Here is a 72,089-nt window from a genome sequence, read left to right on the forward strand (position 1 = left end):
AATATTTGAATTATAATGTCTCCATCAGGAAACATTGGATTTGCAAACAAGCTGTTTAGTTGTCCTAAGTTGTAATACTTAAACTCATAGCCCACATTACACCTGAGAATCCTGAGGATGTGTTGGGACAGTGTGCATTTTGCAATTGTGTGCACAAATCCTGGAACTGGGTGTGTTTCCTGTATCTCTTATAATGTAGCATCCCAGAACTCAGATACTTAAATTCAAATGGAATGCAGTATCCAGATTTAAGAAATAACAATCAAAAATGGAATGAAACAGAGCAGAGAGGGTATAAGAGTTAGACTAAGTGCAGAAAAAGGAAGAGACACATTCTGTTGAAAAACTGTGAAGTGCTGTAGCAAGGTCAGTCCTCCCCTCACATGCTTATTTCCATCTGCTGTCGCCGTCCTCTGCCACAGTGTGGTGCCGACACCGCTGTCTTGGAGCGAGGCAGGGCCAGCCCCGTGTCCTATAAACACACACAAATCATTTACATGCTGTACTCATCAAAGGCAACTCTTCCTCATCTCCACAGAGATTTGCTGCTGATCTGAGCTTCCAATATTGCATCTCAGAGCGTTGCGGCTAACCTTTGCAACTGCCAAGAATGTGATTAATTTTTTAAATACAGCTGTTGACCTATTATTGAGATGGAGAGGAGCCACGAGAGACACTCATCTCCTCTCCTCTGTATAATGGAATGCATTATTGCATCAGTGTTTACAAGGCGTGCTAAAAGAGAAACAGAATGAGGGAGAAAGCGTTAAATAAAGCAATTCGGCTAATGTTGCTTTGGGCCTTGTGCACACACAAAGTGTCAATCAAAACTTGCAATTCTTTGATTCATTGCAGTTTGCTCTGGCAGTTGCATCTGAGAGAAGAGTGGTGACACAATGTGGAACAATAATTACCCCACAGTGTTAAGTCCTCCAGTGTCTTGGTGCATTCATAAATAAAATATGTTCAAGATAATGGATTTATGTTCAATAATTCATCATCAGAATGTTTCAAACCGAGTGATATAATATGTGTCACAGTATTCTGTAACACAGTGCTTAGCCAAATTAAGTTATCTTGAAACCGATTTATTGACAGCGCTGTTGGTGCATTCATTTACTCAGCAACCATTGCTTAATTACTCCTGCAAAGCTAATAAAACAAACAATGCCAATAGACTGATTCTAAACCACTCAGTGTCAGTGTTAACTACACACACACCAAGGCTAAGTATGTATTCAAGCCTGAACTGAACAGCACTCAACATTACATGCTCAGAACTCTGAGTTGGAGTAAGAGGAGAGGAGTGGATGGAGCAGTAGTGGGGCTGTGATATTTGTCATTCATGACCTCAGTGTTAGCCAGCCGTATCGGCAGTTTGGTTTGATGATCCATCAGAGAATCTGTCTGGGTCCTTGCAAGAGCCAGAGGACCAGGATGAGGGAAGAGGGTGACATCCAGGGCTGCGGTCTGTTCAGCTGGACTTGGGTCAATCAGTGGGCTTGAAGATCCAGAGCCAGCTGGAGAGCTCTGATACGATTGGCCTTCATGTCCAGAATGTCCCATTCCTGGTCACAAGAGGAGGCAATGCTGGCATGCTGGAGGAAGCCACTCATCCTCATAATTAATGACATGAGTCTGTATAGTGTATGACCAGAGCAAACATATTGCAGCATTGCATTAAGTTGCGTTTGTACAACATGTAGAAATCCCTGAAAGTCATTCAAAATAAAAAAGAAATGCTCCATAATGAAGGTGACATGTTTGGTTTATATGTTACGGTGTAAACGCTGAAGTACAAATCAGCTCTACTAGTGTAAATCATTCCATAATACCACAATTGTGTTTACATCAGCCATCTCAGCAGCAAACAAATACAAATGGAAGAGATGCACTTGCAATCAACAGCAACAAGACACACATTTCCAAAAAAAAGCCAACATTTCATCAAAACACACACACATTGTGGGGTGCTTCAATTTAGAGGAAGCGTAAGCATTCTACGGAGGCAAAAAAAGAAAGAAAACAATTTACATGCAAATCAAACCTTATCATCTCAATCTCTTTATGCCAGTTTCGCCTGCAAAATTGCATTCATATGCACAAAGGCATTCAATTACTGTAGCTGTGGCTCAACTTTTCACATCTCAGCATTTTCTATTTGGAGAGGCAGGCCCATGTACATTTAATAGGTAGCCATTCTGTTCCCCGGCTCTGTGAGAGATCACTGTGAGTGTGTCAGTTAGAGGAGATGGCAGCATGTATCAGTGCATGAAATAAAGCTCCTGCTCCAAAGTGACAGGCCCTGGATATTGTTGGCAAATGGATGTTAAATTCACTCTGCAACCACCAACAGCAGCCCCGGCTATGAAAAATTAACTGTACTCTGGCTAAAGGGAAGGGAAATTGCTTTGCTAGATATACCACAAAATCCTGTTTGTGAGCTATCCATCTGTCAGATCTCTTTGCAAAAAAAGTCCTTCAGCTTTCTCTATTAAAGAGTCCGCGCTCATATGGTGTTCAGAGTAATCCACTATGAGAGCGGAAACAAAGAGAGATGTCAAAGAGAGTTAGAGTTAATCCTAAATCTATGCCATGGATCACAATTCGGTAAAGAAGACAGACTCCAAAGGTCTCAGTAGAGACATAGATGCAATGCACGTGTTAGCCACCAGGGGGCAGTGATACTCATGGCTGCAGCCTTTACCAATTGTGCAATTTATTTCAAATCAGTTCTTAGTTTAGCCACTGTCAGCTGCAACACAGTGAATTACATTTCGGGCACTGATTGAGAACCGGATTCAATGAACACTGAGGCTCTAATGAGTCACTGACCTGCAACATAATCCCATGTAGTACAAGATAATTACTACAGTTCAAGCTATCTCCCTAGAGTTACACAGGGATTAGTATAAAAAGAAACACAAAATACCTCAAATTAAAGAAACCACTTGTTAACATCATATACTGACAGCATTTTTTGCATAGGTGTCATAGCACACACTACAGCTAATAACATTAGTAAAAAGTAAGTTTGATTTGGGTTAGCAAATGATCATGCATTAACAGTGCATTCTGGGAAAGTTTCCTAATGACATTTTATAGTGTATGTGTAATTATTTATGCTTCCCTACAGTTTGAGCTTTCAATTTCAAGATGGTACATTTTAGAAAACTCTTTGTTTAATAAATGGCTAGCAAAATCCAGAAATGAGTAGGAATAATATTTATGTGTCAGGAATTAATAAATCTAAACAGTTATTTAATAGATTTCCAACTTTACGTATTTATTTCAAAAATACATTTTGCCACAAAAACTACATTTAGAAAAGGATAAGTCAGTGTCATGATGTGGTTCACAGGGCCTTTTTCAACGTGATACTGAATGACTTTTCACATCCCACCACCAGATGTCAACATAACACTTTAAACAACTCTGCGCCGAACTACAACTGGGTGTCACTGTTACTCTCTGCCAGGTGGAGTGATGTGACTATACACATGTTTAATGTTACTTTTACAGAAATAGCAGATTTTTATCTGCTGGAAAGCGAGTGATGGACCGAGCTGGAATCACAAAATGTATCTACAGATTCAACTGAGCAAAATTAAGCAAATATCATGTTCTAAGGACAATATTGTAATGTGGTGGAATGAGGTTTTCCAGATGTGGAAAAAAACAGTAAAAACACATCTGTAGTACTAAAAGGTGACAGATGTGCAAAATGCAACAAGCACTTTAAACTGTAATAAAAACACATGGAAACAGTATTGTGCACAGGTATTTTCAGGCATTAACAGATTAAAACAAAAGTTTGTAGCCTATTACTTTATTTTTTTTAAAAACGAGATAAAGTAAAACAGTTTTGAAATAAAATGGCACATCCATCATGCAAAAGTCCTGATCAATATGAAGTCGGTCACTGCGCGCACCTCACCGTACACGTCAAATAAGCATAACATAAATCAATGATAAAGTAATAAAATGTACACACAAGTTTTGAAAGGATCTTTAAAGCCAATAAGGGAATGGTAATGGACATTCACATCGATATCAGACTGCCTCAACTATCTGTTTTTTTCTTTCTGACTATTATATCCTTTAATCCTGCCCTCTTGAAAAATATTCCTATGAGATTTGTAGTCTCAACAAGAATGAGTGAGACATAAAACCACAATCATTCCTGTGTTTCATTGAGTGCGCCTCCTAACAACCTGGAGACTGCGCAGAAAGCGTCGGGGGAAAAGTGCATGTGCAAGCAGAAAAGAGAAAGTTCATAGAGGTGCAGGATGTCCCGTTAAGGAGGAAAAAAAGTCCTCCAGAGGAACAGAGGCAACACAAGCTGACGGACTGAAAGGACTGCAACCCAGAGCAAACGACGTTTACCATAACTTAAGTATTTTTAACGACTAAAAATGGGCTTTCCGACGATATTTAGTTGTCGTCGGATTGTTCTCAAAGTGTTTTTGGTTCAATTCATCGCCTTTCAGGCAACATATGCTGCCCCTTCGCCTATTATCAGGTTTCCTGGAGACGATACTACACCCAAAACAGACAAAGAAGTTGCCTTGGTAAGTTTATTGGTTGTTTTTCCTACAACTAAACCTAATTGGATCAGTCAGTTGTGAAGAGCAGATTTTACACTTGAAGTTGTAGAAGTGAGCAAATGAGGATAAGTGGAATAGGGAAAACACTTTATTTATTTAATTTCCCTTCAGTTTCGTGGCAATGCTTAGTTCTGGAGAGGTTAACCATTTTGATGTTTTTCTCCCTCAGCACTATCTGAACAAGTTTTATGGATGCCCACAAGACAGATGTAACCTCATGGTGCTTAAGGACACCTTAAAGAAAATGCAAAAGTTCTTCTCCCTCCAAGAAACTGGAGAGATTGATGCCAAAACAGTGGATATCATGAAAAAACCCCGTTGTGGTGTCCCAGATGTGGCCAATTACAACTTCTTCCACAGGAAACCCATGTGGCAGAAAAAAGATATCAGCTACAGGTCAGAGCATTTTGAATTATCCTGCAGTGTAAGTGTTTAAGCAAATTCTGCAACAGGCATTGTGTGTGGATTTCAGCCAGATGTAATAACATTAAAGCTGGATCCAGTAGAATTATAGCTATTGTAGACATAAAGCACACCAGGACAGGAAAGTTAGTCTATCAAAGAAATATAAAATAACCCAACCCTCCTGGAAAAAAAACAGTCCTTAAATCAAACCATATGTTTTAAGAACACTATTTGGACTGAGTTTGAGTTATACAGTAACACCAGTTTGAATTTAATTCCCAAAGTACTATTTGATGAGTGCAGAAAAATATAAGTGCAGGGCCGGAGACTGTTTACTTTGAGACATGGACCACAGCTTGGCCCTGCCTGACCCCCCCGAACCTTCCCATCAACATCCAGACCACCCCACCCCCATCCGCACAGTCTCAAAGCGCTTGCATCTTGTGTCTTGCTAAAACCAGCATTCCTACACAGTATGAGTCAGGTCTTTTGTTTTTGTTCTGTTTGAGGTTTACAACAATGTGGAATTGGTTTATTTATATCAGCGGTTTTGTGTGCCCCAATCATTCCAGCCCGTCTGCCTGTGTGTTTGTAAGAAAGACTGCAAGCCAAAGACAATAACAACCAGGAGATCTTAGACTTTAAGAAAAGGACTGTGTGGGAAATATAACAGGGTTTGTGGCTGAACTCTTGTTTCAGGAAGCATTTTCATGAGATGATTCATAGCTGTTTTTGGCTGCCTTTAGCTGAATTCTTTTCCATGATATCAAGAAGAGAAATTAAAGATCTTGAGATTGCTCTACACGCCTTTACGAAAAATGGACTATCTTGATTGCATTGCATGCATTGTTAATCTTAAATTGACTTTCTCTTTACTCTGCAGAATCCTGGGATATACTCCTGATCTAGATGAGGAGGTCATAAATGATGCTTTCTTCAGAGCCTTCAAAGTGTGGAGTGATGTCACCCCACTCACATTCACCCGCCTTATGGATGGAGAGGCTGACATCATGATAAATTTTGGCCGCAATGGTATGCCATGTAGACAAACATGATAATTCAGTTTATACAGAAGATACTGTACATGATATTTTCAAAATGTTTCACTAAATAAGCAAATTGCAGTAAACTGAGTTACAAATTAGCCCTATGTTCTTTTGCAGTGCAGTCGGGTGAAACTATTCTTGCATACTCAAACTTAGCAGATTCATACCATGCAACCTAAAGTTTATTGAAAAGTTTGATATTATCGTAACGATATCACTTCCACAGTGCCTAAATATCCCATAAAAAACCTGCAAACTTGTGTCATTTCTGATCTCTTGTGTTGGGACTTGCCAATTTGAGATAAAAATTCAAATATCTTCTCCAAAAGGGTTCTCTACACACTCTGCTAACAGAGTTATCACCAAGTTGAACTCTTTCAGGAGGATAAATGGACTCCGAGTTAGAAAAACAGCTGAACAGAAACTCTGTACTTTGTTGACTAATGGTGAAGGAGAAAGAACACCCACGTAATAACAGCCACACCCCACCACTTTGAAAAAGAATGGGAATTGTAGTTATATCGCAAATAAGTAGAGTCATTCCAATAAAAACAACCATTAGATATTTACAGTCAGTGTAATGATACGTATCTCTCTCGTCTGACCAGAGCTAACCCTGTAGAGAATCCCGTAATTACAGCGGAACACAAACAAAATCCAGCCACTTCAGAAGATGTGAGGCAGCTGTTTTAGAAATAAAAATATTTAGGAATATTTTTGATATTTTCACACACACATAAATGTCAGAAATTTTAATTCTGTAATTTTTTTGTTATTTTTATTTCTTCTTGTAACCAGTAATACTTACTGACTAAAAAGCTACTTCCCTGCTGGCTGCCATCAGCAAAAGAAAAAGAAAAAAAATCTGTCATCTTGAAGTTTTATTATTCAATGATGTCATCAACAGAGCATGGAGATGGTTACCCCTTCGATGGTAAAGACGGCCTCTTGGCTCATGCTTTTGCTCCCGGGCCAGGAATTGGGGGAGACTCCCATTTTGATGATGATGAGCAGTGGACGCTGGGAGAAGGCCAAGGTAAAGCAGATCAGCAGAAACACTCTTTAACAAATTGTACTTAATATATAATAATATATTATATAATATTTAAGCCTACATAATCTTTCACTAAAACACCCAGTAGCATAATATTTTTATATTTTTCTACCTTTTTTAAAAGGATTTGATTTGATTTTGATTTGAAAATCTTTAATGTCCCTGAATCAAAAAAAGGTATAGGTGATGTGCACTGGTACGTGTCAGGTGTGGTGACAGTACAACTCTACACTAATTTCAACAGTGATAAGACTAATTTGACTTTCAAATACTTTGTTTTGATTGTTTTCACTTTGTCTGAACTTTCTGGCACTCAATATGACAAACCTCAGCCATCTGGAAGCTGAATTTAAAAAAAAAAAAAATCTCTGCACACATTTGTATTTGCACACATTGACCCAGATAGGTTCATGTATTTCCTATGATTTAGATCCTCTTGTCTGGATTGATCACAGAAGTAGTGCAGAAGTAATCTATAAACCTATTTTCTCCTGTATGAAGGCGCCAAAGAAGTCTCACAACATGTAGATGAACTCTTTTATTATCATATCAATGCGTTTGCAGGTTTTATCCCATTCACTACAAATCATCACTTTATATTGTGTCTGTTTGGCTCACCATTTTTTTGATGTTTTTCTCATATTCTAGACAACATACAGAAACGGGGTTTTGGAAAAATGTATGAGAGTAATATATGTTTTATAATAAATTAATAAGAATATGATCCATACTCGTCTTGACAGTGGTGAAGGCAAAGTTCGGCAATGCTGATGGAGAGTTCTGTAGATTCCCCTTCCTTTTCATGGGCACTGAGTACAACAGCTGTACATCTCAGGGCCGTGACGACGGCTTCCTGTGGTGCTCCACCTCTTACAACTTTGATGAAGATGGCAAATATGGCTTCTGTCCCCATGAGTGTGAGTTGACTGTCTTGTTCCTTTTTTACCTAACAATGTAGCACAGCAATGTGTGTCATTAAGAAGTCTTCTTTTAACACATTTGTAGTATTCCATCTGTAATGATTTGTAATGCTATGGCCTTACCCAACCTTAGCAGCACTAGTGTCATGCCCTACTTGCATCTTACAGCACCAAAAAGAAATGTAGTGGTTTCTTTATTCGCACTGACCAGGCAATACTTTATATCAAATTATTTCTATACTCCAATCTGTTCTGCTGCTTTTGGACAGAAAGAAAGTAGGTTGGACAGTATGCCAGGAAAGTGTTGTTTTTTTTTGTTTGGAGTGGATTATGGGATATTTCTTTTCCAAGTTACTGCCCCACTTTAGAACACTGGGCTTTGTCAAACATTTTGTTTATCTGTGTTATGTTGCTGTCCATGGTACTAACATGATTGCATGCCTATTACAGATAACTGCCAAAGTACACATGTACAAAGTTGTTTTATATGGTGGGAACATGAGTGAGGCTAGTTTGTACTGGAGCTGTCTGTTCTATTAAGCTTTTACACTGATGTAAAAAAAAGAATCTACTCAACCTGTTTTTGTGTATCTCCTTTTTCTTTTCTTCTGAGAACCTTTGTCTTTCATCATTACTGAAAGGTCAAAAAGTCTTAGTTGTTTGAAATGATCATGATATTTGTTTTACATTGAAATATGTAAAACTGTACAGTGTTACATATTATTGAATTTCTATAACACTTCTTTGTATTTGTTGATATTTGTTTTACAGTACTCTTTACCCTGGGTGGAAATGGCGATGGTGCTCCATGTAAATTCCCCTTCAACTTTCAGGGAGAAAAGTATGATGGATGCACCACTCAGGGCAGGGATGATGGGTATCGCTGGTGTGCCACTACAGAGGACTATGACCGTGACAAATCATTTGGCTTCTGCCCTGAGACTGGTAGGTGGTGTCATATATCTATTATGTCAGACTATGTTTTTCACATTATAGGATCCAAGGAAAATGCTTGGTCATGCAGATATCAACATTTGTTTGCACGCTATACATTGTCTTCAGTTTATGTGTCCTGTTTATGTTGAAGGTAATAGACGAAGTGTGTTTTCCTGGAGGGGTAAATTTTGATTCACAGTGTATGGTGGCCTGCCGTGTGTTGGGCTCTACAGGAATGCTCCAGCTGGGGTTTTAGGTCTTGCTCGTGGTCTGCAGAATGGCTGTGAAAGTATTTTAATGTGCAGTGGCGGGGCTTATTTTCCATTCTGTCAGTGGGACTGGTTTTAGGGTTGAGGTAGTGTAAAAAAAAAGGGAGAGAGACAGTGAGATAGACTGAGAGAGGTATGACCACTGGGGTTTTCATCTGGTTCTAATTGAGCAGGAATGTAGCTTTGTTGTAAAGCCTTGTGTGATAGCTTGTGAAGAATAAAAAAATATTTTCTTGAAAAAAAAAAACTGCAGAAAAACCAGATTGCCAGATTGAAAATTATCTTTCTTTGAAAGAAAATCAATTTGGGCGGGTGCTTGTTGGTAGTGTGCCTAGTGGATTAGTTATTGATGTCATGTGTATTGTGTCAGTGCTTTCATGATGCTGTTTTCAACACCATCTGCACTCATTTCACAATATAATGTAAACCAAATTTTACTTGGAAATGTTGGCATATGAATGAGTTCATAAGACAGAGAAAAGAACTAAGTTTTTCACTTTCATAGCTTTGTCTTTGTGTGCTCTTTCCAGCCATGTCAACAGTTGGAGGAAATTCAGAGGGAAGTCCCTGTGTCTTCCCCTTCACCTTCCTGGGAGATACGTACGATTCCTGTACTTCATCTGGACGCAGTGATGGCAAGATGTGGTGTGCCTCCACTAAGAATTACGATGATGACCGCAAGTGGGGTTTCTGCCCTGACCAAGGTATGATGCAATGAAAACATGGGCCAATAGTTTTCGTGGACAGTTCGTGCTGTGGTGCTGGGATGAGCAGACAAAGTGAATTTCCCTCTTAGGACAATGAAATGAGTTCCAGACGGTTTTGATTAAACCTGTGCATTAGTCACTTACTTACTGTAAAAGGCACATTCACAACAAGTATCAAAATCATGCAATAGGTCAGGTGAGTTTAGAGAAATACTTGTCTATCTGAATCATCCTGATGGTTGAAATCTGTTTTTCGACAGAAATGTATTTCTATCTTATTGTGGAAGCTCAAATAAGATGCCTCTTATATGATTTGTCATTCTTTGAGTGCACTGTATATAACAGGAAGATACTTCACTGTGTTGCATGTTTCCAGGCTACAGTTTGTTCCTGGTTGCAGCCCATGAGTTTGGTCATGCCCTTGGCTTGGAGCACTCTCAGGACACCGGAGCATTGATGGCCCCCATTTATACCTTCACTAAAGACTTCAGACTTTCTCAGGATGACATCAAAGGCATCCAGGAGCTCTATGGTGAGATGAAATGTGATTCATGGCTTGTTTCCCAGACAGGGATTAAACCTAATACAAGAATCAAAACAGGAAAGGAAAGATGAATGTGTCTTAAGTACAGTATGTAATTACTCTGTTATTTACAGGTACGCAAACAGGCAAACCTGTGCCTCCAACACAGGGACCCGTCACTCCCATGGACATCTGCAAAGAGCCAGTTGTCTTTGATGCTGTAGCACAGATCAGAGGAGAGACTTTCTTCTTCAAGGACAGGTAATCAAATAAAACAGGAAATGTTAACGCTGTTTTGACCAGAACTAGACTTCAGCAAGCGTACATATGACAGATATGATCAAATGGATAGGACCACTACCAAACGCTAGCTCCAATGTTTTCTCTGGCTCTAAATGATATGATGTGAAGTCTATTTGTCACTCTTAATACTTGAAAGCACTTACACATTCTGCCTGATTTCCTATCTATGATCTATGGGGTGAACATTCAAACAAAACAGTAGCCTTTTTATACTTACAATGAAAAGGGCAGCCTACACAAGTTAGATCTCATAATCATTTTTCCTCACCAACAATGAGCAGTTTGACATGAGGTTTCCTGTTAATTATTGTTTCTTATATTGGAATTTTGTGCCATGTGAAGATTGTGGTTTATATACTTGTTTCCTGATGTGACAATTAGTTCAATGGATAAACAGGCTGTTCCGCTACTCACCCAGTAACAGTCGAAGTAGTCATTAGTCATAAACACTGTGTACACTCCTCCACAGGCGCCACTGAATTAAAAGCCTTGTAAGCTTACTGTGTGTCTACTGGCTGACCCCATGTGGAAGAAGAGTTTCATGAAGTGATGTGGTTTGGTCGACAGTCTTTGTGAGTCAGTGTATTTTCCCGTAGGAAGATGAACATTTTCATCACAATTGTTACATTTTCAGATTTTCCAGGATGCTTATTCAGAACAATAATGTGGTAGAAAAAGAGCTGATACAAAATACAAATAACATCCTTGTTAGTTATAATGTGTAAACATCTCTAGCTGTACTGCATAAGATCAACGTATTGCAATTTCAGGGTCAACAGAGCTGTAGATCTGTCATGGCCTCGCTGGAAATGTGTCCAAAGCAAACAGGCCAGCAGACTGCCGTACCAAAGAGTCTAGTCTTTCAGTTAGCCTGGTTTTCCTCCCCGAGAACCTGGAGTTAGAAACTTTGAGAAACAAGCCACAATCCTGCTCATAAATCTTGCTTTAATACAAAATTACTTTTCACCTTGCTTTGGCTCTGTTCCACACATTTGCAATGATCAGCGGTGCAGCACAGGAACTCACAGAACGTTCTGTAGACCATGAAACTTTGGCCCCTTGTTTGTAAATCAAGCAGGGTTGAAACTTGATTCTCTGTGGTTCAAGATGCTTTAGTAGTCTTAAGATTTAGAGCAATTATTTTGAACTCTATAACAGACAAATGGATGTATGTGATTATCGTCTGAATCGTTGATTTGCTATTGGGGTATTGGTAGCTATATTACTCATCATATAATGTTTTATTTGATTCAGAGGATTATACCACTCTTAAGTTATGTGCAGCTGGCCCAGTCTCAATGAATGTTTAAACTATCATAATCCAGCACAATGGTTTTCAGCCAGCGAATAAAGGCACATTGGTCTGCCATGTACAGTAGCTTCAATATGTCAAAAATCACAGCTTAAGTTCAGTAAGGATATGTTGCATTTACCTCACTCAGATTGACTTATTGTATATTTAGACTTTCCCAACATCAAAAGAACATTTGGCTTCATGATTGGCCATGTCTAGCTGTTTGTTGGCTCTCCTGTGTGACTTCACAAGCCTTTGTCTGATATTTTCAAGCAATTGTTGATTTGATACGTCTTAAATTTCAGTCGCTACAGTATGTAAAAACATGTCAAAGACTGAGAAATGATGCATAGACGTGGGAGAGAAATTGAGGACAGAGTATTCTCAAGGTACTGAAGTGAACGCATAGTACAGTATATCTCTCCAAAGTCTGAGATTAGTAAGTTTCATTATGGGCCTGTTGAGTCTGACCTTCACAGAGACTTAATGAGTTGCCTGAAGGCCATGTCAGGTTTGTAAGCTGCAGAGCTCTGCTACAAGCCAGGTTATATAACTTCAAATAAAAGTGATGACCTCTGGGCTCCAGGACTAATGCTCACTTAACTCTCCTGTTTTAAAAGTGGAATCCCCCCCCTTTTTCCCAGCTCAGCATATTTATAATATAGGACAAATCTTGACATGATGTAATGAGTAATACTTTTAGCACTCCCTGAGCTCAGCATAAAAGTGTGTGTCTGTCTGGAGAAAGCAATTATAAAGTCTGTCTCATAGAGACAGTTTACCCAACCCACTGATTAGGTTCCTTCTGCATGTATGGCTCAATTTTACTAAAGAAATATTCACAGTGATCTGTTTCAAGTAACCTAACCTAACCCTATGTGTGTGTGCTTATATCTTAGCCTGCAGCAATCAAGAGCTTATTGTAATTGGCAGTATTTCCTTAAAGCAAGTCAGTACATACAGTAATATATATATGAAGCCAAGTTTCAGTAAAAGTACTGGGGACATCTTTCACAGCCAGATGGCCTCTCTAACCGACTTGCAACCTTATCAGGTCTCCACTGGACAGCAAGGAGACTTGTCATTGAATCAAAGGCTAAAATAGTGGGTTTTGCACCCATTTACTGCTAATCACGTTCTTTACATCCCTGCTAACAATTTTCTGAGGCATTATGTGATGTTTTGATATTTAAATTTATTTATTTATAACATGCAGACTTTAAGAATCCATCATGGCTGCAACATTTGATTTCAAAGTGAGATTATTGTTGCATCATAAAGCAGTGCAGACCATTAACATCAACCTGCATTACCACACTGCAACAAATATGAAGTCTCAATTTTATATAAAAGTAGCAACTTAAAAGGTGATGAACATTCAAAAATCTAAAATACATACAGTAGCAGTCAAGAGTTTGGACAGACTTTCTCTTCAAGTTAACGGGAAGGTTTATCTAAACCTTTGTCTGCTATCATATGTAATTCCACTATATTGGCAAGTCTGTCCTCTTTACTAGCCACTATCACTGCAGTTATGCAGTCCACTTAGGCTGATACATATATATTTTATTTAATAGAGACAGGAAGTAAAGGCAGAAAAAGGACAGAGCGATAAGAGGATAACATTAGAAATATAATACACAGTTCAAACCCTCTGGATATTGTTGCTGCACAGCATGAACTCACCAGAACACACAAACACACAAAAAAAATAATTGTATTTATTCTTGGCTAGTTTCAAAATCAAAGTATCCTTTTTCATCCCCATAAATGCAAACAAAACGTTGGGTATGTGGCACATACTGTATAATATTCATGTATGTTAGTGAAGTTTTATGCTCATCTCCATTTTATCATTATCCTAACTCCTCTTTGCAGTTGGCAGATCTTTTTCTTTTTAAAAAATAGGTCAGTGGAAAAGAGTTTGGGAAGCTGCCGTTGTTGTGCAGCTGTGTATTGGAAATCCGGGCAAGATGGGTCTTGTTCCGCTGGCGTCGGCAGCCTTAGTCCTAACGAGAACCAGATGCTCATGAATCAGGCCATTGTGGCTGACTCGGCCAGTGAACACTTGCACTAAAACCCCCTTTATACACACACATACACTTCCCTCACCTCTTCATCATCTCCCCCAGCCCCTCTTTCACTCTCACTCTTATTTCATCCTCAGCTCATCTACCTCACGATCACTCACCCACTCATTCTCTCTCTGCCAGGTTCCTGTTCAGGTCAGTCAACTTCAGAAGCAAGCCCAGTGGACCTTTACTAGTGGCCACCTACTGGCCTGACCTGCCTGCCAAGATAGATGCTGTCTATGAAAATCCAGTGGATGAAAAAACAGTCTTTTTCGCAGGTATGCTAGAGAAAACAAGGAACTGGAAAGAAACGTCTGATTTAGAGCTGAGACTTATGTCAGATGAACTGTTCATATTATCCCTGCACTTTTGCGGTGATCAGACAAAACAGACAGTTCCACTTCCATGAGTAATGAAGAGGTGTCTTCACTCTTTTACCATTTGCATGCCTTTCCCTTAACAGTCAGTTGTTTCAACTAACTGAAACATTAGGAGAAGCAGGAATGTTGGCTGAGCACTCTGCTGTGTGGTGTGCACTCTTGGGACACTTGAGATATTCCACAATACTTATTAGTGGTTCATGATGCATTCTTTGCATTTTACTAATATGACAACCTTCCTGAATACTGATGGGATTTACATAATATATTTGTCAGCTTTGAAGAAATTTAACAGCAGAGCTGGTTTAGCTATTGGGGAAACTTTCTACCTTGAAAAGTTAACTGAAGGTTTCACACAGATGATATTCTGTACAGTCCACATTATAATATACTTGGTTTATAGATTTGTTGGAATATGGGATAATAACCTGAACAGACAGTTCTATGTTTAAATAATTACCTTGCATCAAGAAAACATATGTTCTCAATGTTATTTTAGCTGAGTTCTACTTTCCTACTTACTCTTCTCTCCCAGGCAACGAGATCTGGATCTACAAAGGAGATAACTTGGAGAGAGGCTACCCCAAGAGGCTATCCAGCCTTGACCTCCCCACCGACCTGCAGCAAATCGACGCTGCCTTCAACTTTAGAAAGAACAGCAAGACATACTTGTTTTCTGGGGACAAATTCTGGAGGTGAGAAGCCAAGGTTTCACAAACACTAGAGCCTAGTGTTCATGTAAACACCCTGGCTTGTGTTTATTTGTGTCATCACCTCTTATTACTGTACTGGGCTACGTCTAGATTTATTTAGTACCTAAACTGCACTGTAAACCACAACAGCTCTGTTAACCCTTGCATAACATACAAATTTATGGTGTTGACAATTAACTCTGATCTCCATGGAAATGTTTGATTTGTGTGTGTGTGTATTTTTGGAAGTTGTGAAATATTTATGAAGTTTATAAATGCACTTTAATATGTGTTTGTATACAGATACGATGAAAATGCACAGAGAATGGACCCTGGCTTCCCCAAACTTATTGCTGATTCCTGGAATGGCATCCCAGATGGCATTGACTCTGCCTTCAGTCTCAATGGAATTGGTAAATCTTTTTTATTTATTTAGAATAGTAATAAATGTGTAGACTAAAGCCATTAGAAAATTAAAGAACCAGTTAAGATTTGCAGCATAGTGTTTTGTTAAACATTACTACATACAATTCCATTTTCCAAGCAGCTAGTGGTTGCAGGTCCAGTCATTACAGCATAAAAATACAATGCAAACACGCTGAGGTTTAACCCGTAAAATATTTACCATTGTCACCACCTTAATTCTGCATTTTAGAGTGCTAAAGTAATCAGCACTTAACAGAAAATACAGGAAATGCCATTAGTTTGTCATTAGTATTTAAACTGAAATACTGGACAAATTAAAATGTTGACATCATTAAGGACACTAGAAGAATGTCAGAGGAAGGTTTAAGTTATTACAGTCATGAGAAGGACATGAATGTGTTTACCAAATTTACTGGAAATCCATTAAATAGTAGTCGAACCACAAATATCAACCTCATAGTAGCATGAGATGAACCAGGGAATCACAAAAGTCAGAAGGTTATGTTGCCTGGGATACCTCAATGAACAAAGCTGTGTGCCAGTCCATCCAGTAGATGTTAAAACTTTGACCTGCTGGTAGGAAAAGTCATCAAAATGCATCCTCTGGGCACCATGGATGTCTGTACCAAATTGCATGGCAATCCATTTGATATCTGTCAGAGCATTTAACTAAAAAACAAAAAAAGTCAACTTTTTGGTGGTGCTTGAGGAAAGGTCAGATAATGATCAAAGTCATAAGGCTTCATTCTGTGGGGACCATGGATGTCTATTCAAAATGATATGGTAATCCATCTGATAGATGACATGTTTCAGTCTGGACCAAACTGGTGGACTGAGTAACTGACAGCCTGATATTGTATATTCTTGGTAGGAGTTAACCAGTGATCACATCACTTTGTGACAACATGCTGCCACTTCATATTCTACCAATTACTCTGAGAAGGGCGATACAATTTAGTCTAGAAGTAAACCAACAATGATCCATCTTGCACCTACCCAGTCTTTTGAATCTCCCATAAAAACCAGGAGAAAGAGGATTTTGTAGAAACTGTCATGGTTCTTTGATCATAACATGGCTGGTGCTCTGCATGCTACAGTAGTTGACTGTCTGCAGACTGGCATTCCTAGTTAGATTGCAGACAAATCCAGTCGGCTCTATCTGTGGGTCTGGCTCTGTGCCTCTGTCAATAAAACTGCTCATATACCAGAACCAGTAAGTGATGACGCCATCTAGCAAGAAATGAGCTGTTTAGAGGAACTGACTACACAAAGAAGATGAGAGTAAATCAGGCCAAAGGGAGGAGTTCAGAAGTTAGGGAGTCATCTGTGGTTGGATGTTGATAGAATAGATTCAGGAGGAGAGCAGTTGCTTCATATCTCTTACTCAAAGCTTTAATTCACTGTGAGTGAATAACACACGGCAGTTTATGTGAAAGCCAGTATAAGGTGGTGAATTTTAGGCATGATACTGGTAAACTTCCTCTGAGACTGACACCGCCAACCTCCTTGGGGTTAGAGGTGGTATGTAGATTTTTGTCGATGGCAAGCAACCAGGGATTTTTCCATTACTCTCCTAACATACACAGTACTGTAAGCGTCACATAGCCCCTTCCCCACACAGCTAACAAACAAATTTATATAAAGCAAGTCTGTGCACCTCTACAGAGGTGCCTCTGTATGCTTCATGATTAGCATAATTCAGTAAGAGGCTCAACACTGGTTTAAGCAGAAGCTGATTTGTAATTTTAATACTTTTTACATTGATTGAAACTCATACTGTGTATATTATTTTATTGAAGCTTGGTGATTTTACTATTTATGCGTTGATTGTTTTCACCTTGTTTTTTAAGCAACTCCTTTTTAAGCTATAGAAAATAGAAATTATATTTTCAGAATAGTTTTTTAAAGACAGTATGTGTGTACTGTGCTTGTCTTTACCAGATTACAGCTACTTCTTCAAAGGCAACCACTATTTCAAACTTGAGGACAGGAGTTTGAAGATTGTCAAGTTGGGTGAAATCACAAAGGACTGGCTTGGTTGCTGAGCATTTCCAAAATGTCTTGCAACTGGCTAACTCCTGTGATGACCTCATGAGGACATTGCCATAATATTGTACACAACTTGAGGTCGCCGCAGTGCACACTGTTGTAATGTTTTTATCTTGGCAACTCTGCACGCTTCCGTGGGAGTCATGTCCCTTCCAGCCTGTATAACCAGCCTCCAGCTTTGTAGAAAGGCACCTCGGGACCTTCTGCACTGGCTGAACTTAGGCAACTGGATATTTGCTATATTACTGTGTGGTAATGACTTTTTTATGTGTTATGCTGATGCAGATTTCTTACAATGTGTACCCCCTGTTTTTTGTTTTGTTTTATGTTTATTTTGGTTTGTTTGTTTGTTTTTAAAACTCAGACATCGGGTATGTCCACACTGCATTGAAAGCAGTGCTGTACTGTGCTGTGAGATATTGCCTTTTTATGCAAATTTGATTCTGTTGTGAAGCATATGAGGAATTCATGTTGGCTTAGAATTACTTGTATGTACAACTTACAGTTTTATAAATGTATCAGTTTTAATTAAGTAATTTTCTCATTGTTGTGCAATACATTTGAAAAAATGAAATTGCACAATGTGTCTGACCGAAAATGGTGCTTTAGAAATTGCTTTTTGCATATAGTCCTATATATCTATACACTTTATATTCAGTGTAACTATGCCTGATGGGACTACTTAGTATCCTCTGGATGTCAGAAAGTAGTACTCGCAGGCACACATTATTCTCCATTTGGTTAGCACTTTGTATAGGACTATATATGGGAACTGCACAATATGGAGCCCAAATGATTGTCATGGCAACTCCAACTTTGCATTTCCCTTGACTAATGGTACAGAAAGATTAAAGGCACAGGTTGCCTGTAGAGGCTGTATAGGTTTGTTGCATGATGGAATCATGACAAGAGTACCACAGTAGTATTGTTTAATAATCTTTTTTTTTTAAGATTTTACTTGTCTCTTTCTTGGGATCTGACAATACAGTCAATGTTTTCTGTTGTTTGTAATGCTTGTGCACTTTGTTACTGTCATCAATAAAGATGGTCAATATCATGTGGATCAGTGATAAACAGAGAAAGGTCTCTGTATACAAACAAAAAGAATGAGTGATTGACACAGTTATGGGCTTTCAATTGAGCTTATAGATTCAGCAATTACTAAATTACAGTGATGAAAGAAGTATTCATATTTACATAAATATAATTAGCCACGATGTTAAGTACTTGTTATGAGTAAAAACCCTGTTTTTTCAAATGAATACCTAAGTAACAGTACCAGTATGGATATTACCATGGCCTACGGGCAATCTAGGCAAATGCTCAGGACACTTGAGCAGAAAGAGGCCCTCAGAGAAGGGAGGAAAAAATGTGTGTGCTTATTTTTTTATTTTTTGTTGAGCTTCACAGAAATACAACACAAGGCTTGATCCATTCTCTCAATGTTGATTATGATCACTGTCCGAAACCTAGTAAGTCCAAAACAAAATATGTTACAAGGTTTCCACCCAACAGAAGGGCTATTCAATCAGTATAAAATAAGAGTTGTTTGGGGGGCATGGGCGTCAGTGCCCACGGGCCCTGGGGGGACTAATCTGGCCTTGAGTATTATTAGTAGGCTACTACTGTTTTAAATATATTAACATATTTTATTATAAAGACTAATACATAATGTAAACAGCATTTTAAAAGTGCTGTATTGCTGGGTATATCTAGCCTTTACACTATCTACAAAAGTTTATAAGATAAATCTTTTGTATGGAAAATCTACTCTGTAACTTTATAGCATTGAAATGAATGTAGTGGTACAATAATTTCTTCAAAAAATGAAGAAGTAGCATAAAATGAAAATTTGAAGGCTAATAAAACTTACATAAGAATAATACCTGAGTAAATGAAGGCTACTTTCTTCATGATCTACTTTCTATAACTGTTTAAAAAAACATGACAAGATGGAGATGGACTGTCTCACATGAGGATTTTTGTAATGAAACGGTGCCATCTAGTGGACATTTATGAGAGGTTTTAAACAAACGTGTCGGTACGTCACATTATTCCTCTGAAATCTGTGCTCATTCGTTATTGTTCATCATAGCTATAGTATATTTGGGGCTATTTCTGCCCAGATGTAGAACACTTCCGTTTCTATAAGCAGTGATATCGACAAAGCACACACGTACTGTCACCGCAGCACCATTTGACTTGCATCACATTTAGAAATAAGTCGAATAAGATGATCGCATCCTTTCAACATGCATCCATTGCATGAATGATCACGGATTGTAGATATTGTCGCAATTTCGTATGCAACCTTCAAATGCACCCTGATCGGACTCGACCCAGGCGGCCACCGTTAGTTAGGTTGTAGGTGGAGCTTGAGGCAGTCCGGTTCCGCTCTCGCTGGTGTGTGTGTGTTCTCGCCTTCGCCCGCAAAGATCGCCTGATATGGGGAGAAATGAGCGAGCAGGGCCCCCGTTGAGGAAGTGAGATGATAAGGTTGCGGCGCCTCGACTACTGCAACATTTCTGTGTTTCGTGGTTCCCAGGACTGCCATGCCGCAACAGCGAGTGTTCGCCCTGCCGAGACAGCAGTCTCTGCTCCTGCCACCGGTCATCAACCCGTTTGTTCAAGACACACAACTAACCAAAGCTGCGGTTATTAAAGTGAGTATGGCGTCCGAGTTAAATGCTCATGAATATATAGAAAAGGGCAAGCTCTTCAAAAATAGACATTGCGTTTGGCATCACACGGTGTCTCATATCTGAAGTGTGAGATTATACACACACACACAGGCTGCAGGGTGACCAGGGCCTAATCTTCTCCAACGAGGCTTTGACAATCGGCTTGTAAAGCTATGCAGCACAAACAATGAGAGCCGTTGTGTGCTTTCTAGAAAGCTGTGCAGTGATGCAGATTTCCATACTCGTGCATATTTCTGTGGAAATAAACAGGGTTATTTTACATACAAGGCCTACTGATAACCTGTATGTGTATGTATGTGTGTGTGTGTGTACGTGCGTCTCTGTCTTTGTCTCTCTTTGCAGTGTGTCCTCCTGGGAATCTTCCTGGTCCCTATTCGTGCCATCCTCCTGTCCCTGGTTCTCATGGTGACATGGCCAGTAGCTGTCATAATAACCTTCAAGCATCCTCTGAAAGGAACTGTGGAACCAATGACTGGCTGGAGACGGTAACTAGGGATACAAACATCTCACTGCAACACAGCCTCCCACAGCCTCACACTTAAACCATTTACATACTGGCATGCTTTTTAGATCACATACTCACTTATTAATCACTAGAAAACCTAAATCGCATAAAGGTATTGTCAAGTAGTGTGTCTTTCTTTCTTTTTTTTTTTTACATCAGTTTTATTTACATGCATGGGAAATTCAGTCCTTAAAACCGCTTGCGCAACTAGCTTAGTTTTTGGCCTGATGCATACATTACCCATGTTAGAGTGTCAGAAACCTGTTTTCACACTTTTTGCGTTCTTCTACATGTGCAATGTTATGCAAACATTTAGTGTTTGCAAAGCAGGTGCACTGAGATTACCATTCATCACCATATATTAAACTAAACCTAAAACTAAATCTATCCACCTAAACTTAAAAAGGGGGAGTAATGCTGCTTTCATAAGTGAGCGATGCCACTTTGTGCATAGCAAGCATTGGAAAGATTTGTAAAAAGATTTAATGTAGTTATACATTTAGTTTCACTTGACTGAATACAACAGAAAATGTTGCCAAAGCAAGAATTGGCAAAGGCAGTGTGTTTCTGGATTCATAAACTAGACAGGAACGCACAGCCAAGGCAGCATATTCTCAAAATAATAGTTCCTGACATGACTTGAAGAATGTGCAGAGTCTTGCGCTTCTGCTGAATCATGTTTCTGTAGATCATATCTGAGCCACAAGCATAAGTTCAGCTCAGTTACCCTCAGTGCCCAGAGAGGAAAGAGTCAGCGTGGCTTTATAAAAGGAACTGAAAAGGTGATTTCTATCTTTATTGTATTAATAGAAACGCATTTTTGATTTTCTGATATTGTCATTATATCTGAAGGAACTGGGATATATCATATGATTGAGAATATGTGCAAATTAATTTTAAGGTGTTTTCAATATCATAACTTACAGCTCACGCACAAATGTTAAATTGCTAGTGGTTGGCTTGCAGTTTTTTTTAACCTGTGAGTACCAAACTTTTAAAATGTTAAATTGGGCGGCTGGTACGTGCTGCAGACACATGTTCCACAGTTCTGCAGCTAACAGGACAACTTTATATGACTATGATCACATGAGGTGAAGGTGACAAATGAAAGAGAAAGCTATTATCTTGTCCTATTTTTATTTTGTCTGTTTATTGCTTTGCTGGTAATGAGCTCAATTATTGTCAAAGGTGGTTAAAGAACTCATGACTTTAAAAGCTTAGCTTCTACTATGAAAGGACAAGATTAGTTTTCACAGCTTTAATGAGTCTGTGTTCACTAATAGTGACCATTTAAGCTCCATTAAGTAATATTTGTGATGTTAACAATGAATCAAATGGGTCCCAACCGCACTCACCAACTTCCTCAATTAAAGTGTGGGCAAATGTTCGCCCACAAGTGGTATTCTTCCTACCCAGTGCAACATGGCAAAAGGACAGCAAAAGTACAAAGTCATAAAGTACACAGCTGGTGAGAAACACAACCCCAAATAAAAAACTATTTAGCTCTATGCTCATATGCTCAGGATACAACCATGATAACCTGATCTGTTGGTAGTGTGTAGGAAGCAAAGGTGCGTTAAGCCTCCTGCCCTATAAAGCAGAGAGATTTAAATATTAAAAGCTCTGCATACTCATAAAGAGTTGCAAAGATTCTCAGTGTGTATATGAGACTTCCCGCCCTTTCTCCAGAAGATGAGGAAGTGAGTGGCGGAAGTCAGCGTCTTTGTAATTCTGTGGATACGGAAAAGTACAACATTGTGTAACTATTACTAAAAGCAGTTAAATGATGTCATTTGCATCAGCCCAAGTTGCACAACAGAATAACAATGGTTATGACTAACAAGTAAAATCATAAAAAAAACATTTATATACAGTATCTCTTATATTTCACATTCATACTTTGCACAGCAACATGTCTGATTCCAGTGTGAAACACAGCATGCATTACATAATATCTTTACATCATCTCATGAATCTGATCATTTAAAAGATTCTGGTCATTCACAGGTTCATGTGTCAGAATGTGATGGCTGCCTTGGGGAGGACCTACTACTTCTGCATGGGTTTCAGGGTGGTGGTCAAGGGCAAACAAGTCAGCAGCAGTGAGGCCCCCATCCTGGCTGTGGCCCCCCACTCTACCTTTTTTGATGGGATTGTATGCATTGTAGCAGGCCTGCCCTCCACCGTCTCCCGAGTTGAGAATCTGGCTACACCCATCTTTGGCAGTGAGACATTTTCTGTTTTTTCAGCACAGGAAAGTGTGTGTGTGTGTGTGTGTGTGTGTGTGTGTGTTGGAGGGGTTCTGCTCTTTGTTTTCACAACCTGCAGCATGAGTGAGAGCTTACGGATTTATGCGTGTAAATGTGTGTAAAACAGGTAATCTCTTTAATCTGTTTATTTTCACCTGACTGCAATTTCACAAAGCTCAATGTAAAATGTTCTTTATTTACTCACTGGTAATCAATCACTATCACTATCATTATCATTCTGCTTGTAGGATATCCTACTACTACTATACTATACTGAAATCACTTCCAAAGACTGTTCCATCAATGTGTGAATGTGTGTGTGAATGAGCATTAGAAATGAGCAGGCACCTTGCATGGCAGCCTGCCATCAGCGTATGAATGTGTGTCAATGGGTGAATGTGGCTTGTATTGTAAAAGTGCTTTGGGTCAGAAGACTAGAAAGGCACTATACAAATGCTGTCCATTTACCATTTATCAGTAGATGACCATTCTTTTAAATGGCCCTGCAATATACTGCATGATGGGAACAAAGCATTGTTTTATACATGAAATAATATGTGAAGAGCATAACAAAAAAAAAAAATTCTTAGTGTGTGTATTAATGTGTGTTTTACCCTCTCTGCAGGGTTTGTGCGCTGTCTTCAGCCAGTGCTTGTGTCTAGAAAGGACCCAGACTCCAGGAAGAACACAATCCAGGAGATTGACAGTAGAGCCAAGTCAGGAGGCAGCTGGCCACAGGTCTGTCACGACACACAAAAACCCAGCTTCATGAGCAAAGGACTAGTATTAAACTTGTGTTAGTGAAGAATATAGTTGCAGAGAAAAAAAAACCAAAAGCAGAAACACAGGATGTTGGTTTGGTTTCCTCATTTCCTTTCTTAGTTTTTAGAGGCCCACATTGTATAATTATGCTTCTGTCAGAGTATTTCTCAAAATACAGTGCATGTTAACAAGCACCATCATAGCATGAAGTTGAAGTAGAAGTTATACAGGATATGATTTTAACATTAACTGATGATGTTTTGTTCTGCAGGTTCTTATATTTCCTGAGGGAACATGTACAAATCGCTCATGTCTTATCACTTTCAAACAAGGTGAGATAGAAAAATCAAACCTTTAATTTTTATTTTGCAAGTAAAAAATCCAAATACAAGGAAAGACATAACAGACAAAAATGAATACAAATCATATACTACTACTACTACTAATAGTAATAATGATAATAAAAAATAAATTTGGAGGCCATGTTTGTTCATTTTCATAATTTACAAACATGTTCAGCATTACCAAATCATTCAGAAAGGCCACACAACAGATGGAACCCTTGATCTCATATTAATTACAGTTTTAATTATGTGCTTTGTGATTTGATTAGTTGTCAGCTAATACCCCCAAACTGGTTTTGAGAGAGAAGAATCATCTCAGTTGAGTCATACATCATACAATTACTCAGCTCTCATTCACTGTAATGCTGTTTGTTTCCACCCTTTCTTTCTAGGTGCCTTCATCCCAGGAGTTCCTGTGCAGCCTATACTGATGAGATATCCCAACAAACTAGTGAGTGATTGTGATTGTAACTGATCATTGATAGATTTCACTGCACATGCAATCAGAAAATGAAATGAGTTGTCTATAAGCCAGGTGTTATTTTCATTGTTCCATGTTTTCTACCTCAGTTCTTATCAGGCTGTCTGGTTTAAACTGTTTACAGGCTTTTGAGTGCATCAAGACATTCGAATCATTCACACACAACTACCCAGCTAATGTGTACCTTATCCTAGGGTTTATGCTTTAGGAAGCTTTATGCAATCTCTTCTTTTCTTTCCCCCTCTAGGATACTGTGACTTGGACTTGGCAAGGGTTCAGCTCGTAAGTATACTTTCCACAATCATGGGAGATTTCTAATGTTTAACAGACGGTATGCATGTTTGATCAAGGGGGCGGTCTGCTGCTGTTTATTCCTTGTATTGCAACACTTTTGGTAGTATTGAAGAAGGTATAAAACATGTAACCAACTGTGTGGTTTTTTTTGTAATTGCATTATCTGCAGGAAGACCCTTCTGCTTCTAACTCTCTGCCAGCTGTACACCACAGTCGAGATAGAGGTAACAGAATGTCCATCTTCACTTTGTGCATGTGCTTCCATGTATAGTAGCGGCAATACAATAAAGATTTTTTTTTAACCTTTTTAGATATGACACATGGGTGTGCAACAATAATGCAAACTTGTGAAAGCACTGAAATTTAAGAATCATTTTTATTTAATTGTCTCAGTTTAATACATACTTTTTCTCTAATCATTAATGTGTATCTGTGTCTGTAGAAACATTTGATTACTTCTTTTAGTTAGTTAGTTTGCAGCTTTCCCAGTAGTGTTTGTCCCATTCTCTGCAGCTGAGTTAAATCACAGGTATTCTACCATGCAAAGGCTGATGTGTGTTATCTGCACAAGGGACTTTGGCTTCTACACAAAGGTTTAAGAGTTTACTTTCTGCTTGACCTTGCTAAGACCTTTTTCTTTTATGTGTTCTCTGTATTTCAGTTCCTGCCACCTCACACGCCCACAGAGGAGGAGAAGAAAAGCCCGCCTCTGCTTGCGAGCAGAGTGAGAGACATTATGGCCGAGTAAGTGTCTTCTGTGTATTGCCCAAGCCCACATTAGAGAAAAAAGTTTAATAAAAATGATTGGTGTACCATGTAAAACAAATATGGAGTATGAGTAAGTTGAAAATCAAACACTTATTGAGAGCATGGTGTTACAGTATATCATGGCTGCAATTTAAACCGAACCAATAATTCTTGACTGACATTATATCTACACTGGTATGCAGGCGGTCCAGTCTGTGCAATCCTTTGATCTGTCTGACCTTTGTTTGAACCTGTGTGTTTGCAGGGCTTTGGGTGTTCCAGTGACAGACCACACATATGAAGACTGTCGTCTGATGATCTCAGCTGGGGAGCTAACACTGCCCATGGAGGCTGGCCTAGTGGAGTTCACCAAAATTAGTCGAAAACTCAAGTAAATCTCCTCTCAGCATATCACTTTTATCAGTAGAGTATGTAAACTGTTACTCCCAAAAGAGCTGAGAGCAGTTATGTGTTATGGGTGGTTGTCATTATTTTTCTTAATGCCTCAGTACTATGTGGGGGAGATGAAATCTTGACTTTAATCCATATTGACTTGACTTAATGTTACCGACACACAACACAATTTCCTCCTTGTGCTTTGCTCATTTTCCCTCAGTCTGAAGTGGGACAATTTAAAGAAGGAGCTGGAGGGCTTTGCAGCTATGGCAAGCTCCTGTAAGGGAGGACGCATCACCATCGCAGAGTTTGCCACTTTCCTCAAGCTACCTGTCAATCCAGCCCTTGAGGAGCTGTTTGCACTGTTTGACAGGGTGAGAGACGTTTGTATAAATAGCTTAAGCTGTTGTTCAAATAACATATTGCCCTGCAAATTCCCCATACTCCTTTTGACATTCAAAACTGTTGTTATATGAGACAGAAGCCTGTATTTGTAGACCATGAAGGGCAGAGTACTATTATCGTAATAATCTGTACATTTACTAACTGAAGTATCTTTATTGTGTTTAATTCTGTGTAGAATGGAGATGGCACCATAGATTTCAGAGAGTATGTTATCGGAGTGACCATCTTGTGTCGACCAGCGAACACTGAAGACGTTCTTCTGATGGCTTTCAAGGTTGGACTGACATATTCTGACATTGCTGTGTTCCTAATAAGTCCTGAAGCTTATGCAGTAGTCTGTACAAATACACACACAGTTCTATGGTAATATCCATTTCTATGGGTCACCCAAGTTAGTAGCTAGCTCCTTTTGCCTCTGTACACAACCTCATCCCTCCAGTGTTTTTATTCATCACTGTATCAGGAATGTTCATCGATACTGCTGATAGTTTCCATTGCATCATGAGTTTCCCACTGCCTTTTTAAGTGCTGTTCTTTTCCTGACTGGATTTTATTGCTCCATTCTTTGTAAACTTTAGTTGAGATGAAGCAGAGATTTTTTTTACTGCTGGTACTAGGACAGGTGACATCTCATGTGTGCATATCTACAGCATACATGTAAAATATAAAGCAACAACAACATATACAACAAAATCATCCATCATGATTTAAAAAAAATGATCTAAAGGCATCAAGGCTACATCACCCAGCTCTGCATGTAGTTGATGTGAGAGCAGGCAGCTGGTCAGAACTGTGGGGAAGAACAGAGGCAACATTCAGAGAGGCTTGGATAATGTCAAGTTAACAATGTGTGCCTGTTGTGGAGAACATGGAAGACTTTTAAGTCATTTTCCAGGCCATAAGGTCAAATGTGGGTTTGGACAAGCAGTTGTAGTTTTTATATATTTCAACTGTGAAGTTACTGTTCATCTAATTTAGGATAAACTACACACTAGCAACACTTAATTTCCCTTTTTAATGTTTGATATCTCTCACCCACCTACCAATGTTCACACTTTGTATAACCTTTTCTTTTTTTCTGGATATGTGAAAACATGAAAGTGAAAAACATATTTTCTCCCCCGCTGTCCCTCTCATGCAGCTGTTTGACACAGACGAGGATGAGAAAATCACCCGAGAGGAGTTTACTGCTCTTCTGCGCTCCGCTCTGGGCGTGTCAGATCTAAACATGGCCAAGCTCTTCAAGGAGATTGATGCTGACTGCTCTGGTTTCATCACCTTCAGTGAGTCAACTGTTTTATGCTCATAAAGGCGTAGAATAGGGGTGTAAACAAATTAAATGCTATCTGGATATGCACTGATAATAATCTCTGAATAGATCATCATTAACATATGTCCAGAGAATACAGTTGAATAACAGCCTCTTGGCTAACTCTGATGCATTTACAGCAACATACTGTACATATAAATGAAAAATAACACATGATGTGCACAATGTCCAACAAAGGTAACCTCATTTTCTTGTTGAGGTCATAACTCAATCAAATCTAGACAGATATCATATAGTGCCATCTGGATCTCTGTCATCCATCAAAGGTAGTTTCATATAAAAAGCATGATGCAGGTTTGCCATAATGTTAACATACTGTACAACCAAGTTGAATACTCATACATTTAGCAATGCTGTATTATTATTTACATCATTATCAGAAAGTGAAGACAGAAAACTGATGAGCTGAATTTAGGAACCATCTCAAAAGTGCATTTAAATGAGCCAAGGGAGCTTGTCAGATTTTTGTCAATTCTCCACGAACCTCCCGTACTCCCGTTTTCACTTCTGATTTTCACATGGATTATAAACAGTTGCAGAGCTTTTATTTGGACTCAGTTTAGACTTTTCCATTTTTTAAAAAGATTGAGTTCAAATAAAAATCATGTCTTGTTGTTTCATTAATCCTGGTACATAGTAAAATATTGTTATTATGTTGAAAACTAAATGTGGATGTATGTATGAGTAATATCAATAAATGAAATGGAAAAATGAAAAAAAAAATGACTTACTTAGTATAAATATTATTGTAATATGAACAAATACAGATAGCATATTTGCAGCTCTAGCCAAGACCACCACCCCTTACTGTATATATTACCAGCAGTAATATTTTTTTATCAGTTTATTTGTAAAATTGATATGATAATTATTACTAGAGGAATGCCTTGTAAATATGTGAAAGGCATTCTGTTTTTGTATTTGAATGTTTTTTATTTCCTTCATTCTAAGCTTGTACTGTATCCTAATGCTTTCCTTTCTCCATGTGATTCTTTAGGTGAATTTCAAGCCTTCGCCACGACCCACCCAGAGTATGCCAAGCTCTTCACCACCTACCTGGAGCTTCAGAGATACCAAGCGATCAAAGAGGCGAGACCAGGTGATCTGGAATTGACTGGTCAGACCAGCTCAGGGGACAAACAGGAGGACAGCACCTCTGACAAGAAAGATGACTGAGTACAACTATGAACTCTGCTTGACTGCACTGAAAGACAGAACACTGTATACACTGTACTGGGATGGAAGATGGAAGGGTTCCATCTGCCCTCCCAACGACATCATCTAGCAAATTCAAGTCATTTACCACAGCAGAGCCATATTATACATCATGGGCTTGCCTTTTTATACAGTTTTTAGAGTGCTTCTATTTTCAATTTTAGTGCCTTTTATAGAGATTTAAAAACCAACAAAACAAAAACGAGTTCCCCTTTGCCAGTGCACAAGAAATGTCTTATTGGAGACCTTTTCATCTGTAAAGTTTTGCATGTGTGAGCTTTTGTCACGTGTTTATCAGAAAAGAACAAATGAAAAGTTAGTTGTAGGATAAAAAATATGGATGAAAACTTGGTCCGTGTATTAATTAACTTTCTAAACCCTGAAAGACTTTTAGAGTCCTTGTGTCAGTGACAGTGTTTTATGATATACTTGAATGTTTTTCCCACATCATAGTAAATAGCCTCACCATGTTTTTGATTCGGATACGTTATTCTGTTTAGACTGAGCTTACCCTTGATCACACTTAGATCAACATAGCTATATCGAAATCCACTTTTGTCTTTGTGGTTTTCTGTAAGTTAGTGGAAAAATTGCCAAACCAACACCTTTTTCAATATAAAGGAAGAGTCCTTGTGCTTCTGTGTTGCAGTATAATTAGTGTAAAGTAAGCTTTATTAAGATCTATTCAATCTGGCAACCCACCGATGCTCTGTATTAAATCTATGTCTACGAAGAGCATACATGCTGTGCATTACACTTTTTTCCAGCGCTCAGGGACACAGACCTTGTAAGACGGCTGTATAATTAGACAGAGGTTTGCTTTGCATGTGTATCTATTTGCATTTCTACTGAAGATTTTTGTTGCTGAGACAGCAGAGCGTCTACACAGCTTTAAGTTTACTAAAGCAAATCAACCACTGAAAATAGGGCAATTTGTGAGCAAAAAGGCAACAGTGGTTCTTCACAACAGCATATTCCAGCGGGGTATGCTTTCAGATTAACTAGCGGCACTGTTATTTATTTAGCAGGGCGCATTACAATTATGGGTTTTTTTCTTTTCCTTTTTTGTTAACACTGCAAAGTTTGCTTTTTAAAATAAAACAAGAATACAATTTTAACTAATGCCTAACTTGTGTTTTTGTATTAACCACTGAGGAAACTTGTTATGACTTTTGTAGACTTTGTTAATAATGAAGTATAAATGCAGTGGATGGGCTGCTGCTGAACCTCTCATTCTCTGAGCCACCACCAGGTGCCAGTAGTTACCTGTTACAGTTTTACTGTGATTTGTGTGTGGGGGTTTTCTTTGGTTTTTTGGGGTATTTGTTGTTGTTTTTTTTCATGAGTAGAAGTTTGAGTTTGAGACATTTTGGCCTGTCCTTAAATTAGTGATCAGGGTGAAACAACAATGAAGTTTAAGATAGTCAGTTTAAGGTCTGGCTTGCAGTGTTAAGGGTTGGGGTTTGGAGAATGTGTGTGTGTGTGTGTGTGTGTGTATATATATATTCTGTATGTAACAATTATGTTTTCAATGCAAAAAGCATATAGGCAGGCGTTCTGTGTACACATTTTTTTCTGGTTCATGAAGTCATAACATTGCTTTAAACTAAAGCATCACTTATGAAAAGCAAATATTTTGAATTGCTGCAAATGTGACATTTAATCATGAGTAAGTTTTAAAATGAATGATTACTGTTATCATCTTTACAGTCTCAGACCAGCAGAACATCTTAAACAAAAACACTTCAAGAAATCTATCATTTTGTGTTCAAAGCATGTAAAGCTTTAGCAATATCTTAAAGAAAATAATCATGTTCTAATGAATTGTGTGCTATAATTGCTTGATTTATCAGGACTGTAGTGTGCATTGTGTATATTTCATTCCTTTATCTGGCCTGTCTTTGACCCAACCTACGGATACAATGCATTCACGTAACATATCATTCATTTATCATTAAAGAAACACAATGTAAATAGGCAACGGAGACTTGGAGAATTTTCACATATTGTATATGATTCTTTAGCATGAGAATGTTTGTTTTTCTTGTCAGATGGAATAGATCCTTCACCTATTCTGTCAATACAATTTCAGATAATTTCATAAAGAATTTGTGTAAATCTGTACATGTATATCCAATAAACATTTAATCAGATATTTTTTTTTGTACAAAATGAGTTTTCCATCTGTTTATTGGTCAAAACAGCCTTTAAGTGCGGGGACCCTAATTCTAACCTAATGTACTGTATGCAGTGGTAAAAGCAGTATGTGTATGTATTTAAACACACATGCACACACACAGAAAATGCAGTCTTGCTCCAAATGCACAGAGGAGGCTGACATGAATGATGGAGAGTGGGTCGCTTCATTAAAAGCCCGCTGTTAGACAAATTGTGATTACCAGCTGTGATTTCCACCTTCAATTTGTTTTAACCTTTTCAAACGTACAGAGGCTCATTTCATTTTAATCAAAATTGATGAGATGGCATGGAATCAATTAAGTCACATTGTTGCGGCACTTACAACACAGTGACTCCTTCCCTACCCACATCTCCTGCTCTTCTCTCCACTCCACTCTCCATTCTCCCTCTTTCCTCTGCATGGCTGTTGTATATTGCTGTATCCATTTCAGCCCTGCCCGGGGGGTGATCCTGTCGCAGTAGATTGTGGGAGATACACGTTGGCAATCTGATTTGGTCTCCTCAGGACTTGAGTGAGTGAGCAGCCTCTGTTTGTGGACCCAAGCTGGACACAGCCTTCATATGGACTCACAGTGCCAAGCTGGAAGGAAAGGTCAGAACCAACAGGCCTCGCTGTTAAATTAATGTGACACTACTGTGTGCCTCAATTTAACCAGGTAGCCCGGCTTTCTCAGGCAAAATGAGGACAAGTACTGATAGTTTAGATCCAGTCAACCATGTATTTCACAAACTTTGCAGTTATTAAACTAGTACGAAGTGTTGATGGGTTTGACTTTAGTGGTCAAACATAAATTGGAACATCATTCTTACTTTGTAACCCAAAGTAATACTCAGGGCAATTGCATATGAACAAACATTTCTTTGGTGCAAGTATATTGTAAGAATGTTACATAAGAGGAAGAAATCAATGTTAGTTTTGCTTGATGTTCCTGTTGAATAGATCTTCCTGCTTATAACAACAGGATACCTGGGTGTGTATATACACTCCAGTGACCCTTCCATTGTCCGGCATGAAGAACATGGATATATAGTGCAGTTTACATTTACAGTAGCCTACAGAACTGTAGAAATTGCTGGCTAGAACTGGCTAGAAAAAATACTGTAAATACTGGATAAAGAGAGGAAATGTTGAATTCAATCCTATGCGTACCTCACACATAAGTGGAACAGTGTCTTTGAGGAGTAATGTGATGTAAGCCGTCTGATGCTAATACACAGTGAACTATCTAAACCCACCATGTCATGTTTTTTTATGACTGCAATAAATCATCCAAAGGAAATGCATATATTTTATATACACATTCCTATTAAAAACCATGGCATATTGGATATCTTGCCAATCTCTGGGATATCCTGTTTGATTTACAGTAAAGCTCTCTGAATTTGCAGCATGATATAACTTTGTAAAGATGAACACACTGCTGCTCACAGAGCAGATATGGCTTCGGTCCAGCTGCTCAGTGCAAAGAGTTCATTTAACTCTTTGGGGTGTTTACTTCTATAGACACTGGCATGGTGTACATTTTTACACATTTATTTTCATGTGAGCCAAGCTATTTCACATAAATCCACACAACACATGCATACATATCCCACCACCCCTGACTCCTGCAGGCTTGAACCTGGCAAGCTGTCTCCTTCAGCTCCTCAGGGAGTTCCTCCAAACTTCATTGTTATGTTTCCCTATCGTACCAGATGACACCTTGTTGATTTTCTCTCTCCTATTATTCTCACAGGAAAGGGATTGTTCCTCATTTCCCATGTGATGATTTGTAGGAACAGTAAAGGTCCTGGTTAGGGCAAACTTTTGGGGAGCTGTATAAAACATCAGTGGCACAGCGCCTCTATTTGCAGCCCAGGTTTATTTTCTTGCTCAATGTTTTGGGTGTTTCACATAGTGTGCTTGATTCTTTTCCAGATAGCTTTTTGGAATGACAGGCATCAACTTTTCCTGTGTAATATTTACAGATGGGTCAGGGTGAGGTTGTGAACAATTTGTCTTTCAATTGTCAGTTAGATGAGCCAATAAGGTGTGGAAGTGTTTATAGTGTCCAAACAAATCAAAACTCATATCAACGAGAAAAGAAAAAACATTTCCAATCATCGTAACCAATGTTACTTCTAGGAACCAATCAAGGAAATGTATCATGTATTATGGTGTTCATGTCTGTGCAACAATATTACAAAAGTGATTTGTCTTGTTACACAAGAAAATTCTTACTCTTATGTGAGATGTAAATTTAGTCTGAGCCATGTCTTAACCAATTCTGAATCCTACTGTGAGACTTGTCAATCAACTGCAGCCTTTTCTTCCTTTTTTCAGGCGGTCTCATGGTACAAACAACAACCATGCCAATCCTCTTTCTGTCAAGCATCTCTTTTTGTGTCCCCTAATTACTACCCACCATTCAAACTCAACTTGTGTGTACCCACTATTGTGTTCTTCATTCACTAGTGTCTTGAAGACTGAAGGGGCGTGACCTTCAGAAACATAAAACTCTTTAATATATAGATAAAGGAGATTGCCAAAGAAAACAGGTTATTATTTTACACTACTTTTTGAGGACTGTCAGAGTCAGAGAGCAGTGCTGCTATGTAGCTTTCTTTATTGGCCTGCACCTTTTGGTGTTGAACATACAGTAAACCATTTTTTCCAGATGTGCTGTGTGCTGCTGTTAAAAGTCATTCTCAATGACTGGACATTTGTCTCACAAGCTTTTTTCCCCCCCTCACTGACGAAATACAGCATGCAGGGAAAAAGACTTAACATTGCTGAGGTGCTTAAATGTTTGCAGATACTGAGCCCAGAAAGAGAAGCTTAAATACACTCTGCCTTTCATGAGGCATGGAGAGATTTAAACCAGAGACCTTTAATGGTAGTGCAGAACAAAACAAACCCCACTCAATGCTAATTCCATGACCTGATTACCATGTGGTAATGACCTGGTATTTTAAGTCAAAGCAATGACAAAACAAGAAATGATTCATCTGTGACATCTATCATGTCACCCTAAAATCCTGGCTCTTACTCACTACAGTCTGGTAAGTCTCTAATGTTGTGTCATAAAACATCTGATAAATGGCTCAGTCATTCTTTTTAACACAATGGAGTTGAGGTGCTTTTTCTGACTAGGCTGACTCTGATAGTAGAGTTAGCAGGAACTACTGGGATTGAAGCTGTGAGGTCAACTAAATACTCACAATACTCAGGGTGTGTGTACATCATCTAATGTAAGGAAGTCGTTTGAACATGTTTGTTCACATTTACGTTAGTACAGAGTCAAAAGGACAGAAAGAAACGGAAATACAAATGTTTGATGTGGAAAACTGGATGCTCGCGTTGAATCCAGAGGGTCATATGCTGTGACTGCTGAGAGGCTGCGTCTTGTTTCATTAGCTTCTCATCACTAAGGTCAACATGGGAGAACCTGAACATTAAAAGACAGAGAGCGAGAGAGAGAGAGAGAGAGAGAGAGAGAAGAGGGACAGTCTAAAGAATTACAGGCTACAAGAGAAGGGGAACCAGAATAATCAAGGTAAAAGGTAAAGAATGATATCATTTTGCCTTGAGCAATCCTGTGCATTTCAACAACTAAAGCAAGATTGTCAACATTATGGGTTCAATTTCATCTGTTATTTTCCATGCTGAATCTACAGTGTGCACTGACACACCTGTTAGTTGTTTCTGAGGGAGAGGTTCAACATGTGCCATATGCTGATGTAGATTACCTGTGCCCTAAAATGTGAAAGAGCCCAAATGTTGAATGTACCACATAATATAACTGCATATTCAGAAATAAGCCAACATCCCCATAACTTTTGGTTATTGGTTATTCTTGGCTTATGAGCTCATCAGAGTTAACATACTTAAATTTACCTGTGAAAAAGAAAAAAATGCAAAAGAATATAACTTATTCAGGAGAAAACAACAGTAATAACACATTATTCTTCCTTGTTACCTGGTCCTTTGCTTTACCATCACTGCAGTTATTCAATCTTCACAAACAAAACGCCCAAAACCAGCCCTATTAGGGTTTTATAAAACAAGCACTGGAGAGCAAAGAGGACATTCATTGACTTTAATGGGATGAACTGATCAACCATATCTAATAGAAATCATTGCCCCTGGCAAAAGCTGCTGTGGAATTGAATTACACATGGAACACAATGCTTTTACTGCTTCTTAGAAAACTGTAATTCAATCTGTTTAGTACAGAGGAGAAACAGATAAAGTCCAAATCAAAACATTAAAAAAGTTTTGTTGTATGTAAAACTCAAGTACTAACATATAGCTTAAGTTAAAGGAAATGTATGTCTCTTGTGAAACATTAAATCCAAACAATAAAGCGATACGCAAAGACATCTCCTGTCTTTTCACTCTTGACATACGAAAACTTCTAAATCAAATAAACAAGCAAACCCATGACTTATGAAGTTTACACCAAGGTCTCAATAGAATATCTGATTTATTGAAAAGTCGAGTAATGATGTCCTCATATCCATTCTATGTATTTATCTTAATACCACCGTGTTGCCCACTGATTGTTACGTTATGAAGTCAGGGGCAGATGCACAAGTTTATGGAAACTTGAGTTCAGACAAAAAGCGATCATCCCAAGTCGACATCAAACTGGAGAGAAAGCGTTCAATTATAAAATATCACGTGGAAGAGAGAGAGGAAACCGGTTTAAAAGCTCGCATTTTATATCGTCTGTGCTGGAGAAGGCGAGTCTTATAGCTACTTCAGAATGGGCGGTCTCCCCTCAGATGCATCTGGACAACAGCAGCATCGGGTCATGGAGAGGTGTCCCTAGCTTCACCAAGTACGGAGCAAAGCCTTTCCACTGCAGGGCTTTATATTACTTTAGTATCGGTGACATATTAAAATACCTATTTATCTTTCAAGGTTATCCTTCTGAGTAATGTTTGTAGATAATTGTTTGATTGAGTAGACTGTTATGCGCCAAATGCTGTCAGTGAGCGAGGTGACGTATGGATTTCGCTCTGAATCTTTCATTTGTCACCTGCTATTGCAGCGCATCAGACCACAGATACAATGTTTTATCTTAATGCTGTAATGGTGTTAGTAGCACACAGCCATTAGGTCTGTCTGCCATAGGAGGAATAATGTCAACGTTATTTGTATGTCTCGCTGTGCGTAACTGTACTCATCGAAACTTTACGCACAAACACCAAACCTCTCCAAACTCTTTGTCTCTTTTCTCCTCTATAGCTCATGTACGCGAAGGTGTCAGCTGTACTTACTGTGGAGAACACTCGTTTAACCGGTTTTTGTCAGCGGGATTACCATCCTTATCAAAACGCACCGACTCTGAACATCACCCCAGCCAGAACCCGCAGGGGGCCGTGAGAGCACCGGGCCAGCTTGGGCTTCGTACGCACCGCAGCGAAGATGAATATCCAGGTTCTGCCAGAACATAAGCTCTCGTCAGTGGCCCCGCTGAAACAGTGCAATGTGGAGAAAAAGGAGGTTGAACTGATACTGGTGAAGGACCAGAATGGCGTCCAGTACACCAGTTCCTCCATCATTCCCACGCCTGGCCACCCCTCAGGTCGTCCCGGAGACGACGACAGAGAAACTTGGGGCAAGAAAATAGACTTTCTCCTGTCGGTCATTGGCTTCGCGGTGGATCTGGCCAATGTTTGGAGATTTCCTTACTTGTGCTACAAAAATGGAGGAGGTGAGTAAACACTGATCGATTAATGCACGTGCAAAGATGCTTAAACATTTAGACTGATAACAGAGATCACAAAACGTATCATGGCGCGCTGTCAGGTACAGTAACTTAATCTCTTTATGACATAAAAACAAAAAAAGTAAGTAAACTGTAAGTTAGTAAGTTCTCACAATAAAATTATACATTTATTGTATTCAGTGATTCTATTTTCTTTCATTTAAGAGTCAGCTGCAAACATTTTACTTTCCAAACGAGACAGGGTTGTCTTCAGTGACCAACTTAATAGTACAGCAATTTAATTTCAGAGTTACTATGTTGTTCTAATTTTAGCTCCCTTAATCTCCTTCAATTAGCCTTTTAATGGTCCCAGGCTTATTAATGGAGAGGTGCATTTAAGCTTACATGATGAAGGAAATACCTCATTTAATCATGCACGTTGAAAAAGATACTGTGTTAAACATTTACAGCATAAATGCATCATGTCAAAGTGTCAGATGGTTCATGGGAAGTTCATGATTCGTTTTATATAAATATACAGTTAAACTTTATCTGAAAATATGAGAACACCAGTACCTGGGCTCATGGTTACAATGTTCACTCTTCTGACAACTGAGGATGCACTGTATCAAAAAGTTGAATCAGTGACAACAGGTTGGTTAGATCTGCAAGATCTAGAAAAGAGATGCACATACAACCTGGTCTCTGTCTAACAGAGTATTATTTGATGCACAAGATTTTAAATTCTGTCAGTTTTCCTGCTGTCTACAATATTGAATCAGCACCACTCACTGTTTTTTTTGGCTTCAACACTGAAGAGGATTTGTTTTTTTCCTCCTTAGCATGAGTGGGTGATGGGTTTATGGCTTCTCTGTTTTCATGTAAGAACATCACATTCCAGTGGAGACAAAATAAGTCTTCCCAAAGTTCACCTCAAAAAAGTCCAATTGTTGTTTTGAATACATGTGCTTTAAATAACACATTACATTGTTATTCTAAAGTTGATTTATTATTGTGTCACTCTCAGTTACTTGATGGTAAAGTGTTTTTATCATCTATGATATAGGTATGTACATGTGTAAACCCACTGTAGCTCTAAAATGATCAAAATATTTATGAAAGGTTGAAGTATCTACTAGAATAAGAATAAGAATAAGAATAAGAATATAAATATTTACTTTGCCTTACCTTAGTGACATTTTAACAAGTGTCTGTGCTCAGGTTTACCTAGAAAGTCTGAACTGAAGAAGACAGATTGCCAACCTGGACTGTTTTCAACACTATTGAACACTGACACAGAACTGTAGTGAGAGAAAGAAAAGAAAAGTATAGTGTGTGTAGTTGACCCAACAATGGATTGTTTCAAACACAATGTTGTTTTACCTTCAACACTCATGACAACAGAGTGCTCACTAGAAGGTGTGCCTTGTCCTCTGTTTGTGTTGCGTGTCCTTTCACATGGCGAAAATCAACATGTTGTGCTGAGTGCCCCAAAGGGTCAACTCCATCACCGGCCTGTCAATCATATTGGCCTTCAGCAAAATGTATTCATTACTGTAGATAATGTGTCATTTGTGATGGACAATGTCAAGAACAATTCAATTATGAGGGGTCATTTCCTTCCTTGTTGGTTGATGTGCTACTGTGGTACAGCATGAAAATAGCTATGAGCCTTCCTGCCTGTCTGTTATCATGTGTTGTTTTTCCTAGAATGTGACTCCAACCCCCACCCTCATCTTTTTCCTATTCATTTTTGGTATTTTGTTTTGTCTGGCACTTATTTTATTATCTAGCTCCCCTCCGTTATGGATGATCTTAATCCTGGAAATTTTTTTAATATCCATCGTTTGTATGCTGTGGCTCTGACCCATTAACTCCTCGCAATAATGTTTGTCATACTACAAATCCAGGGATTTATGCTTACAGTATTTTGTTTCAAGTATAAATATTAAAATGTAATTAATTAAAAATGAAAATTTCTCTCTTTCTAGGTGCCTTTTTGATCCCCTACATTCTTTTCTTGGTAATTGCGGGGATGCCATTGTTCTACATGGAGCTCGCTTTGGGCCAGTACAACAGGGAAGGGGCAGCTACAGTTTGGAAAATATGCCCAGTCTTTAAAGGTGAACTGTAACACATGCAAACATACACATAAACGGACACGTGTTTCCCCAAATGTCTCTTTACCTCTGCCTTTCTCTAACCTCTTAAACTTTATTTCCCGTTCAGTCGCGGTTGATTTTGCCTCCCTTCCATGTCTTGCCCTTTTATTTCATCCCACTGTTCTTGTCCTTTCGCCCTGATAGGTTCATAAGTGGCAACTTGTAAGTAATCTTTCTGTCACATCGTCTCTTCCTCTGTTTTACCTCTCTATATTTCTTTAATCTCTCATTCTGCTTGTTCATGCAACCTTATACCCCTGTCTATGTTTTTGCAAATGTCAGTATCAGATGAGTGATGTCTGAAACAAAAAAAAAAAACAGTAGCAGTCTAATATCCACAGTATGCTGATAGAACACAGAGTCAATTTCACTGCAAGTCAATCAACGAAATTAACCAGAAACACATAGAAAACTCAAACAGGATTATGTATTCTATTATAGATACCTTTGAGCACAATATAAAACTAGGCTGATATAGAATTATATTGTGTAAACTTTATGTGTATGTGTATCCCAAACTACACCCCTGTGGGAGTGATATCTGTACCTTATGGTGATGATAAGATGGTGGAGGAGACTGAAAATATGTTCAGATATGAGGCAAAAAAAGAGAACCGTTTCATAAAGCCTCAAGAAAATGTTCCTTTTTTATATCAAAATTGTGTAAGACGGAGTAATGGACGGGAGATATTCTCAGCAGTTTTTGATTAAGTTGATTGATATTGTTGCTTCAGCCCCCAATTCACTTGTGCCTTTCCACATTTAATCATGATTTGTTGATAACTGTACTGTTTGCTGCCATTTCTTGTGTAACAGATTAAAATGCCCATATTCTTATGTCCAGGATTATGAAAAGACATTGTAAAACAGTTGAACAGATGCTGTGGTTGTATATCATTTTAACTGTGGTCCTATCACTGATAACCCTGTGTTCTTCAGGTGTGGGCTACACTGTGATCCTTATAGCCCTGTATGTTGGCTTCTACTACAATGTCATCATCGCGTGGTCCCTCCACTACCTATTCTCCTCCATGACCCGTGAGCTGCCATGGCTCAGATGTGACAACATCTGGAACAGCCAGAACTGCACTGACCCAAAAGCCTTAAACGGATCCATCCTCGGAAATGGAACATCTTACGCCAAGTACAAGAGTACCCCGGCAGCAGAGTACTATGAGTGAGTGATATCTAAAAAAAAAAAAAAGATCTGACTTTCAATTTTTAAGATGAACACAATATCCTATGAATCACATCTAACAATTAAAGTCCCTAACAGAAGATTCTTCCAAATGAATTGGGAGTTAAGTGTCTCCCACGCAACTCTCTGGCAAAGCTTTAATGTAGATATAAAAGCTGAATCTATCCTGAGATCATATAAATGAAGTAGTCAAACTAATAATGCAGGGATTCATCATTGTGGCAGGGATAAATGCTGCTGCTTAAATATTTTGATCACAGTATTCATGTGATTGAAGAAATATCAAAGCTTTGGCTTGCAAGTAAATGTAGCTGCTGTGTTCATAAGACTGTCTATGTTTGGGCATTTTGTTCATTGTCTCTTGCTGGGTGTTTGTTTTATTTGGACAGTTATAACTGATATAGTTTGGCTGAGTCAGTACAGTCAGTCCAATAACAGTGTCACGTGCACTTAATGCTTTCATTGTTTTGGGAGTGTAGTCTGAATGATATTAGTGCAGCACATTGATCCCTAAGGAACTACTATCCATATGAAGAGGGTGACTAGTCACTGAAACGTGAGTAAAAGATTCTAAAATTTCCCAGCTATAAATGTTTGTGCGCTAAAATGTGTATACATAAAAAGTTCAAATGCAGTCTTTGAAGTGCATGAAAAAACGCTCCATCTGTTTATACTTCAAAGACAGCCAGTTCTTCCCTAGCTTCTGTGAAGACTGACTGTGCAGCGCAGAGGAAGTCTGTGAAATGACTTGGACAATACAAGGGGCACATGCTAAGTGTGACGCACACAATACATTTAGCATGCTTGCTAGCCAATAATCAAGCTAGATAAATATCCACTCCCAGTCTGCTGGGCTCCAAATTTATTTCTATCAATAGAAACTTAAACTTGATATATATATAAAGGTTTTTACTCAAAATGAAGATCCCAGTTTTAACATGAAATCCCCAGCTACAGTCCTTCAGAAAAGTGATGTAATATTACTGCAAGAGCACATGATCTAGTCTGTAAAATCAGAAGGTAGACTATTTATTCCAGGTGAACTATTACACTTGGGACTGATCACAATAGGGTACTTCAAGTCAGATCTTACATAGGGTTAGGCTCTGTTGGGGACTTTAAATCCTCCTGCTTACAGCTAGCTTTGAGCACAGGAGCGATGCCAAGACACAGCATGTCAGGGGGAGGCCAACTGAGTGAAGAATGTTCTTGCTTCACCTCTTACACTGTGCCACATCCACAAACCCTCACGAGTCTACTGTCTTTGGCTGTCAGGAGTGAAGCTTGTAAAAAAATTCAACAGTAAAACAAATATTTAATTTTAACATTCTTTCAGTAACTTAACACCTTAGCTGCTTTTCTTGTTATTCACATATACAAACACCTAAATTGTGTGTGATCATGAAAGGTGTGACATGTAGTTAATATAAAGTTCATGCAGATAAATTGATTTGCTGATGGATGATAGCAGGAAGATTCAAACACTGCATTAGAGAAATAAGAGTTTACTTGGTGACCTACGTATCCTTTATCCACTTGGAGGCAATGCAATAAGCAATGAGCACATCAAGGACATATTTTCATCTCATAAAGTTGATCTGGCAATAGTGTGAGCAAAAATCGGCATATTCATGAATTCAGCTGTCATTGAACAACATTGACTCATATTTGTTGCCATCTGACAATTCTAAGTTAAAAATGTCACTTCCCTTTCATCTCTGTTTTGGTCTGCACCATGTCCTGAGGGAAATATTTGTTTCTTTAGCAGCTAAATGCTCCATATTGTCCGATGTCTGCCAACTCACTACAATGGGTTGATCACAGCTAGATCTCTAAAAATGATACCAATGAGAGCAGTGAGAATGAACCGTAAAGCTGAGGTCCGTAAAACCAAAACAATGAGCTGAAAGATGCTAACACTTTGCATAGAAATGCGGAGTTGGGCAATGATTTGATGTAGATTTGCACAACACATATTCATTTTATCCATTGTTACTTTAAAAACAATGATTCCATTACATTATTGAATGTTTTTTGCATGTTTTTCCTGTCATCTCAAGCAATTTACACCTGATACGAGAACATAGTTCCTCCAGCACACCCAAAACAGAAATGATAAAAGATAAAGCATGCTCTAGTCTTTTAGGTTGTTCCACCTGCAGGAATAGTAATAGAACAAGTCTTTTTTCTTTTTCTTCCTTTCTTTTTTTTGACTTTGCATCAGCAGTCTTTTTGAATCACTTGAATAGTTCATCAGTTTGAATATCAGCACTTCTAACGAAACATACTATAAAACTCCATATGGCCTGACTCAAAGTGGGCGATATGAAAGTGGATTCTCAGTCATGTGTCAGAGGTTGTTACGGAGATGTGGTGCCAAGAGGGCTGTGTGAAGACAGTCAAAAACATAGTTTCTTCCAAAAAACTGACCTGGAAACAGAGATCTGGGCATTTCTCTGTGATTAATTTGATAATTTGTGCAGTCTCAGGAGATCAAAGAAACTACCCAAATGTTATACTCCCAAATCACAGCATGACATGGTGCAAATCACATAGCAGTTGAAATCAACTTTTGCAGAGATCTTATGGTGAGGCCAAAGAATCAGACTAAAACAAATTCAAACCTATTCAAGTCCCAAATGTACACAAATTGGAGTATAAGCATATTTATTTTGTTTTTTTAATGTGGTGTTCATGGACACTCTTGTTCCAAGTCTAGTCAAGTCAATTTTATTTACATAGCCCACTATCACAAATTTGCTTCAGGGGCTATACAAATCTGTACAGTACCTTCTGTCCTTAGATGTTTGACTCAGATAAGGAAAACTCCATTAAAAAACTCTTTAATTGGTACAAAATAGAATAAATATTAGGAAGAGCAACAGAGGAGGATTTCCTCTTCCATAGATGTTGTGTGTACAGAATAGAACAAGAAAGACAAATTAAAGAAATACTGCCAAAAACAGAATAGGACCTGAGCCATGCAACCTCCATCACCATGAAGACATGGGTAGAGGACAGACTACACATATACAAGGGAGTCCAATACTACAAAATAAATTGTGTAATAGGACAAACACAGCTTTCTTTTTAAATCTCCTTGTTGACAGATGGAATCAATCAAGTAGTATTATATATATAGTCATAACAGAAATAGATCATGCTTTAAGGAGACTGTTCTGTTACAAAATATTAAGTTTCAGGAACCGAAAGTAGTAGTTTAATTTAGTATTTAATTTAACAAAAGTATTTTTTGAGCTAAAGCATAGAGGTTTTATTTACCTGAACTGTAGTTCAATTTTTTTTTTTTTTAAATGACGGTGACTCCAACCTGTTTAATTGGCACACATCATTCCATATCCTTCCAGGTCTAGCCTGAGGCACTACATCTGATTTCATGTCAAGGATAAGTAGACTTGATAAATAGCCCTCATTTAAACAAAAAGATCCAATTACATAGACACTTGAGAAGATTGCTTTCAGTTCAATCTCACACACAATTTAACATATTTGTTTAAAGAATTACTTTTAAAATAACAAGTTGAGGATCAGTTGTAATTAATTAAATAAATCAGGTTGAAATTAGATAGAATCCCTCAGCTGTGTTTTGATATTTAGATCTGGTGTCCTTTTTAGTTATTTATTTTATGGAATGCCCTGTTTCTCATTCTCTAATCAACATTAAGACCAGACTGCATGTAAATGTTTGCCAGCCTCAAGTATACAGAGACCAACTAATGGCAAGACTGAGTGTGAGGATAGCAGCATAACCAGCTTGCTGAGTGACGATAAGAGTAAATGTGTTTAGAGTAACTGGGCCAAGGGGACTTGGATTGATGTTACAGTGAGCATTTACTGGCAGTACACTATCAATTCTATCAGATGAACAAGGAGGCCTTGGGGCATTACAACATCGACACGAGGCATCCAGGTCAGAGCACAGACTCAAAATTTCTCTTCCCTAAAAACTGATATCCACATGACGTTATCTTCCTCCCCAAAGACGTTAAAGCTTTGAATGTATTATCATCCAAAGATAAGTAAATGCTAAAGAGGAGTTTTACAGATCGCTTGGTCCCTTAGGATTGTATGTCTGAACATATTTCAGTTTGCGTGTTTTCCAGAGGTTTTATTTGTGCCGGGCTGTTGTGTAAGCAACCTGAGTATCAGATCCAAATCCTTTCCCACTCTTTATCAACCCATAACATCACATGCCGACTAAATTGAATCTTGCTAGAGTAAAGTCTCAGGACAAATGTGAAGGGAGCGAATGTGCTTTTAAATGTTTCACTGTAGGAAATTGATATCCAATTAAATACAACCAGATCCTTTTGTTACAGAATGTTGGAGAGACATCTAACAATTTAAAACTTCACATAAGTCATCATACGTAAGTCCTCAGACAGATCTTCTATCTGCTGAGACCCTATGAATAGGGTATTTTACAGGGCTGTTTTACAAAGCCTTTTTATGCCATGGAACATCTCAGCCTCAATTTGTGATCAGCATAATAACAGGGAGAAACCCTTTAATCTATAATACCAATTTCAAATGGCCCCAGGAGCAGCTGCATTTGTCATGATTGGCAATTATTGGTTGTGGTCACAGCCAATATGAACAATAAAGACTGTAACGGTTTCAAAGATGTATCATATCCAACAAAATAGCTACACATTCTTTCACTATAAAAATTTAACAACCCGTAACTTAACGTGTTTCCACTCCAGCTTTAGGGGTGTGTTCCCAAACCAGAATGTCAGCACTGCTCAGGAGGTGATGAGTTACAATGAGCTCGGGTCTTGTAGCCTGTTTGGGACTGTCTCGACCATTGTGTTGGGGACAGTCCCAGATGGTTCTTATGGAATAGCTTGTGGAAGCAGCTGTGCATTGCTCTCCAATAGAGATGCCAAACCAACCAGTTAGTCTTTATTCTTGAAGTCTTTTTTAATTATTGAACAGCAAAATACTGTTGGGAAACAATTATGCATATAATTGTATACATTTTACCTTAATGTCTCTTGTCAAAGTTGACACTTGATGCTACACTCTAACAGATTTATACAATCCACATAAAGATGAGATTTACACTTTATTGGAAATGTTTTCAGACAATATTTCATTACAATTACCAGAGAAAAAGCTTAAATGATGAAGACTAAGTGGTTGGTTTGGTCATTGCACATCTAGTTAACGACCAACGTTCCAAGACTGTTTTTGCAGTGGCTGACAGTCTCTGCTATGCCTCAAAACTTCCCTCTCAAACAAATCTGTGGAATTTTATTAGTGTAATTTGTCTCATTTTACAGTACAGAGATGGAGTCAAGAAATGTTTAGACTAGCATAGCATTAAAACTGAAAGCTAAAGCTGTGGTGTTTACACAGTGAATAAAAATGTCAAATTGACAGTTACTGCGTCCGTCTGCTGTTCACAAAGAAAAAGCTCCTGCACATAACTCCCCATAAAAGCTGAAATAAACAATATGTTTTTTATATTTCTGATTATATCTAGGTTAAACAAATAAGATACAACTTATCTATGAGTCTGCTTATTGTTATAGGTGTAGTTTTTTTCACTTTGGACAGAGCAAGGGTAGCTGTTTCCCCCTCCCTCAACTCTCAATGATAAGCTACGATCATCACATGCAGGCTCCAGCTCCACACATGTAACACAAACATGCAACTAATAGCAAAGCAAATACTGTATGTCCATTTATCAAAAGTTTGAGCTATTTCTTTCAACATCGTCATCTGTATAAAGTACATTTTCTGAAGTAAGCCACTTCAAATGAATTGAACAATGTTTTGAGAAAAAAATATTAATTCATTTGAAGTCTGGCAGGTAAACAGGACACCATACTTACAGAAGTGTCTGAGTACAGTGGTCACAACAATTGAACTTTGCCCCTAATCTACTATTGTAAACTGAAGTCGTACACTTCCTTCCCACTGCTTCTTTGAGACATTCAAAGAATGAGCTTGCAGCTGGAAACAATATTTAGGCAGGGAAGGAAGAGACATAATTTGTCTCCCTTTGTTTAATTATGTCATAATAAAACTCTTGAACCTTTGAACGCTCACCTTTATCTGACAGTAAGTGTTTAGCTTTAGAAGAATGGTTGATAACAGCCAAACAATAGCAGAGATCATTATTGACACTTTCAAAGCATTTAGTATGTTGTTGGAGGAGAGTAGCACATATAGAAAGATGGCTATATGATCCAGCTTCACTTGGCTTTCACCAAGATGGATGCTTTCACTTTAGGTTCAAGATGTCATGTACATTAGTCTCGATTGCAAGTAAAATTTATTTATTTAAAGTCAGGGTGGAGCGCTGTAATCCCTGTCCAAAGGAGAGCCTTGGTCGCAATTCATCTCCCATCTCTGCCTCAGGCACCCACAGTGTGGACTGTTTTGTTTAGACTCCCTCTGCTGCTGTACCTGGGTGGGCCTGTTGCACAAAAATACCTCTCACAGTTAAGATTTAGCCAAAAAAAAAAGAAGAAGATATCATAATATAGAGCAAAAAATCACGTTATGCATCCTAAGTAATATTTAAAGCTGTGCTTTGTTGCAGTCCAATGCATCTCTTACATGCTTATATTTAATATCAGTGTTACAGGATACATACAGTTATTACTTAAACATTTTCTCAGAAGAGTTTTTTTTTTAATTGTTTTGTTTCTTAAGACAGAATAGACCATGGATCAATATCATATCTTCTTTTGAAATATGAAATCCTAAAAAGTAAAAGTAAAAAAGTAAAGTAGTTTACAGTAGGATACAGTATATCAGTATATCAGAATTAAAGAAAGCCTTTTGGATGTAACAATACAGTACTTGTTGTTTGCCTGTGTGTCCATTTGCAGACGGGGTGTGTTGCATCTCCATGAGAGTAGGGGTATCCAGGACTTGGGCCTGCCTCGCTGGGAACTGACCTTGTGTCTGGTTGTGGTGGTCTTCATCCTCTACTTCAGCCTGTGGAAGGGTGTCAAGTCCTCAGGAAAGGTACAAATGACAACAATTTTGCTCTCTGTATTTTTTCTCCTATTAATGAATAATTTGACATCTGATAATTTGACAGTGATAAAATATTGTGAAGACTGAATTTTCTCCCTTTTCATTTTTATATTCAACGCTATATGATCAATATATTGTCATTGATCAAAAATGATACACACTTCATAGTAGACTTCATTTTATCCATAGAGTGGATGATTTGAACGTGCTGTATTGCAAGCACATCAGAGGTCAGAGAGTAAGACAAGCTGAGCAGGATTTTTTTCTCTTTTTTTAAATATACAAATGTCAGTCACATTCAGTGTCTGTTTATTGATTTTTTTTAAAATGGTGAAAAATGAGCAGTATTACAGATTTCATCTCTCTTCCACTTTCTTTGTTCTCTGTGTGTATTCAGGTGGTGTACATCACAGCTACTATGCCCTATGTGGTCCTTTTTGTGTTGCTGATCCGAGGTGTCACTCTACCAGGGTCGATGGATGGAATCAGAGCCTACCTCCACATCGACTTCAAAAGGCTCAACAATTTAGAGGTTAGACATGAAGCTTGTGCGCAAAAGTAGAACATATTTGCAATTTTGTAGCATCTGTAAGTTACTTTACTACTGCAGCACAGTAAAGTCCATAACAAGCCCATAAATAATCATGGAAATCAAGTGTATGAGAACCTTATGCAGCTGTTTTGACAATTACATTTGCCCTTTAATGAAAGTACTTCACTTTAGCTGTGGGTCACCAGTATACAGCTTTATTAAAAAAACATTTGTGCAAGAAATAATTTCCTGTTGTGTGTGTGTTAAATGTCAATATCGGACAAGCTTTCAGTTTGTGGTCGTTGGATATTGAGTTAACCCATGGGACTCTATGAGTAACATTTACATCTATGCCTGTTTGAAAGCCGCCTTTCTGTGTTACTGTAATTCACTGGGTGGAGTATTACACTCTGAAGGTTAAAGGCTACAGTAGATTCCCACTGGTGCCTCCTATGCTTAATGTATGTATATGAATGAATGTCCTTTATCCCCACGTCCCCCAATTAAGATACAACCTCCAACTAGCTGAGGTGATATGTGTAAGGGTGGAGAAGGGGTTACATGTCTTGCAGAACATTACTGCCAATTACATGTAGTCCTAACTAAACCAGAACCAAGAATTCCTGGATGGTAAAAAAAAAAAAAAGAAGCACAGGTAAATAACGTATTTTCGAAAAAAAAAAAAAAAAAGTTACATGGTTGCTTGGTTGTGATATTGAAATAAATGACATTATGCTCTAAACAATGAAAATCTGTGTTTACTTTAAAATCTTTATTCAATATTTTAGCCTTGAAGCATCTCTTTTTCCCTTCATTCAAAAGTTTTCTTGTTTCTCTTTCCATAGGTGTGGATTGATGCAGCCACCCAGATATTCTACTCGTTAGGAGCAGGATTTGGTGTGCTCATTGCATTTGCCAGTTACAACAAATTTGACAACAACTGCTACAGGTAAGAACTTATGCTCTGTTTGTGATTGATGACGATGAAAACAAGCCCACAGCAACATAACATCCTGCTGTTTTCATGTAGTCTGCTTTTCTCACTGCGTAACCGGATCACGAAGCAGCAGAGGTGATGCTAATCTGTCCAGCTTACCCCAGTGGCCAGGTGTTAACAGGATAGATAAAGTACAGGCCAGGAAGGCTTGCCAGGTGATAGCCAAAGGCTGCATGTTGACTGGTTTGCCATAGTTCTGCTCTTCCTCAGAGAAAGCCGGCATCAGTTGTGAGCTTAGATAATCTTTTTCCACATTAATAGATGCAGTGCAACTGTTGGAGACAAATGCTGTTGGGGAAAACAGCACTATAACCTATCATGCATGCACATATATTGGAGCCAGACAACATACAACATATCTTTCTAAAGCTACGCAAAATGAAACAGTTCTTGAGGCGTAATTCAAGATGTCATGACAAGAGACTTCCAAGCTATATCGGTCTACTTACTGTAATACAGCATGTTAAACACATTATGCACCCCTCCTCTCCTGTCCTCTCTCATTTCCTCCACCTTCTTTAGACCCACACAGGGCCTCATCCTTTCCTCCTCTTTGATGTCCCATTTAAAGATATGTGTGGACTATGGGCAGGTGGGATTTGCATTATGCCCTCAGTGACAAATGAACAAATCTGAATTATGGGAAAAGAAACAGCCTGGAAAAAGCAGCCATGTTAGAAAAATAAACATTGAAGACAGACTTTATGTGTTTGAATACTCATCTGCTCATGGTAGTGTGAGTAGGAGTGTATTCTTCACACCTGAGAAAACCATAAAACCCTACAGCGAAGTGGCAAACAAAATGCAAGGTAATTATACTTAACATAAACTAGAACAAATGCAATTGCTAATTACATAGTATTCAAATAAGTGAATACAACCATCAATTTTTCAACAAGACAAACACATATGAATTTGTCTATTTTTTCTCCAATCTTTGGTTCATCTTCATTCATTCATTCTTCATTAGGCTTAACGATTTTCTTCTTTTTGCTAGAAATGTCAGAGCAATCAGGGGAGGGACTCTCAGGATGAGGATGCAGTACTGCTGCCATTTTTTGTTCGATATGTCTACTATGTGAAATACCTGCCTTCAAAAGTGCTTGTGCCTGCCCTGCCCAGACTTTTCTAAACTGAGCTTAAATTTAAACTAAACTGGGCTATATAAACAATTGTAGCAAGAAAGGAAATTCTAAAATGTAGAATAGCTACTCATCATACAAGAAAGTCAAATCAAATCTTGAAATAGTATTCAAAGCTTACTTGGAAGTTTTAGTTAAAATAACACAGCTGGCACTGCTCTTCAACTTGGAAGCTTCCAATTGGAAAATGAAAAAAATCCTCCTCGCTTTAATGAGAATTTGTACTTTTTCAGTACACAATATAGTTATAAAAAACAGTACAGTTATAGTTAATGCACTATACATACAATGTATGAATGAATGTACTGTATGAGATGGTGATGTGTAGCAGCACCTGTGTGGGCCTGATTGACTAGAGTGAATAAAAGCTTCAAAGGTTTTATCACAGCGGCCTGCACATAATACAAAAAGGAAAGAAAATTCAGAGGGAGAGTCAAACCACCTTTTGTCAGACCACCGCAGGTTTGTTGCAACGGAGCAGCAAAAGCAACTCAATAAGCTGAATATCTCCTCTATCTCTTCTAACATGAAAACACAGAACAGGCTGAATATCAACCCCATTAGAACTGTACTTAGCTCACAATATGAAAAAATGCGGAATTGATACTAGCAGTGGCTCAACAATATTAATTACAATGTCTTGTTTTTGTTATGCTTTCTCTTTCTCTAGAGATGCGCTGTTGACCAGCACTGTGAACTGCGTTACCAGTTTCTTCTCAGGGTTTGCCATCTTCTCTGTGCTTGGCTATATGGCTTACAAACATGGGGTGAAAATAGAAGATGTGGCAACAGAGGGTAAGTGGCTGCACATTCAAAAAGACACTATACCAAAAACCACCATAACACCATCACACTGAATAACGAGATAATGTAAATCAAATGAGAACAGTTTGTATCTTCTTCTTACTTCCTATGACTACCAAGAATACTTTTGAATTATTGTTGTAAAACAATAGGTCATACAAATACATTTGTATTTACCCAATAGTACATATTGTTATATATTTATGAATATTTCTGTGTGCACACATGTATACAGGGGCAGGATTGGTGTTTATCATCTACCCTGAGGCAATTTCTACACTCCCGGGCTCAACATTTTGGGCTATTGTGTTCTTCATTATGTTGCTGACCCTGGGTATTGACAGCTCGGTGAGTCCAAACTACCACTGCACCAGTACAATAACGCAAATACACGAATAAGATGGAAGTGGAGTGGTAAAATGGTTTAGAAATGTGAGCATAGCACTTAAATCTGGACAGTGGTGCAGAAGAACAGTGTTACCTTTAGTCTGCACATAAAAAACAGAGCAGACAAAGTGTATGTTGAAACACCTTGGGAACAGTAATGACATCCATGTATCACATTAGAAGATTGTTTTAGCTGGATTGCCCATTAAACTTGACATTTCCCGAAAATAATCACCATGTCGTGCTCTCTGCGCAAGTTTCTCTCTGAATAATTGTACATTTGTTTACCCAAAGCACTCATTAGCTTTGGGTGATTGGAGATCACCATGACTCATCACTTGAGCAATTAGTCTGCTATGACATGGAAATACTGTGATACCACAGAGTGTTTTGTAATTGTAAAAAGCTGAGCTAAACACGTCATGTGTAATGTTTTATCAAGTTATTTATTTTGTCCTGCTCTAGTTCTCCTGAATAATATTACAACAGGATGTTAAGTAACAAATAAGCACTACTTAATACTAAATAAATATGCAGCTGTATTTTAGAAGACAGCTGTACGTCAATGGACTGTAAATACTGTGAATCAATATTATAATTTATGAATGATGCCATGAGTAATCAGTGGGTTTAAAGTAATGTTTCAGTCTGGTCAACATTAAAGCATCAAATTTCAAAAATTCCTCTATGGTTTTTCAAACGTCTATTCAAATCTAAGAAACCATCTGTGCATTTAATCACTCAGGTGATACATTTACAAAGAATAGTTAAACCACCTTCTATCCATCAGCAAGCAGATCAGATGAATAACATTTCAGTAATGTTTACTTTCCTGTACTAGGTTTGTGTATTTCAGTGTTTTATGTCTGTTGCTTTATTGAGGTAAGACTAAAAGGCCTGGTTGGATTAGATGATTTGGTTGAATAATATGCAGTATCTATCAATCTGTGTTGATGGACACAATGTTGTTATCTCATATACCTACCATTTTAAAAAATTAAAATGTATCCACATCAATTATAGTTAAGACTTTATTGTATTTTTAAAAGACCCTCAAATGGGAATATAGAGCAAAGTTATCTACAGTGTATCCTTCAGATACATCTCAACGGTCTGCTTTGAAACAATTGTAGTCAGTTCATTGTTATTGTTTATTGGTATTTTATTGTAATTATATTTACTTTATTGGGTTTTGTGAGATTTCACAACATTATACAAGATTTCAGAGTCTCATTCTCTTTCTGTTTTCATCCACCAGATGGGTGGCATGGAGGCAGTCATCACAGGTCTGACGGATGATTTTAAGATCCTCAAGAGAAACAGGAAGCTCTTCACCTTCGCCACAGCCTTTGGAACCTTCCTGGTTGCCCTGTTCTGCATTACCAATGTAAGTATCAGGTTTCATAGTGCCATATATTCACACTCTGAACATGAATGAACTACCTTTCAAGCGCCCACTTTAAACTGATGTAACAGTTCACTTTTTGCTCGACTGTAGAGGTAATATATATATATTTATTTGGTGGTATACTTCAATTTAAACTGCATGCCGCCACTACTTTGAGGATGTTATGTAAGATTGATGATGTTATGTTGGCACAGACAAACTGCTCAAAAAATGTCACAGAACTCCTTCAAAGAGATGATCAAAAGAGCTCTTGCATCATGCACTGATAACAAATTAGACCTTAATTAAAACTGTATCCAGGAAGCAAAGGATTAATTTTCTCTGCAGTCTCCATTCATCCACATGGTCTCAGCACAGACTTTGGAGACAGAAAGGTATTTTGTCAGTGATTGACATGGTCTCTTCACTTAATCAAATCAATGAATTTATTGATAAAAGTGAATTAATTATCTAGTTACCATGCTTGTTCCCTGGCACAAGATTCAGATTTTGCCACTGAGGAAACAAAGCAGAGACGTATTATACAAAAGCTAAAATGCACACTGAATCCCTGCTTCGTCCATTTGATGCTTGTCTATGCTCAGATGTCAATTCTTCAAAGTGAAAAACAAGGATATATAGTACATTTTGTTTAGTCTGAGAGTACATTGCTTTTTGACTGCACACAAGGGTCCACTTATTTTCGAGATTGAAGATTTACAGTATGTTCCTCGCACACACTCACAGTCATTTATCTCTGATTTCCATTTCCCCTATGCAGGGTGGGATCTATGTACTGACCCTGTTAGATAAGTATGCAGCAGGGACCTCTATACTATTTGGTGTGTTGATCGAGGCCATTGGAGTGTCATGGTTTTATGGTAAGAGATTCTACATCAAATTATTGTTATATTATAATATATGTACTATATTATATGTTATGCTGAAACATCTAATGAAACATCCTGTCCACACACCCTTCTCTACTGCTTGCTTGAATCTCAAAGTAGAAAAATAAAAACACTGGAATCATCTGTAATAGAATAATCATCAGTGAACTACCTAAAAAAAGTGAATGTAAACCTGTGCTTAGGTTCATCGAGACAAAAAAACAAAGTAACATGAAAATCCATGAACACCAATATCTGAAATACAATAATGAAACTAAGTAAGTTTGTAAATTACATTGTTCGGGTGCTTTACTGGAGCAATCAACTTCATGACATATATTCACCTGTGATCAACCACAGGACAGAATGATGCAAAAAAAAAAAAAAAAAAGACTCAAGGAAAGAAACAAAACACAGTATAGTAAGATCACATGCTGTCCTTTATAACTTATAAAGACCTAGTCTATATTGTCAACATCTGTAGACCCTTAGAGGCAAAAATCCATGGGAAAACAATATTGCTGAAAAAAGCACTAGAGGGAGAGGGATCTGACAGCAGGCAAATTGTGCAACCAGTGCCAAAACAAAACAATTTATTAGGTACAGCAACAAGGCAGTCTTGATGAGATAATGAAGCAAAGACACATGATGAGTCATGTTCGCTCCAGGTCAATCTAGGTCAAGCTGGAGCAAAAACAAAATCCATGGAGTACAGTATTAGGGTGTAGGTCATCCTACTACTGGATTACTCCTACTGTCCAGTGAGACTGGATATTTGGCATGAGGAACACAGCTTGAACATTTAACATGCGTGACTTTACTCACCACAGTAACTTTTGATGTATGTCTCCCTCCAGGTGTGGACCGCTTCAGTGAAGATATTGAGCGCATGATGGGTTTTAAGCCAGGTCTTTACTGGAGGCTGTGCTGGAAATTTGTCAGTCCAGCTTTTCTTCTGGTAAGAGGATTACAGTACATCACAAGAGTTAAACACAGGGCAGGTTTTTCTTGGATAGGGAAAAAAGAAATCCAGTCTATATATTCTATATGTTCACATATATAAGGACTTGCCAATTGATGGCTGGTGTCTCCCCCTATCATTCACAATAAATGCTTGCAAGCTGTATTAAGGTGTTCATTCCACCATGCAGTAGCTGTTAGATTTAACATAAAATCAAAATGTTAATTGCATCCCTAATACCCACAGCTTAAGTAAACTAATGTAATGATTTGGGTGGCACATTGGAAAAAGCACTCATCCACCAACACATAGGCCCAGCTTCAATTATCAGCAGGGGTAATTCTGGCTTGTACCCAGAGGTGTATCCCAGGAACACAGTGTGAACCTCAGTACACCTTCCTGGAGTTCTTTGCTTGAAGGTGAAATTAGTAACTGGTATAATAGCTGCTGGCTCATTAGAGGATGCACACAGCTGTGTCCGCTGTTGTGCAGGGGATGATGTAGATAGACATGTGCTTCCTCTAATAGAAATTGCTGTCTGCACCTTCCTCTGGCCAACAGTGGATGTGGCCACTCTACATTTTGAGAAGAAGGGACAAATGCAAAAAAAAAACACATTTGTATCATTGTTTACAGATATATTTTGGTCTATCAGGTGCCGCCCCAATGACAAGCTGTTGTACTCTAAAAGAGTGCATATAATGCACCAGTGTGCTAGTAGGAGATGAGTTATGTGATGGAGAAAATAATGATTCAACACTGCACCATACTAATTATATTCCACTTCATCAAACCTTTTTCTCTGCACTTAATGAAAATATCTAGTGTGCCTATGCTCTCAAGGTCCATGAGTACATGAGGCAATGGTTTGTGCTACACATTGTGATTGAGTGGTAAAAAATAAGGGCTTACGAGTGTGAAGTCCAGCCTTGTGGACCCCAGAGGCTCACTGCCTCTCACACCCTGCTACATCAAAGAGGTTTGAATAAAATAACCCACTGACATTGCCATTTTCTAAGCTCTACCTTCTCGCTGACAAGACTAAACATGCAGATTTTGCAAACTACATAACCTACAGCAGCTCAGTGATCTAAAGTCTACAGCATCTAAACACTGCAACATTGTACATACTAAAACACATTTAGGTTCTCTTTTAGTAAAAGATCTACAAAGAATACAGCTTAATATCACCATGGTTGCGTGAAGTACTTATAAAATCTGACATTTTACATGGACAAAGTAGAGTGCTATGGCCTTTGATCGTCAAAACATAGGAGGGGTATATTGACCTCTCCATGATACATGACTGCAAACAATGTTTCAGAGAAACAGACTACATGTATCTCAGTCATGAATTTAGTCTAGAACAGGTGAATCAGGTTACAGAGAGGAAGAAAGGTTTATTATAGTGTGCACAGACGCCCAATTTAATTCATTACATCAACAAAAATTATTACAGAGGGACTGTCTGTTCTGTTAAAGAGGTTTCAATTCACCTGGGTTTCTCTCTCTAGTTTGCTTCTCTCACTTTCAACTTTCTGCCTCTTTCTACAGTTTGTGGTAATAGCCAGTACTGTGACATCATCAGGACTGAAGTATGATGACTACGTCTTCCCTAACTGGTCCAATGTCGTTGGCTGGGGTGTGGGCATGTCCTCCATGCTCTTTGTCCCCATCTACGCTATTTATAAATTCCTTAGCTTGCCAGGAACATTCAAACAGGTCAGTATCAACACTTTATTGAGTGAAAAAGTAACTGTAAGCTGCTTCATGAAAAGCTATTTAGGAGACATTTGAATCACAATACATTGACATAAATAAGCACTAAAGAGGAGGGAATATTAGCAACAATTACAATTCAACGAGAAAGTGTGTCCAAACATTTGACCTGTACTGTTACAAAGAAAATAGGATCTACACAATGCCTAACAGTAGCCAGGGCAAACATTGTTATTATGATTGAGACTTTCGGACATACAGTACGTTCTTTTTTCAAACACAACTAGAAAATAACAATCTGATTTTGGAGTGAACTTTTTTCGCTCCATTTGGTGACATTTTTCACTGTGAGAACACTCTCAAATTGATATGATCGCTTCAAAGCATCGAGAGTTTATGATCGTAATCATCAAAGCACCAGAGAGCTATTTTCATCCCTCAGCAGTCAACCACTGTCAGCTTCACTCTACTGTAAAAATTCCCACATCCCATGGCATTTCCTGTTCATACTCAGGACTAATGATTCTTCTCAGGTCCATGGTACACTCTTGGTTACTTAAAAATCATGTCACCTATCAGGTTTTGGTCCCACCGTTATCATGATAACCAGAACAAATATATCTGAAGTTCTTGATAAGGGATCATTGCAAGTCCCAAAAAAGCTTTAAAGTCATTCACCAGAGATAACGATAATGACTTTTGTTCTCATTTCTGAGATTAGATATGATTGCATATCCTGTTACATCTAAAGTTGGACCTCAGCTCTTTGATGACTGTGTGTAAAAATATATCAACATAATAAGTGGGTTATCTACTGTATGCTTTGAAGATGATACACTTGCTGCATCCAAAGTGTTGATAATGATGTTCTGTAATGACTTGTTTTGCAGAGGATAGCCTATTGCATCACTCCAGAACATGAACATCATCTGGTGGCTGAAGGAAATATTCGGCAGTTCACAGTAAGGCTACATTTTGTCTGCCTTTCGATGGCCACACTTACCCTACTATTCCACTAATAGTCAGAATAATAGCTCAATCAGAATAAAAATGGCTCATGTAACCCCCTCAATCGGTCTGAATGAACCTGATCCAAAGGAATTTTCAATCAGGTTGAAAGGGATATAAACCTTTGATAATCCATTCAATAGTAAAATATTGAATATTTTCATATGTTAATGCTTAATCCAATCATCTCTCTGGTTGGAATACATATTATTTTTGCACATTTTCCCCCACATGGAGGTAATGATGTGGTGTTAGAGAGAGCATGTGTGCAATAGATAGTATGAAGTTAGTCGTATATTTGTGAACATAGCAGTATACCGTGTGCACAGTTTGGGCTATTTGTCAGTGAATACATGCAATACATACAATGCTCCTCAAGACCCAAAGTTCCTGTGTCCTATCACCACCTGCTGATTGAAGTGAAGGAGGTTAGCCCTGAAGTTAGCAACGATGGGTTAGCCTAATGTATTAATTACTCTGTGCATGTCGCACAGCTGTTCTAATTAAATGCATGCATGTAAACACCAGAATGTATTAGATCATATCCCATGTAAACAGTTGACCCAACATCTTCAGAATGATTTCAATCATAATAAGAAATAGTGTGCATGTAACTGCAATTACTCTGGATTTGAACACATTTAACTATTTGTGAATTTACTTGTGCACTGACCATTGCTAATACTTCTAAATAAACTAGCATTTGAAGTAACTACTGTGAATGACATTGTTTAAGAAGTAGAAAATTGGTTAAGCAAAAACCAACATTCTGTCACAAAACAAAACTTTCTTTTGTTTTTCAGCTCAAGCATTGGTTGGCAATCTGAAAAAAACAAAACAAAACAAAAAAAAAAACAGAAGTCCCTCATCCATCCTCACATCTGATGCTTGGAGTTCCTGTGTGCCACCAGTGGTTGGACAGAAAAGAGCAACAGCCTCCAATCACTCTAAGCAGCCTCCCTTGTGCATTTACTACCCAAGGCCTTTGTTGTCAACAGTAGCTTCAAGCACTTTGATTTCAAAGTTATTCCGATTAACATTTTGAAACCATCCTACAGCTTAACTCAGCTCATAAGACAGGAGCCGAAGATTTACAGTTATTTGCCCATGGACATCATTTTGGTCTATATACAATATTTAAATTAATCATAACTTTAGTTATGATTTTGTATAGTTTGTGATGTGACTGTTATCTCCTGGAAGGGAAAGACACTCAAATTTAAACCAAAACAATCACATTTCCCTGTGTATTACTGTACAGGGAACCCAAATATTTAAAGTTTTTAAACCTTTTTTTTAGGCCTGTGATTATTTATGATTATGTTATTATTGGAAGGAAACGTCTCTTCTTGCCTGTTGGCAGAGTGGCTTATCTGTGTCAGTGCCTTATCAAGCGAGACACTTCATATTTCTCACAGTCCGTACAGGAAAAAATAAAATAAACTGTGTTGACTCAGGAACCCACTAAATCAAACCACAGTTTGTGAATGGGAATCTCTTGGTTATGACCCAGTCCTTTGATATTCAAGTCAAAGAGCTGGACGTCATCAGCATATCAAGGTCAAGCTCCTTAGTAAAAGAGAAAACAGGCATGACGTAATGCTTTTATGTCACATTGTGTTACAGAAAAGGGAATAATGCTTGCATCACTCCAAAGCTTTAAAATAACTGTGGCAGGCACCATTCACCTCTTATGTTTTGAAAGGCCAGACTCACAAGCAGGCCTTACATCTCAAAGAAAGATTAAGGTTGAATGTGGTCAGTGCCTGGCTGCTCACTGAGGGTGAAGCTAAACAAATGGCGTAACTGTTACAAACAGTTTTGTATCATTGTTGTGTGACTTTAACTTTCTGAATCTTTGTCAGTGCTTCTGAGGAATATCTGTGGCTTTTCCTCCAAAGAGACTGAAAGAGAGAGAGAGAGAGAGAGAGAGAGAGAGAGAGAGAGAGAGAGAGAGAGAGAGAGAGAGAGAAAGAGAGAAAGAGAGATAGGGTGTGTGTATTCGGGATTTTGTTGCCAACCATATAGTATGCCGTTAGTGTACAGTACATGGAGGAGGCCTCTTTCACTGTACTGCATATTAACTATTATGTTAAATGCATGATAACAACTCTTATATTTTCTTTTGAAACAAATCTTGTGATGTTCCTCTTTTTGCATCACCATAGAAGTGCCAACATGGTCCTTTAGGAATGTTTTTAATTATGTTTCTCTATTTTTTTATTTATTGGAATGAAGCTGAAGTTGAATTTTAACCTTGAATCATAACAGAATACCGTTACCGGAAGGAATAAAGCCACAAAGAAAAAAACAAATATATGTGGAATATATAAGAAGATATAAAATATATAAATATATTCTTTTGTTATATCTAATCTTGTATTTATCAAATTGTTTATAACAAAACGTGAATGTAAAGTATTTTAAACGTACCTGTCTACTGTCATACCATGGTGTTTGATGTATAGCTAAGATTAACTATTAAGAAAAAATATTCTTCAGTGTAATTCTGGGCTACCTTGTCACATATGAATGTGAACAAATACACCCTGGCTTTCCTGGACTATGTTTACAAAAATACTGTGTACAATACCAATGTCCTATTGAACGTGAGTGACAACTATCTATGAAGAAGTCTGAAGTATTCACACTATGATAATAAAGAATTTCTTCTACACACACTTGAAGACTATGTGCTGTGATTTAATGTCAGTTAAACCATGATTTTGAGAACACCTTTCATTGAAGCACTGTTGCTTTGATGTGTAAAATATTAAAGGGAACTCCACCAATATTACACATCAAAGTCTGTTTAGTATTGCCTGGGGAGGCTTACGTGAAAAAAGTTGTTTAAAGTTTTGTGGCCCCAAAGGGAGATGCAAAATGTCTGACAAACTGCCGCATGAGATGCCACATGAGGTCGTGTCAATGGGTTCTGAAAGGGGCGGGGGGGGGGCTGAGGGTGTGGACTTTAAAAGAAGTTACATTACCAGACTTCTGCAGCCTACTCCTTATCTCTGCCTGGCTGCATTTGCCCCTACTAGTATCACACACCCGAATATTAACATTCAAGTTGCGTTGCATTGTGCTTAATTAAGATTTTAGTAGGAAGAAGAATTTGAGAAATTAAAAGGATGATATCTCTGGTTCCGCTGCATTGATTTGGATTCTTCTATTCTGTCAATTGTGAGTCTGACAGTGTTAAAGGTAATGATAAATCAATGGAGTACTGGTAATGGTGTACATAGACTCTATAGCTGATAGCAATGGCAAAATGATGGGCATTTGTCAACTGACTGATTGGTAATGTAAAATAATGTTTAGCTTCAGCCCTTAATAGTTGCCATTTTGTCGTTATGGTGCTTTGTAGGGTCCCTGCAACTTGACTAAGTCTGTTTTGCTTTACTGCTGACTTAGGGCCTCTCATAGTGGCTGACTTTGCCTTTCTACTGCCTCTCCCTTTGTTAGCCTGATGTACCACCCACATCAGGGCCTTCAGTGTCCATTCTTTGTGCCTTATCTGGATAAGCTACTATATACATGACTATTGTCTATGATTCTCTGTTGCACACGTTTCCAAATTTATCTTTTACTCTTGAAGATTTACTTTTCAAAATACTACACTGCATATGTTATTATAATTATACATTAAACAAATGTTTAACACATGTGACTAAATGTTTAAACTAAACAACAGTATAGGTCTAAAATAAAATAAAAAGATTTTAATATTTTATGGTCTCAACACTGTGGTTAAGGGTAGAATATGTAGAATGAGCAGAACAACGCCATCTAATGTCTCGAGATCGTAGTCGCAACAACCAAAAAGTAATTCCAGCAGTCGGGTTGCCAGGTCCGGTGCCGGATTTTATTTTAGCTCTAACTCTGTAAATATACCACTTTATCCACATGTCTAACCTTTTTAGGCGAGAAAGTAGCCCTTTAGATCCACAATGTGACGCTACTTTGTCCAAATAACATCTGCTTAAAGTTTTGTTCCTGCGAATTCGGAGCCACTCAAGTTAGCCGTAGCGACTAACGTACTTCCGGTCATTTTCACAAAATAAAACACCCGTTGCCTTTTATTATTAAGAAAAACATAACGATAGAGTTGGTGCTTTTATTTTGAAAACAGGAAGCGAACATAACCTCGCTGTAACTGACTTGAAACCACCGAGGTACATTACATTGTAACACGCCAGTGGGAGTAGCAGCCATAGACATATATACGTATATACGTATATGTATATATACGTATATATGTATATATATACGTATATATATGTATATATATACGTATATATGTCTATGGTAGCAGCAATGTCTCTGCATGTACTGCCTAATCCTAAACACCGATTGGCTTGTGTGTGGTGTCGTCAGAAGCAGAAGAGGCTCACGGTCGTAAACATCTAGTCACGTGTACTCTGAGATGGACGCGCAGGTGTGGAAATGACGTAAACGGACCGTATATGGTTTGTTATTTGTGTTATTACATTACGTGTTGGACTAAATACATGAACATATTGAGGAAAATTTCCGGTTTTATGAAAACGGATTTCATATTTCACAAGAATGGATACTTGGCGAGCTGTACAGAAAGTCCTGAGTCATAAGATGATCGTTGTGGATAAAGGGAAGACTTTGAAGGTATGTAGGCATTATAGCTTTTCTCACTTAGCTGAGTGGCTAGCCGAGCTAATCGGTAATACTATTACGGCTGTGAGCAACCATATAAGTCATGAGTGGTCTTGAATGAATCAGAACAATCTAAGCTTTCCAACAATGTACGGCATGAGTATATATGTTTAAGGGTTGGTGTTTAAAACATTCAGAAGACCGTGTGGCTACCTCCTAACATCCGTCCCGTCCCGTGAATGGAACAGCGTGCGTTAAGAGGTTAATGATCAAATATCAAAATCCGAATAGCGTCAGAAAGTCAACCCACTCTCCACATTTCCATTGCTACCGTTTTGATACTTCATAGTACACAAACATATAGCATCTCATATGAAAGCTAAGACCCTGGCGAGTTCAACAGTACCACTATTATTGCGCTAAAAACTCAGTGAACCAGCAGCCAAAGAATACAAAGGTAAACAACCACTTATTTACAGCGACTAACAGATATTCTGTCTTACCTTCGAAGTTTTGTGATGAAAAGTTGTACTTGAGAGCAAAAAACGCTGGTTTTAGTGAGTCCAACACGGCCGTGTTTGTTTACAACTCCATTTCACCCAGGCTGTGTCCCAATCTGGTCCTAATTGCGAGGCTGCATCCTCGAAGTACGCATTTAGAGGCCGATTACGTCACAACGCCGCGCGAAGGCTGTCCCAATTCGAAGACTCCTTCAAATGCAGCCTTGAAATGCGGCCTTCTTTTCCCTCTTTTTCGAGGATGCATCGCTACTATCCTTCGCGGCCTCCCAGATCCCAAGATCCTTTGCGCGGCGCTGTTCAGTGCCGCGAAAACACAACAATGGCGACACCAACAGGTGAAGACTTTTCATTTAAGTGTAAGCATTGGTTTGTTTTATTTAATTATTTGTACTTATTACTACTTATACTTTTATACTTTTACTAATTACTTATATTTTATTACTTGACTTATTTTTTATATTTTTATATATATATTTATATATATATTTACATATATAAATATATATATATATATATATATATATATTTACTTATATTTATATATACATATATATATACACACACATATACATATATATATATATATATATGTATATATATATATATATGTATATATATATATATATATATATATATATATATATATATATATATATATATATAGACTAAGATGAACAAATTTAGATTTTAATAAAGAGCTACGTTTGGGATTGTCACTATTATATGTTATACTTCATTATTATGATAATGTTTTGCTATATTAGAACCCTTTTGTCTGTTAACATAGCATCCCTGTGTTTACCTTTTCTCTTTCTTCCCTCTGTGTTTAGAACAATACTGGAAAAGATGGGCCTGGAGGGGAAGGTCCAGCCCCACCAGGCGAAAAAGAAGTGGTGATTTTATGTTAATGTTATAAAATAAAAAATATTGTCAATTGTTACACGTTGTCTATTCCATTTAGTATTTACAACTTAAGTACAATTTATAACAGGGTTAACAAACGGCATAAAGTGCTACTGTTCAGGAAGAACAAGGGATTAAATATTTTCTTTTATTATCAAGTGATGAAACATTTAACTATTTACAAAAATTACATCAGGAATAACTATTTACAGATTATTATTATTTTATTATTCTTTCTCTTGTGTGTTTTCCTTCTTTCTTCTTCTTTCTTTCTTTCTTTCTTTCTTTCTTGTGTGTTTTCCTTCTTTCTTCTCCTTTCCTTTATTCTTCTCCTTTCTTCTCTCTTATAATTTTGTCAGCTTTTTCACCGTCTTTTCGGTCGTGGCGTCTTTCTCGTCTTATGGGAGGGAACAGCTGGTGACGCAACCAGGAAATGCCTCGAAGGCTAGACCGTCTCATTTAACAACGGTTGATGCAGCCTTCGGAGGTTCCTCAGAAGGCTGCATCCTTCGAAGGCCGCAAAGGCCGCGTACTTCGAGGATGCAGCCTCGCAGTTGGGTCGGAATTGAGACACAGCCCCAGTGCCAGCCTACAGTAGCTGCACCGGAACAACAGACAACCCTGGCAACCCGCAATTCCGGACGCTAATTGGCTGGTACAATGTACACAGAACGTGTCAGAACGTCATTGTCGAACCCGTCAAAAATTTTTAAAAATATTAATTCAGACTAAATATTTTTTTTTATGGAAAAGCAATACTTTCATTCTGTACCCCTCAAAACGCCCCGTGGCTGTATTATTTTAAAAAAATATATAGCTTTTAATAAATATTCTACATATTCAACCTTTAAGATTTGGTTATAGGCTCATAAAACACTTGGTTAGGGTTAGCAAAGATCATGAGACTTGGCTCTCCTGGTGGCATTGAGTCCTGGCATTTAGCCTGGTTGGCTGCCAAAAGGATGTATATGGCCAGGGTTCTGCTCTGGGGCATGTTAGAAACACTGAGAACAATTTGAGGGGTTAGTAATCTGTGTGGCACCTGACCAGTCAGGTCAAGAAAGTTTTAAATTCAAGTAGGACCATTATGCTCTAAGCAAATAACATTAACATAACATGAAGACTGTGTTATAAACGGATTACTTTGTTCTCTGCCTTCCTAGATGCAGTAATGTTGAGGCACCAGAGGGTCAAGGCCAACGAGGAACCACCTTATTTTGAAAAATGGCTTCAGTTGGCAGTAGCTGAAAAATCAACTTGATGGAAAAAAACAACAATTTTTGAATACAATATATACCATTCAATAAAGTTATTTGTCTCTATTCTTAGAAATATCACACATAATATCACATATTTTGATGATACATATATGTAACTTGTAAGAACATTACATATTTTAATGGACATATTACATATTTTGGATACGTAACATGAAAACCAGTATATAAGTAAATCATTTATTAACATTTGTGCAACAGACATATGTTCATTACATATTTTTGTTATATTTTAAAATGTATCCGACACATATGGGTATATATGGTGCCTTACTGTATATGTACATAATATCTATGTGTGTCCTACGGATATAGTAAATTTGCAATTTGCAATGACTGCAAACAACATAATAAATATGGCAGTGCGATATTGGCACTTTTTTCCATAACTTAAGTTGAAGTTGTTCTCTTATTTTGCACAGACAGTGTTTACATTTGGAAAGCCATGTTGCATTTATGTATGCATCCAGTGGGGCATCACAATAAAATTTTCCATAATGTGTTAATTCCACAATTGGAGATATGTTATGTTGCTACCTAACAGTTTTGGTGTAAAAAGCCTGCATATATTGGTATCAGGTGATATCGGTATTGGAAATTAAGAGTTGGGGAATATCGGAATATCAGATATTGGCAGAAAAGTCAATATCGAGCATCCCTACTTGAAACATAATTTATACTTCCTTAATGTTACATGTTATCTTCATTATGGCAGCAGTAAACACCACAGTGTTACGGTTTCTAAAAACATCCCGACTCACAGTTGGAAATGGGAAACGAACAGCAGTCCACTATTTTCCATCTAACCATCTAGTCTTCCACCCAATCCACCTACTCCCAATTAGGCAAAATCATCTTATTAAGTCACTTTATATTGATGTCATCTGAACTGCGTCACTTCCCTGGGTCATAAGTACCACAGTTAGGAACATGGAACTATAGGTAATTTTTTCTGGCCTGAATTTTAGACGTATACTGTCATTTTCCTTGTGAAGACAGGCTGAAATGTTTTAAATAATACTCCTGAAAGAAATACTCTATATCAAAGACATATTCTTGGCACATACAGTGAATTTCACAGGAAGCTTTTAAGCTTTCTGATGTCAGAGCATTTGTTGCAAGTTATTGGTGGACCTGACTTGGCTTTGACTTCTGTGTAGAGTACAGATATACATGAGGTTAATGTAACCTGGCTCCTACTCAACACACAACTTTTGTTAAAAGCTAGAGAGCCAAAAACCAAAACAATGTCAACTCCATCACGTGTACATAAGGCAGGCAAGTTTAAGTCTTGCTACCTTAACCCATACTGTAGACTGGGTGCTGAAGGTGGTGCAAATGGTGGTGGACTGGTTAGCACTGTTGCCTCACAGAAGAAGGTCTCGGTTTGAACTGATGACTCTGGAGAATTAATTTACCTGTGTGCAGAGTTGTCTGTCTAAATATGAATCTTGTTACTGGCAATCTCTCTTACAAAAGGCTCCTCGCAAACCTGCTTAAAGGAGAAGCAGGTATAAATAATGGATGGATGTGGTATGGTAGGGTAGGATATTGTACTTCAATAATTTGTACATTTAGAAACCATTAAACTGAAGAAGAACACTTTATCAGTGTTAGTTTAAGAAGGGCTGTATAGCTTCAGTAGTCAACATAGTGAAAGTTCAAGGAGGTCAAGGAGGGTTCAAGCGCCCTATCACACATCAAACAGGTATAATGTATAGACGAGGTAGGGTAGGGTTCGGTATTGCACCTCAATACTTGACTCAATAATTGATATAGAAGCCAGGAAGAGACATTTCAGGCTTCATTAAGGAAGGCCTATAGCTTCAGTAGTCACTATAGTTACAAATTATTCAAAGTGGAAGGAGGTCTGGGAAGCCATGGAAAAGAACTGCTAGTCAGAGAAGCTCAGGCAAACTGGCTGATGACTCAAGAATGCTTAATTCCTACTGGGAATTCCTGAACCTGACCAACATGACTTCTGTGTACAGCAACGGCAAAACGCTGCAAATATATAAACGATGCAGACCCAAAGACACACAAACACACATGCAACCACAAAATGCTGCACACAAAGAAACAATGCAGAACCAAAGACACACAAAACAAATCCAACAAAAAAAAGCTGCAAATACAGAAAAAATGCAAAACCAAAATGACACAAACCCCCAAAACACAGGCAATAGAGAAATGCTGCATATTGAGTCAACACAACGGAAGTGTCAACACAACGGAAGTGTCCACACAACGGAAAAGCGCCAGTCAGCTAGGGGGTCCCGACCTCCTGACCTGGACCTATTATACTGTATGGACCAGTCATTGTACCTGATGAGAGTGGACTAAAAGTTTTAGAGAGGTGACATAAAAAGGACGTGGTTTAAACATTTGGTTGTAATCTTTTACAATTGACAATAACAGTTCAAAAAGATCAACAGATTTTAGTCTCGTCAGGTACAATGTACAGACTGGTCCATACAGTATAATAGGTCCAAGATTGACATTGGTAAAAGTTATGAAGATCGGGGTGTAAATGCGATTGATTTTGATGAATGGTTATGAATGGCGTCTTAAAACAGAAATGGTTAAATTTACTGTTATATTGCCTCAACGGTCATACGTGCCAACAAAGTTACTCAAAAACGTTGCTAAAGATTGCAAATATGTCACAATAATTAGCAGTATACATTCTAATAATTATCTATAACATGTTCACTTATATTTCCACTCAAAGGGCTAGAAACAAATATAACTAACTTAATAACTTCATATAAAGACGGAGCATTTTTCCATTGCTATGACACTACTAAAACTCTTATTGTGGCTTAGGTAAACAAGTAACTTCCTCCCCCACAATTGTTTAATTGTAAACAAGGTTAGGGAGATGTCTTTCAAAATTATCCACAAATACTAACCTGCCAACCATTACATGCAGACATTTAAAAAAGATATTAACACAAGCTGTTCTTTTTGCAATTTACACCCGGAAACCATTCTACATCTATTTTGGCACTGTCCCTATACAAAGTAATCATAGGCAGACCTCAGCAGATTTCATCTCAGAATCATCTCCTCAAAGATTTCCTTCTACTCTGGGAAAATGTTGTGTTTGGCTTCCATGATTATCCTAAGAAGGAAGAAAAATGTTATTTCTTAATAAATTTGAAGTTTTTTATCCATAAGAGTAAATCTAATAAGAAAGAACCCTGTTTTGTTGTTTTTCAGAAAGAAATCATTATTTTAAGAAATCGAGCATTAATCAAAAGACCATTAAAACATACTAGTGCCTCTGCTCATAGACATATATTCATAGATGCCGCATTGACTGTGGAGAGGTGTGCCTAAAGCACTGCCATCTTGGTACAGGGCTAGCAGAGGCAGTAGTTCATGTATATCTATGGAGGTAGAGGTACTCCACAGTTTCAAGGTAGAATTATTCACTGAAATCTCGACAGATTTGTTAAAAACGTGTCTGTAACAAACAACCCGTGTGAATATATGTTGACAACTGAGCAATTTTATTTATTTATTTATTTATTTTTATTACAATTGAGCGATGTATGATCACTTTTTAATAGTGCAAACACGTCATTCCTCTATAGACATAATGCGCTGCAGGAGCGAGTGGCCCTGTACCAAGATGGCCGCCATGTAGGCACGTCCTAGCAGCAGTCAATGTGGCGTCTATGTATATATGTCTATGCCTCTGCTGGCCCTGTACCAAGATGGCGGCACTTTAGGCACACCGTCACAGTCAATGCAGCGTCTATGTATATATGTCTATGGTCTGTATGCTCTTTTTTCAATAAAAAAAGTTTGAAAAAAACAAGCAACTTCCTGTTACACCACTTCCTGTTGCTTGCTGTTGGCTGAGGCTATAATACCAATGATAAATGAAAGAACGATGATCCCTAGTGGATGATCCCTTTTTTTTCTCTCTTTTCTTTTCTTTGTTTCATTTCAATTTGATATGCTGTACATTTCATAATGCAGTTGCTCAACCCAAGACAGAATGTATTGGATTTCTGTGACTTCTTGTGCCTTGTTTGTATGTAATTTGCAATAAAAAATAAAAATAAATAAATAAAAGTATAATAGGTCCAGAGGCCTGTACTACGAATCTGGACATACCCGGGATATCTCTCCTTTACCTGGGTTGACTTACCCAGACATTCGAAATCCTGATAAGCGGTACTACGAAGCTGGTTATCAACTGGGTAATTGGCTTTTCCAATCGTGATCACTACACACTCACATAAAGGGGTGGTGTTTGTGTCTGACCAATCACAAACATGGAGAAACCCTGCAGAGCAGCCTACTTTACCATGGAGGAGCAGACAATTATTCTTCAAAAATATGAAGAATTCAAACACATCATCCAGGCCAAAAGCAATACTGTTGCCGCAGCAAAAACCAGGAAGGAATGCTGGCAGAAAATTGCCGACTCTGTTCATGCGTAAATTCGTGAGATTATACAATGTTTCAGAGAGTCCATGTTAAAACACTGGGTTGCTTATAAAACTATACTAACAATTATCCAATATACCATTTACTGAGGGAGTAAGTAGCCTAGGCTAACATGCATTTTCTCTACAGTTGACATATGGCTCAGCTCCATCAGTTGACAAATGTAGCGCAGTCCATCCGATAAAAATCTGTACCTTCGTATAGAATGTCATCGGGGACATCAAAAGGATTGCATCTATCCCTAAAAACTCTTTCTCTCGTAAGCACTCCTCTCACGATCTGCGCACCAATGTCGACAGGATCTTCTAAGAATGTTCAGGCCATTTACCAAGAGAACTGATTGGTCAGGAGGTGGTGCTTTTATACTCGTTGATCTCTTATCCAGAACATAACCTGTTAGCCGTTCAGCTTAAGTTACCATGGTGATTTACCCCTGTAAGAAGTGAACCCTGAAGTTACATTGATAAGAGAAAATCCAGCTTCGTAGTACAGGCCTCAGCGTTTGGCCGTTGCTGCACGTTTGCCCTTGTCGGCCACTGCAGTCTTGGGTAACAACGTTCAATGTCACCTGGATGTCAGGGACAGTGCTTGTAGAATGGTAGGTGGGATGGCAGTTGCCATTTAAAAAGAGTTGATATAAGAGTGTGCTCCATTTAGGAGGAGGATTTATATATCCCAGCTGGGAACATCCTTTAACCCAAAATATTAATCTTACAGTAAAACTGCAATTGCAGAGTCTTGAATTATTATAAAGTAAAACTGAAATTGCAGTCTTGAATTATCAATCTGACTGCACACAGCCAATATCACCTGGCACAATGCATTTTCTAATATGTAAAATATAATTATAGATCGTCAGGTGAAACCATATGTTAAAACTGCTTATCATATATTGTTAGCTGCTGTTACCCTCAAGATAACATCACAGGAGCAGAAGGGCCAAGACTGGGCCAAAAAAGGGCTACTCTTGGCCAAGTCCTAAGGAGATTTAAGGCTTAATTGGCAAGACCAATGTCCAGATTGAGATAGATGTTTAAGTCATAAAAGCCACATAACTGAGAAGTCTGAGTCAAAGAGAGAGGGGGGGGGGGGAGTTGTGTGCCTTGCCATGGCAGCAAAACAAATGGGTAGCTGCAGAGGATTTACAAAACTTTCAGTTGTATTAAATTATTAGAAAAGGCAAGCAGAATTTCAGGAGACCCAGAATTGGCATAACACTATAATTGACTACAAAAGCAGTCACTAAATGGAAAAAGAATGGAGTAACAATGAAACAAGAGGGTTATTGTTGGAAGGTGTTAGGTATGTCCAAAATTCAATAGTTCAATTCAACATTTTCAGCAGACCTGAGTATTAGTGAGACTCTTACATGAGCTACTGGGCTCAACAGTGTACCAATGTTCACACTGGGTATAAAGGTTGATTATTTAGAAGATGAATTCCATCTGGTAAATGTGTGAAAAAGATTTAGAAGTTTTTAAAAGTTTAGAGATTTTATGATGGAGTTAATCCTTTGTTCTCACACATATTTGTCTTTGATATGCCAATATTAAACAGAAGGCAAGGGAAGAGGTAATATAGGATGACTTATGGAAAGACGCATTTAAGAGGGTGCATACATAGTCCATTTGTGTTCGGCATGGTATCCAAAGTAAACTTATGCTGTAACCAGTCACCTATGAATTATGTCCACATGTTTTGGGGTTTCCCATCGCTAGTAGGTTTCTGGGAAGACATTTTTAATACACTCTCAGAAATTTAATTAGGCATTTAACCTAAGTCCATAACAGCATTATTTGGGGTTTATTCACCCGCACTGCATCTAACCAAAATTAACAAGCATGTCATCGCCTTTGTCACTCTGTTGGTGAGACGACTAATCTCTCTCATTTGAAAATCTCCTGCACCTCTACCCCGTGCCCTTTGGAGTAAAGATATCTTAAATTGCATCAAGCTGGAAAGAAATCAAACATACACTTGAGGGGTCTATAAATACATTTTGGGCAATGTGGACCCCTTTTTCTCTTATCTTAAGCAAGATTTCCCTGCCATTCCAAGGTAATTATGTATTTGTAATTTTGTGTATTTTTATTGTCATTCTCTTATTTCTATTCTTGGTGTAGATAGTGGCGAGGGCATAATGTATTTTGGCAGTGTAAAAAGCTTAAAATGTGGACTACACTGCTCATTTGATCTGGCTGACCTCTGAATAACTTAGTCAAAATATCCTTTTTTTCGTTTATTTATATTATTATTTATATTATTTACTTCATTTTGTTTATTTATTTACCACGTTTTTGTTGTTTTTGTAGTTGTCTTTCCATTTGTTTTCTTTTCGTCCCTTCTGTTCTGTTACATTTTTATTTCATGCTCTGTTGTATTGCTGTTCTTCATGTTACTTCACACACCTAATGTATAATTTACAAGTGCAATTATTTTGTAATGCAGATTATACTAAAACTCAATAAAGAGAAGAGGAAAAAAATAAATAGAAGAATGTGGTCAATAACTTTGAGCATCAAGTGAGCTGGCTATAAATGCCTGATGGGCCTTCAAATTCAATTCAGTGCAATGCAATAGGCCATTTTCACTGAATTGGACATGGATATTAAGTGGCTAGGACAGTTTATTGGAACAAGATATTTGCAAACTGGAACTAACAGTTTGCAAGGAGATAACCATCTAATTTGATGATGGACTTTGAATGAATTAAAACTTTATTGATTCCCACAGGGAAAATTAACTTGTTACATCGGCTTTAAATTAGAGGAAACAGAATGAGTGAATGGAAAACTTAAACTGTAGAAACCATATGCACTATACACACCTATCACATATATAGACATGACTTACATACACACATGGTGTGTAGCATTGTACTGTAATACTGCACTAGAAAGTGGATAACTGACAAAGAGGGAAAAACTGTTTTATTGCACAAGGGTGAAACATGAGATAAATATGATGATGAATAAATGATGATAATTGTTAGAGATATATTGAACAATAGCTGATAATCACTTTAACTCTTTGTGTTTTTGATCTGTTGTTTTGAAGAAGGATTTGATTTGTCTGCT

At 38.0% G+C, this 72,089-nt stretch overlaps 3 protein-coding genes across 3 annotated transcripts; all 3 read left to right on the forward strand.

Annotated features, from left to right (window-relative positions):
• The first annotated feature begins 4,245 nt into the window (after positions 1–4,245).
• mmp2 (matrix metallopeptidase 2) lies at positions 4,246–18,735 on the forward strand. Its single transcript, XM_053319073.1, has 13 exons — positions 4,246–4,571; positions 4,777–5,003; positions 5,896–6,044; positions 6,966–7,094; positions 7,856–8,029; positions 8,804–8,977; positions 9,768–9,941; positions 10,321–10,476; positions 10,602–10,728; positions 14,278–14,414; positions 15,052–15,211; positions 15,512–15,621; positions 17,576–18,735. The coding sequence occupies exons 1-13, from the start codon at positions 4,416–4,418 to the stop codon at positions 17,677–17,679; spliced, it is 1,977 nt and encodes a 658-aa protein (XP_053175048.1). The 5' UTR covers positions 4,246–4,415; the 3' UTR covers positions 17,680–18,735.
• A 1,345-nt stretch (positions 18,736–20,080) lies between these two features.
• Positions 20,081–30,231, forward strand: lpcat2 (lysophosphatidylcholine acyltransferase 2). The gene is made up of 14 exons (XM_053321228.1): positions 20,081–20,346; positions 20,728–20,870; positions 22,898–23,115; positions 23,765–23,877; positions 24,173–24,233; positions 24,638–24,696; positions 24,974–25,008; positions 25,190–25,244; positions 25,682–25,764; positions 26,033–26,158; positions 26,384–26,537; positions 26,744–26,842; positions 27,710–27,851; positions 28,896–30,231. Exons 1-14 carry the CDS (start codon positions 20,236–20,238, stop codon positions 29,072–29,074), a joined length of 1,578 nt encoding a protein of 525 aa, XP_053177203.1. The 5' UTR covers positions 20,081–20,235; the 3' UTR covers positions 29,075–30,231.
• Positions 30,232–36,095: 5,864 nt separating this feature from the next.
• On the forward strand, positions 36,096–58,323 carry slc6a2 (solute carrier family 6 member 2). Its single transcript, XM_053336427.1, has 15 exons — positions 36,096–36,135; positions 36,546–37,014; positions 39,000–39,131; positions 40,110–40,347; positions 47,235–47,373; positions 47,783–47,917; positions 48,763–48,866; positions 50,727–50,851; positions 51,096–51,208; positions 52,506–52,634; positions 53,416–53,515; positions 54,382–54,482; positions 56,040–56,207; positions 57,095–57,166; positions 58,016–58,323. The coding sequence occupies exons 2-15, from the start codon at positions 36,726–36,728 to the stop codon at positions 58,037–58,039; spliced, it is 1,869 nt and encodes a 622-aa protein (XP_053192402.1). The 5' UTR covers positions 36,096–36,135; positions 36,546–36,725; the 3' UTR covers positions 58,040–58,323.
• Positions 58,324–72,089: the final 13,766 nt, after the last annotated feature.

Source organism: Scomber japonicus, chromosome 1 (genome assembly GCF_027409825.1).
Source record: "Scomber japonicus isolate fScoJap1 chromosome 1, fScoJap1.pri, whole genome shotgun sequence".
NCBI lineage: Eukaryota > Metazoa > Chordata > Actinopteri > Scombriformes > Scombridae > Scomber > Scomber japonicus.

Coding starts and splice junctions, on each gene's coding strand:
- slc6a2 (XM_053336427.1), top strand. CDS start 36,726: ATGAATATCCAGGTTCTGCCAGAACATAAGCTCTCGTCAGTGGCCCCG. Junction 47,374..47,782: donor GTGTCAAGTCCTCAGGAAAG/GTACAAATGACA, acceptor GTGTGTATTCAG/GTGGTGTACATCACAGCTAC. Junction 48,867..50,726: donor TTTGACAACAACTGCTACAG/GTAAGAACTTAT, acceptor CTCTTTCTCTAG/AGATGCGCTGTTGACCAGCA.
- lpcat2 (XM_053321228.1), top strand. CDS start 20,236: ATGCCGCAACAGCGAGTGTTCGCCCTGCCGAGACAGCAGTCTCTGCTC. Junction 20,347..20,727: donor CCAAAGCTGCGGTTATTAAA/GTGAGTATGGCG, acceptor CTCTCTTTGCAG/TGTGTCCTCCTGGGAATCTT. Junction 26,843..27,709: donor TTCTTCTGATGGCTTTCAAG/GTTGGACTGACA, acceptor CCTCTCATGCAG/CTGTTTGACACAGACGAGGA.
- mmp2 (XM_053319073.1), top strand. CDS start 4,416: ATGGGCTTTCCGACGATATTTAGTTGTCGTCGGATTGTTCTCAAAGTG. Junction 4,572..4,776: donor CAGACAAAGAAGTTGCCTTG/GTAAGTTTATTG, acceptor TTTCTCCCTCAG/CACTATCTGAACAAGTTTTA. Junction 6,045..6,965: donor GATAAATTTTGGCCGCAATG/GTATGCCATGTA, acceptor TGTCATCAACAG/AGCATGGAGATGGTTACCCC.